At 40.7% G+C, this 72,089-nt stretch overlaps 1 protein-coding gene across 1 annotated transcript; it reads right to left on the minus strand.

Annotated features, from left to right (window-relative positions):
• Positions 1 to 264: 264 nt before the first annotated feature.
• Positions 265 to 15,983, minus strand: XKRX (XK related X-linked). The gene is made up of 3 exons (XM_058291352.2): positions 14,451 to 15,983; positions 9,862 to 10,130; positions 265 to 2,000 (listed from the first exon to the last, which is right to left on the minus strand). The coding sequence occupies exons 1-3, from the start codon at positions 14,783 to 14,785 to the stop codon at positions 1,255 to 1,257; spliced, it is 1,350 nt and encodes a 449-aa protein (XP_058147335.1). The 5' UTR covers positions 14,786 to 15,983; the 3' UTR covers positions 265 to 1,254.
• Positions 15,984 to 72,089: the final 56,106 nt, after the last annotated feature.

Genomic DNA, 72,089 nt, shown 5'->3' on the forward strand with positions numbered 1-72,089 from the left:
AAGGCCATCCAAGGCCAACAGAGGCTCTAGGTGGGATTTTGACTTAGAGGCATGCAGTCATAATCCCAGAGATGGTAGCTTGCCCCATTGGCTCCTCAGCCAAGCACATACACCAAAGTTATGCTTCTTATAGAGAATAATATCCTGTGAGAAAACCCAGTACTGATGAGGATTTAATGTGGTCTGATTTCCCTCCTCCCCATTCACTCTACCATGGAGTGTCAGCCACCCATTCCACCCATTCAATCCCAAACAACATGAAGGTCATGTTCCAGTCATTATTACTTTATCTCCCCTGTAAAAATAAAGAACAGCAAAAGAACAAGTCAATAAAATACTCAAGTCAGTAGGAGGCACAAGGCAGTCTTCATTTCTTCCACATATTAGAAACATTTTCAATGACAGTTCAGCTTCTCTGAGGTCCATGCTAAGCAGTAAAACATCAAGAGCAAAAAAAAGCTGGGTTGGAGGGAATCCCTTTCAATGAGGCAATAAAGTGAGCTATTTCACTCCACCATTTCCCTGAGAAACTGGAAGCCACCCTGCAGGTCCCTGAGAAAAGAGTCATTCCAGTTTGTGCCCCAAGCACTCTCACCCCAGAGCGTGTCTATGAAAGGTCACTGAAAGAAGAGGGCCTTACTGAATGGCCACTAGTAAAATGCTAATGGAGAGCTGACTCCTTAGGGGTGCAGCTCTTTTAACAATAAGGGCCATCATCTTAGTCAGAGCTTCTCGTTGTAATTAAAAAGGTCCAAGCCACTCTCACAGTTGCAGGTTCCACATTAGTTTCCACATTAGTCAGACTGGTCCCTGGGAGGTTCCCACAGCTGGTAAACTGTCGCATCCCCTAATCAGTCAGAATATATTCTGATGGAATTCTGAGACTACAGATGAGCTTGGAAAAGCTCAATGAAGCCTTGACCAAATGAGCAGAGCTGGCAGATTACAGAAAGACTAAGGTGCTTGGAGGTAAGTTATCCCATAGGACAGTCAGACAGCAGACCTGAATGGGGAATGGGACAGTGGATGGTATCTTTGACTCTTCAAACTATAGAGTGGATACTCCTGCTGTTCAAATATTTCAGTCTCAAAGAAATAAAACCTATCTTGGGCTGTTCTTTCTTCTGATGGGCTTACCAGAAAACTCAAGGAAATACCCTCATAGATACCCACACAAGAGCTTCATATTTTCCTTTGATTTCACAGTTGCTCTTGCAAACCCAAACCCATACCATAACACTCTAAAGTGTAGAATCAGACAATGTTTTGCCTTGCTTCAACCTCAAAGGATGGCTCCAAGTTCTCAGTTCTGCCCTGACGGTGCCTGTGGCAGCAGACACAGTGGAGGTAGTCCACTACATTGTGGGTGAAGAGTGAACGCAATGGATGCAAGTACTGGAAGAAAAGGAGCATGAAGCCAATGGAAATCAGGTAAGCAATAATGAGTTGCAAGGCAATCAAGGAATGACAGTAATTTAGTAACACTTTCACTCCAAAGAACTTAAAAACCAAGACCATGATCACATTCTCTACCAACCTCACACTATAGTGCAGGCCCATATGTCCCCAGTTCTGGCCCTTGTCAATAAGTTCTCTGTCTGCCAACTTCAACTGCATGGCTGACCAGCAAGAGAAGTTAATGCCAGCATAGAGGACAGTGACTGAAATCAGCACCACTAGTGTGCCTACTCGGCTGAAATTCTTCTCAATGTTATTGGGCATCTGAGCACCACTTCTCCAGAACTTGACCCAAGGCTCAAAGAGGATGATCAGGAAGTTTAGCAATAAGAAAGGAACAGCCTTCAGTTTCAAGGTGGCCGAGAAGAGCACCAGAATCACAAGGCGGGAAGTGATCTCCAATGTCCTCCAGGTGGTGATGCAGAGGACTTCTAATGGCCCAAGGCGAATCTTGTATTCATCATACTTGATCTGGATAGCCAACATATTGCAGAGGGTAGCCCCATAGGTGACTGATATCAGGGAAAAGACCATTAGCACAGCTGTAAGGGGAAAAAAAAGAACAAAGATGAAAGTTGAGATGTCAGGGTCCCATTTAAGAGCAAACTTAAGTATGATCTCAGCTATGTAAACAAATAGCATGCACAGAAAAAAAATGGAAAGAAATAAACCAAAATGTCTTTTTGTGATAGGTTTCTTTTTGGTTTTTTTGTTTGTTTGTTTTCTTCTTTATTTTCTTTTAAATGTTCCATTCAAAAAATATGAGGTCCTCATATACCCCCCATCCCACCCACCCCCTTCCACATCAACAACCTCTTCCATCATTGCGGCACGTCCACTGCAACTGGCGAATACATTCTGGAGCACTGCTGTACCACATGGACAGTGGTCCACATTGTAGTCCACACTCTCCCCCAGTCCACCCAGTGGGCCACGGCAGGACACACAATATCCAGCATCCGTCCCTGCAGCACCACCCAGGACAACTCCAAATCCTGAAAATGCCCCCACACCATATCTCTTATTCTGTCTCTTGTGATAGGGTTTTGCACCAGTTTTTTTTTCTACTTTTCTCTATTTTCTAAATTTCCCATGATGAACAAACACTGTAATATTTTAATAATCTTGTAAAATACAAAATGAACTTTTTGAGAAGGGTAGATCTCAGAACCAACTTTGAGAGGTCACTAACATGAAAAGAGCATACATAAAGTGATAGAGCAGAATCCGCACAATGAAACAGGCCTCTGAGCAAACATTAAAGAAGGTGGAAAAAAAATCCCATCTGAGAAGATCCATTCTTAGGAGATGCAAAGAAAATGATCCTGCTAATAGAACTCCCTACTTAGATGTATATCTTCTTCAAGAAATTAATCTTGTGTGTGTGCGCGCTTCTAGAATGCTTAACCCCAGTGACAAGTTTCAAGATGTGTACTGGAAATTCCATGAGAGCAGAAGGGACCATGTCTATTTTGTTCACTGTTACATGCCCAGAGCGTAACACACTACCTGGAACATAGTGGGTGCTAAATAAATGTTAGTGAAATGATGAAGAGTTCTGAGTTTAGAGAGGCAGCATAAAATACCTAGGATTAGAAGTCCTTGGTTAAACTGTATGGGATATTGTGAAAGTCACTGTGTCAGTCACTATGTGTCAGTTACTGAATTCACTGAGATACTCTAGAGTTGCTTGTATTTATTATCAGCAATGTTAATTCACCACCCCATGCTTTGGTATACTTTAGGAATCCCTAGACTTCCAGCAGAGTGGTTAAAAATTTTTCCTTGCCCATGATATCCATACCACCACTATAAGTTAGAGTAGGGTCCCCAAAGTGTCAGAATGCTCTCTGACTTGCTACACTAAGTCTCAACTATAGAAAACAGTGGTGGCCCTTTCCTTTACTTCATGTCAAAGGATATTGACCAATAAAAAAAAAAAAAAAACAGTGCCTTCAAAGAAAGGGTTGCCTAAGGGGTACTTCTCCAAAAGAAAAGCCAGAGCTTTCTGTTCCCATAACAAGACTGGATCCAAGGAAACTAGAGTAAGGGAGAGTCAATACAATTTGCAAGAAAAGTGTAGACCTCCCCATGGAAACCCAAAAGGAACTACAGATTTTTTCTGAGATCATTTCCAGCTATAAGTAGAGTGCTGGACTCTCAAAGACAGAATGGGAGACTCTCCTAAAGTGGCTACTATTAGATTTATAAACCACTCAGTTTCACCCTCAATAGCTGCTGTGTTGTGTGGAGTTGGGAATTTCAGAGCATACATCTAGCCAAATGTGTCAATGCATTCTCTTAAATTAGAACTCATTTATTGATAGCAGTATAATCAAAGGAAGAAATCCTGATGCTTCCAATAAATGTAAAAGCACCTTCCATCTGTCTCCTTACATATAAACTTGCACAAGAGACCATAACACTGTTAGTGAATTTGTACATCTATACTTATCCAGATGGCCTCCAAGAGAAAAAAAACTTAGAAAAGAGGCAGTAAGGAAAGGTAGAGGATGGATGAAAGTGAGAAAAATAAAACTAAAAAGTTGTTTTCAAAACTGTAAAAGAGATAGTATTGCCAAAGTCTTAAATAGGATAATTCACTGAAGAATTGAAAACAAGACCTTGGAGAAAGCTTCCCTTACATCTTTTGTATAATGAAAGAGTTAGAAACACTTCTGGTTCCACCTTCCTAGGTTCCAACTCAACTCAATCTTTGCCACCTACTATTTGTGAGACCTTGGGGAATTTAACCTCTCAGTGCCTCTGTTTCCTCATTTGTAAAATGAGGGCAATAACAGAAATTATCTCTTAAGGTTCTTGGGATTAAATGAGATAATTACATGTAATGACATTGCTCTAAACCCTTTACATGTAATTATCTCATTTAATCCTAAAACCATTTTTCTTTGAAGCTGAACAAATGTAAGTTAATAGCACAAAATGCCCTTCCCCCCAGCATGGGACATGACTCCCAGGGATGAGCCTCTCTGGCACTGAGGGATTACTACCAATGCAACTGGAAGAAGACCTTGACCAAAAGGGGGAATGGATAAAGACAAATGAGTTTATATGGCTAAGAGACTTCAAAGTGAGTTGAGATGTCATCCCAGAGGTTACGCTTATACATGTCTCAGCAGGATCCCATTGACTGCCACAGTAAATATTACCTCAAATAGTGGGGCTACTGAGGGCTCTGGAGACATCCAGACACTATAGGCAGGCATGACAGCTCAGAAGTTTGGTGCCCAACCAGTGGACCCTACTTTGGAATTTTTATTTCCCAGTGTGACAGAGTTGGATTAAGTTGTGGTTTTCCTACACATGGCTCTTTTGTCCCTTTTGTTTGAACCTATAGTTAGGACTAGAGTTGATAGGTGTATGACCAAGGGATTTAAATCTTTGGGCTATCTATGTGCCAGTCAGGCCCTGAATCTCAACAGAGTTGCAACACCTACTCTCCAGTTCTTTGGACTCACCCAGGACAACTAACAAAGAAATGATGATGTACAACAACCATGCCAAGGAACAGAGAGTCTACAACTGCAAGCAAGATAGTCCCATCCATCTGCCCCATGGGATCTAAGCCCCCCTCTCAATTAGAGGCAGAGTGGGGATCACCATCCCAGAATCCTCAGGATTGGGGAGTGAATGATGGACTAAAGTAGAATTACTGGTATTCTACTATAGCCTTATTGTTATTCTAGCAATGGAAAAACTTTTATCATTGATGTGGAGGCAGTGGCCTCTGGAGGTTCTGAGGGGAAGGAAAGGGGAAATAGGTATAATATGGGTGCATTTCCAGGACATTGGAATTGTCCTGAATGACCTTGCAATGACAGTTCCAGTTAGTGCCAATGCTCCAATATGTGTTCATCAGTTGTAACATATGTACCACACTAATGAAGGATGGTAATGTGGGAAAGTGTGAGAGGAGTAGAGAGTGGGGCATATGGGAGTCCCCTATATTTTTTATGTAACATTTATGTAATCTAAATATCTTTAAAATACATAAATAAAATAAAATAAAAACAAATAAAAATGAAAGCAACAAAAATAGTATAAAATGTTACTATCAGACAAAAAACTAACCACATTATACTAAGTGAAGGAGACCAGGCACAGAGTATCACATATTGTATGATTCCATTTTATAAAATGTGAATGTAAATCAACTTATAAAGATGAAAGGAGATTACTGGTTATGTAGGTCTGAGGAAGGAATGCTAAGGGGTGTAGAGTCTTTCTTTTTGGAGTAATGAAATTGTTCTAAAATTTTTGAGATGATGCATATACAACATTGTGATTATACTAAAAACCATTTATTAAACACTTTGGATAGAATAGCTAGAAACAGCAGCTATGTACAGTGGGGGAAGCATAGAGACATTGAGAGGTGAGGAATGTTCTTATTTGTCCATTTTTTATTTATTATTATTATTAAAATAATGAAAATGCTCTAATAATGACTGAAGTGATGAATGCACAACTGTGATTACAGCAATACCATTAATTGTACATGTTGGATGACTTGTAATGCCTTATTGATGTGTATCAACAAAATTGATTTCTTTAAAAAAAAACTGATAGATTTTTTCATAATCTGTAACAAATGTTCCACAACAATGTAAGGTGTTGGGGGAGGTGTGATATAAGGAAATTCTGCACATTATGCATGATTCTTTTGTAAGTTCACAAGTCCTTTAAAAATATATATATATATATATATATAATTAAGTGCAAAAATATATAATAAAAAAAGAAATGCAAAGGACCTAAAATAGCCAAAACAAGTCTGAAAAAAAATAAAGTTGGAGAGCTAACAATATCTGATTTCAAGAACTATTTCAAAGCTATAATATCAAGACAGTGTGGTACTGGCATAAAGCTAGCAAACACATCAATGGAACAAGAGAGAGTCCAGAAATAAACCCACACATATATGGACAATTGATTTTTGACAAAGGCACAAAGACCAAGCAATGGAGAAAGAATAGCCTTTTTAAGAAATGGAGGGATAACCAAGGGGCATGAGGAAATTTTGGGAGTAATGGATAAATCATTATCTTGATTGTGGTTATGATTTTATGGGTACATACAAATGTCAAAAGTTATCAAAGTGAAAATTTTAAATATGTGCAGTTTATTGTATGCCAATTGTACCTCAATAAAGCTGTTTTTATTTTTTTTTTAAACTGATAGAGTTCATAAAAATAAACTTTACAAAAATGTGCAACACCTATAGCAAGAAAATGATACAACTTTACTGAAGTACATTAAAATTATTTTTAAAAATAGAGATTTATCATCTTCCAATACGAAATTAACACTGTAAAGATGTAAACCCCTTCCAAAATAATATAAATAACTTAATGCAATCCCAATCAAAATCTCAACGAAATGCTGTTATTGTTTGCTTTGTTTTCATTTTTTGGTGGGGATGGATTGACAAGTTGATCTTAGAAATTAATCTGTTTGGAAGATAAGTATAAATTGCTATCAGATATGAGTTGAGAAAGGTCTTTGTAAGAAAGAGACACAATCTAAAAGCAATGAAAGCTTTGACCACATAAAAATGTAGTGTTTCAGAATGTCAGCAGATGGAACAAAGCATAGTGTGTATTTTGTGTCTAGTGTGTTACACGTGTGTTATGTGTGGGTTACATTTATGACATGTATACACACAGAGCAAAAGTTTATGCTATGTGAGTATTTGTGTGTGTGTATAAATATGCATAGACAGAAAACATTATGCAAATGTATATATACACATTCATCCACAGCAGAGAAAGGATTATATATCCAGAATAAGTAAATACCTACTATAAACTAAAAAGAAAAAGACAACCCACTAAAAAAGTGAGTAGAATATATAAATAAGCAATTCACAGAACACGAACAATAAGCAAACGTGAAAAGATGTTCAACTTCACTCATAATTAAAAAGCAAATTAAAGCAACCAGTTATTTTATAATTATACAACTAAATAATATTTAGTTTAAGATATGGGGAAAGAGTCGCATTCATACACTGTTGGTAGGAGTAAAAGTTTTTGAGTGTAACCTTTTGGGAACGTAATTTGACAGTATCTATCAAATATCTAAAAATGCATATCCTTTTACACAGCAATTCTACTGCAAAGAATTTATCCTACAAAATTTCATTCAAGTACACAGACATTTACAAATATATTCACTTTAACATAGTTTGTAATTAGAAAGAAATCTTTTCGTGTGAAAAGTTAGAAACAAACTTAATTCTTTCAATGGAGGATTAGGGAAATAATAGAATAATCCAATTCATATAAGGGAAATATATATATTTATATAATATATACATTATATAAATATATATATATATATATATAACATTGAAGAAAAATATATTGGCATACTTTTGAAAAAGACAGCACTAAACCACTGCTAAATACAGTCCATTTTTTGGTAAAAATATATACACACACATATGTTCTATGTATGTTTATATTTACATAGTTTAAAAAGTCCAGAAGGATAATCACTGAATGGTTAACCAAAAGAGATTACTTTTGGGGAGTAAGATTACATTTCTTATTTTATATATATTCCATATGGTTTTGAATTTTTACCATAACCAAGTGTGAATTTTATAATTAAAAAAATAAGGGCAAAAATAGTAATACACGATCATGGTAAAAATTTGAAACCATAGAGAAGAATATAAAATAAAAAGTAAAAGTCTGCTTGACTTCTCATTCCCACTCTCCAGAGGTAAACAGTTTCTTGCAGATCTTTCCAGAACATTTCTGTGCATATACAATTACCTGTAGGTAAATCAATTTGTACATGTATTACTTCTGTAATATGTACCCTCAAAATTCTCGAGAGGAAAAACACCATCATTTCCAGAGATTTTTCTCCTCAAACTACTGTCAATTCTAGGTATGTGAAAAGCTTCAGACCAGTAGAACTTCATGAACAATTCTTAATAGGGAAAAAGAGAAAAAAGGGTGAATTTCCTCCTTACATTTATTTGAGATGCGGGCTTTGCAAAGCAGCATTAGTAACTAACATGGAAATGGTCCAAACCTGTACCCACACTGGTACCAGCTCCAGCCCAAGCAGATACAGCTAATCTCATAATGTTAAAACTCTAACAGCACCATATTTTGACTTTTAAAACACTGACTCACATTTCATCCTGCACTAGAGGTCCTATATATCTCAAGATCCCTCTTTAACAAGCCAGTGACTATGTTGGTAAGTCCCTCAAATGACCACAAAGAAGGTCAGAAATAGGACCAGGCCTGACTCTCATCAGTGTTCACTTCACACCCCTTTTCTTTCTCCCTGATGGAGTTGGGTGTAGTAATTAAGTCAGTGGTTCCCCAATGTGGTTGATTGGAATCAACTGGGGTGCTTTTAAAAAATAGATTCCTGGCTTCTCCACACCCTGGGATTGATTCAGATCTGGGGAGGGAATGTAGTTTTAAAAAGAAGATTAATACAGGATTCTGATGATTAGTAATATTTGGGAATCTCTTATTTAAAGACATCCATCCCTAAACAACAAAAAAATCTAAGTATAATTTAAACACTCTGGGCAAGGGAAAAATAGCCCCTGACTATTGGCAATACTACCTTCTTCTGGGTGCAGAAAGGGTTTATCTATAGCATTTAAGTCTAAATAGCTTACCTCAGTTTAAGAAATCTGGCAGGTCCAAGATGTCTGACTCCCCAAGTTCTTTGACCACAGAACTTTCTGTGATGATAGAAATGTTCTATATCTATGCTGTCCAATACAATAGTCACTAGTAGTCACTAGCTACTGGCTAGTATGATTTAGGAAATGATTTTTAAATTTTATTTAATTTTAATTTATTTTTTAAAGATTTATTTTATTTATTTCTCTCCCCTTCCCTCCCCCCCTCCCCACTGTCTACTCTCTGTGTCCATTCGCTGTGTGTTCTTCTGTGCCCGCTTGCATTCTTGTCCTGCGGCACCAGAAAACAGTGTTGCTTTTCTGTTGCGTCATCTTGCTGTGTCAGCTCTGTGTGTGTGGCGCCACTCCTGGGGTGGGCTGCACTTTTTTCACACGGGGCAGCTCTCCTTGCGGGGCGCACTCCTTGTGCGTGGGACACCCCTATGCAGGGGATACCCTTGCGTGGCATGGCACTCCTTGCATGCAGCAGCACTGCAAGTGGGACAGCTCACCACACGTGGGTCAGGAGGCCCTGGGTATCGAACCCTTCGACCCTCCATATGGTAGGCGGATGCTCTATCAGTTGAGCCACAACTGCTTCCCTAATTTTAATTTAAATAGCTACATGAATTCATTGGCCAATGCATTGGACAGCTTAGGTCTAGACTTCTAAGACATTTGATTTTTTTAGTGGAGCCCTCCCTTCACCTGACCCCACTCACCTCTACCCAGGGAAATCTCCGCAGCAATCAGGGTCACATAGAGCTGATAGGTCAGCTGGGGCACTGAGCCCAGGAAGGCTTGAATCTGTGACATACGTTTGTAGGCATTGCGGTGCATAGCCAGGGTCCGGACGGAGTGGCCCACCTCCCATTCTATCAGCACCTCCTCGCCATTTGTTAGCATCTTCTTTCGGGTGAGGCTGACATAGGGTTCCTCCTGCCCCTCTTTCTTCCACAGTGTGAGGTACTTAATCATGGCCTCCAAACATCTGCAGAAGTAAAGCATCATGGGAACTTAACTAAATCTGTCTTGGAAAGGGAGGTTGTAGTGAGGGGGAAAAATAACTCAAAGAAGTTGTACTGCTTTTTGCTATTCCTTCTCTCCTGTCTTGCTCATTTCTCATGAATCAAAGAGTTGATGTCATACCTTTTAGAAATTACTTGAAGTCTCAATCTTTTATTGGTTTGTCTCTCACATACTTAGAATACCATTTCAGAAGTATTTCCTTAAGGACTCAAGGGATTGTTTTGTCTTCTTAAGAATAGGCTTGTGGTAGAAGAGAGCGTAGAATACAAAGGCATTAAGTAACTGCTGTTTTCTGTGTTGAGAGGAAATGATGAAGGTACCAAAGGCCCTGGTTTTCAGAGTTCCTTTGATGTAGGCTATGGAGGCGGGGGGTGTTCATCTCTTCGAAGATAACCTGAGCTGTATGTGTCCTGAGCTGTGCATGTGGGGCAGTGAGAACTGCAGCCCTGCCCTTGGTAACCATGACAACAACTCCAGTCCTGGAGAAACAGTTTAGCAATGCAAACTCTATAAACTTTAAATATTCAGGGAAAATGCAAAGCAAATGTGCTAAAAGCTTACCTAGAATGTATAAAGTCCATGTTAAAATCTTACCTAGGATGTGGAAGATATATGTTAATTCAGGCTTATTGAGTGCTGAAACAAAGAAACATTTGGACCTTCCTCTGTATAAAAAGAACTCAAAAATCTTGTTCTGGGTTTGGATTTTGAATGAGAAACTCCAATCCCAGCCAAATAAATCTTTTATTCCCATCCCGAAATTATTCCTGAGTCCTGGCCGTTCTATATGCAAATAATTTAACCTCTCTTGACTTCTATAACACCTTATGTTCTTGAGGTAAAGCATTTTTTATTCAAAGCATTCGGTTCCATAAATCACGGTTTTTATGTTCTGCTTTTTCAAGACAGAGCCCACAACTATAACTGTATTAGCCGAAATGTCTATGGAGGTGGTAGGGTTAATCAGGAAAAAAACCTCTCATATCCACAGGAAAGCCCTGTAGTAGCAAGTGTTCTTAAAAGACTTAACTTAAAATTGAATGTACTGTATGCCCAGAAAACATCAGAAATTCTCTCCAAAGGTATTTTTTTTGTGTGTGTGGCACTTGGCCTGTTTGGGAACGAGAGTCTTTTAGATTTGATTCTTTCTTTACAAAGAGGACAACATTCTTTTGAGAAGCTACCATCCTCGAGACAGTAAAAAGACTACATTTTCTGCTGTACCCTTCCCATCTCCCCCATATAAATTAGAATTCTTATTAGTTCTGATGTAGTGAATAGAAGAAGAAAAACTACTAGAGACTCTTGTTTTGGAACACCTGAGTTATGACTTCCCCCACTCACTCTGAAATGAATGGAACTGCAGACCATTTCTATGAGAGGTAAGAATATTTGTGGTGTAAACTAAGACATCCTCCCTGACAAACTAAGGGTAGGGGTTGTAGTTATCTTGCCTAAAGTCCTTATCACATGGTGGGTATTTTATATATATTTGCTGAATGAATGAGTGAAAAGGAAGAAAGAATACAGGGTGAGAAATGAAGAAAGGAGAGAATAATAAAAGTGGCAACATGATTTAAGAGACAGGCTCAGAGAATTATATGCTACCCAGGTTTTGGCTCCCAAAGGAAACTTTAGAACAAGTGCTAACTGCCACTCTCCATAGGATGCCTCTGAGATTGGTGCATTTGTGCCATTCTGAAGCATGGAGTTTGAAACTTTAACTTTCTAGGGACAAGCTCAAAAACCTGGGAAAGAAAAAGATGGAAGGAAAGAACACAGAGGAAAAATCAACATTCTCTTCCTATTTACGGAAAATGCGTAAGTGCATTTTCAACAAAAGGTTTAGATTTCAACCCATGCCCACCAATGCTATTTCTGAATACAATACTGGGGGAGGAGGTAGCATAAATACTTCTGTTTCTGCTTCTATTCTTAAGGTTACTGGCTTGCCTTGCTTATAAGCTTCAGTAGATTGGAGTACACTTTATTTGCAGAAGTATATTTGCACTTCACATAAGGGAGCCAAGCTCTCCAAACAACTTCATGTGCTTGATAGCACTAATCAAGTTCCTACCTACCTAAAAAGCAATTGGCCTTGAAAATAAGCATATCAAGAATATAATTTATGAGTTTTTAATTAATTTTCTCCTACTGTAGGGTTAGCTGACAGAGGTAATAAATGCTTCCCAAACATTTCTAGTGGAAGCTAAACCATGCAAATGAAATACAGCACTTAATACTCCATATAAAGATAATAATAGGATTGCTTGGGGGAAAATACTTTGTTTAGTAGAAATATTTTGACAATGCTCTTTAATCATTAGTTAAAAAGGTTTAACAACAATGCAAGTTATTGATGGTAGGGTGAGTTATGAGAATCCTGTATGATGTTATGTATGTTTTATAAATTCACAACAATTATTATACACTTATTGTTTATGTATGTTTATGTATGAGTGATATACTTCAACAAATTAAAAAAAATACTCCATACGTAGGGCTCAAATCAAAGATGGCTCAGGAGACCGCAGAGCAAATACGGGAAGTCAAAACAGAGCTGAGGTGGTACTTGCTGAATTTTGCATCTTGAGAGTGTATGGCATTTGAAAAGGGAGAGAAGAATGACTTGCTCTTTTAACAGTGCCTTTAAATTTCTTGGTTCCAAGTTCAAAACAAGTTCTTCCCTTTACAACTTAATTTCAAAGATTTAGAACTGGAAAGGACCTTTAGATCACCTAGCCCAAATGCTACATAGAGGTCACGAGTCACACCTGACCCACAGATATGGTTTGGTCCATACGGTATCTCTTTTTGCTTAATTTATCAGTTGCCAAAATTTAAAATCATGACTTTTCATATGAAAGTCTGTCTTGGTGGCTTCTCCTGAAAATTTGGGGGATGTGGCAATACTGGGTCCAAATTACAACATAGAAACAATGGGCTGGAGCTGTAGAGCAGCTGCCTCCTTTAAAGATGTCATCAGACTCCAGATTGCCACACTACTCACCACTCTTCATCATTTCTCTGACCTTGAGACTTAGTTTTCATTTATCGTCACACGTGAAACCATTGTTTTTCTTATATTTGGCCTGCTTCACTCATATTAGCTACCTGTGTGGCTTCTGTAAGCATTTAGTTTGGGACCCATGATCTAGACCATTTATTTTTCAGATGAAAGAACTGAGGCCCATACATCTTAAAGAGATTTCACCAAGGTCACATACCTAGTCAATGACAGATGGAGGACTAGATTCCAGGTGACTTGAATTCCAGGTCACTATTTCTGTTAATATACCCCATTTTCTCTGATGGAACCTAATCAATTCCTACCTGTTTAAAAATATATCGATTTTTAAAAAAGGGAGATTCCATTCTTGATCAGTTTCACAGACTGTTTTTAGTTCTTTAGGGATAAGTTATGTCCCCATTGCAATTGTTACATCAACACTGACACATATTCTTCAGCTGACTGCTGGTTTCTGCTTCTCTTGCAATCAAGACAAACTTAGTCCATTCCTACCTCCTGACCTCATAAGTTTTGCAACATCTCCCTACCTTGAAAGCCCCATACCATCCAGATGAGACTGTTGACACAGATGTCTATTTCCTTAAAGTACATTCTAGTCCCTTCAAGTCAATCTGAATGGATAGACTTGATATTATTACATTGTGCTACTGCTTCCAGGTGGAGAGATAGATCATCTTCCTTTGCCCCTTCTAAGCATGTACTTTTATTGCAGAAAGATACACAGAAATAAATTGAAGAACATTTAATTGACAGAAAAATGAACTACAATGGGTCGGGGCATTAGATTACCATAGATGGCTTAATATAGTTTCCAGATGTCAAATAACTCTGGAACATTAGAAAATAGCAGCAGCACCAGCTCAAGAAGCTCAGGATAAAGAAACTGAATGTGGGATGGGATGGAGGGGTAAGGAACTTTCATCCAATTTAGAGTGTCTAAAAGGCAGAGTCAAAATAACACACTCTGCAGCTATGGCTTGTGTGCAAATCCAGAGAACAAACATTGTCTAATGAGGTTTTTATCAATGGTACCACATGTAGTTTTGGAACACAGATACATGCCAGATGTTCATCATGGTAGCATTTAAAATTTCAGATAAGATTATTTGGATGGTAGGCAGGGAAGCCAATAGTTGGAGAGAATGGGAGAAGCCATTACATTACAGGCATAATACCAGTCTTCTAAAGATTAACTTCACATTTCTCTGAACAAGTCTGGGGATAGAGGAAGAGATACAAAAAGTTGCTCACCTGATAACAGGCCCCAAGAGGATTAGATGCATAAACAATAATAGAGGCTTATCTTTGGCCAGATCTCTGTGGACAAAAATGAGGGTCAACTGGACCATAATGGATGAAAACATAAAGAAGGAAAAAGTGTATGTCATCCAGTAGGTTTCATTATTCTTTCGATAGATTCTAACCATATACAAGGCAGACGCAGCTTCCCCACAATACAGAAAGGTGGAGAAGAGGATGCCAAATGGAAAGGTAAAGCGTGGGTTCGCCCCTCGGATTACATCTTCTTGCAGAGAAGAAATCTGATCCACATTTGCCTCCTCAGGAATTTCATAAACTCTGTCCATTGTCGAGGCTCTGAGTGTTGCGTTTTGGTCTCCAGAGCACACACATAACCCTCTCAAGAGAACTCTTGTAGTGGCTGCAGCCCAAGTATCAGTGAGATGGGCTCTATCAAATCCAGTTCTGAAACGGAGATCACCTAGTTAGAGCACGAGACCTTTCTCTTCTAGTCTCAAATTAGACTTGTTGGAGTTTGGAAGAGAGAGATCTGGAATACCACTTTGAACTTGACTCTTGATTCGCCCAAGATTCCAATCGTCAACATTCGAGCTGTGAAATTTGGACAAGGCAAAAGGAAGCATCCCGGAGCCCAATCTGGAATCCAATTCCAGGTGCGCAGAGAAGAGCCATGGGAGCAGCTGTTTCCGTGGCTGTTCCTCCTTTCGCAGCCCCACAAGCAAGTGGGTAGCCACTCTGTTGAGGCACCTGCTCGCGAGGACTCCTGGCCAGTGCGTATTCTCAAATCAGCGACGAACTGAGTCAGGGCAAAAGAAGAGGGTGCGCAGCCTGAGCGTTCCTTCGGAGAGTCAGTCCAACGCCTAGATACCCTGGCTATTGCTAGGCTGTGATTACTATCTTGCCCGCTTGCCTGCACTCTCTCAGGACCAACGCAGAGTAGAGGGCTCTCAGGGTGGCTCCTAGGATTCCCCAAGCCCGGCCCCCCGTCTCCGCCGCAGGAGGAAGCAAAGCAACAGCCGGGTCCAGAAGAGCAGTCTCCGCAGAAGAGAGACAGCGCTCGTGCGCGCCACAAGAACAAAGAAAGGCTGGAGGGACTTCCTCTCTAAGGAGAAACTTGGTTCGTGAGAGGCACAAGAAGCAGGGCGCCAACCCGGCCGGGCAGATGTCACCAAACTCTTGGGCGCCGTCTGCTGCCAGGGTCCTGCTTAACCCGCGGTTTCAGACACTGAAGGTTGGCAGCACAGGAACTAATGCACCGGGATGGCGGGGGCGGACGAGGTGGGAGGGGACCGCTGGGGCCAAATAAAACCAGCCTGAGAACTCCAGAGAGGACAGCCAAAGGATGCTCCGAATGGAAGGACGCGACAAAAGGGCTTGGGCCACTCCTCAGAAGCACTCCTCACCACGACCTCCGGACCCCAGAGGGAGCCACACCTATCCCCTTCCCCCAAGATCAGCAGGCGCCCATTCCTACCCTGCCCTCCCTAACTAGCTGTTTCACTCCCACACTAGTTCAATCCATGTGGTTAGGCAGGTGTGTTCGCCTTGGCGTCGCTGGGTCCTAGTGCCGTTCCAAATAATATAGTTGTGGTTGGGTGGGGAGAAGGGGGCTGGGAAGCAATTGGATTATTAAATTTCCTTTCCAGCAACATTGTATGCAGAAGAGGGTAGAACAGGAGGAGGTCGGTTGGGTTTCAAGACTCCGGGTCAGGCCACAGACACTGAAGCTCATTAATATATGCCTTGATTTCTCCACTTGCAAAGAAAGGCCACGATAGGTTTAGTGCGAACTTTCAGGTCGTTGGCTGAAGGGTTCGGAAGAGGTGCCAAATTCCAAATAGACTGGCAAAGAGCGAAGAGAGCTGTTAGTAAAAACTGAAAGGTGTGTCTTAAAGAGCTCTAAAAATTGCCTGGATTCTTAGAGCAACCCTCCCCCAGCTCACTGAGCTTTTGGTTTCATGCCTTCATTTGCATAATTCTAAAGCCCAGAGAAAAAGAGAAAACATCTGCCTTCTGGTAATAATATAAATGTAGCAGAGCCTCTGTCAATCTTCTTTTGCCACAGGAAGCCAGTAAAAAGAATATATGTGAGGAGTGGCTGAGTAGCAGCCACCAAAATGAGGGCTGTGTGAGGAGGGATTGTCTCAAGACAACCTTCAGGTTGTTTTTGTGTTGTTGCTTGAAGTTCTTGTGCCTGCCCCCTCCTTTTTTCCCAGAGCTGATTCAGGGACAGATTCAATATTTAAAAGTTGTTGGCTTTTGAAGCACACTCTTTGTTTGTCAGGACCTGTGTTAGCAGTTGGGTTAGAAGGCTGATTCTTCCTCCTTTCAGTTTCGGGAGAGAGATCAGGACTTTCTGAGAACACTTTAAACAAAATGTTGATTAACTGGGGCCTTCCCACTGGGACCAGATTCTCCACTGGGACCAGGTTCTCCACCAGCAGTGTATGGTACAGAACCTCTTAGGGCTCCTTTAGGAACCTGTTCTTAAGATGGATCTCTGGTAGGGTAACCAAATCATTCCAGTTTGCCCAAGGTCTTTCCAGGTATTAAAACAAACAAACAAAAACTGAAAGTCCCTCCTCCCAGGCAAACCTGGGTGTGTGAACCTAAGGAGAATGTAGAATCCCAGTGTTTTTCTTTTATCCTTTCCACTTCCATGTGCCCTCTTCACTCCCCAAATACAGAATTCAACAATGCATTTCTATGATATTCCGAAATGACGCATTCTGTCTGCCATTCAAGTATCTCTCTACTTTGACACTGCACTATTTCCCTCTCCAGTCTTATCGCCCATGCTGCCCTACTACACACCCTTTGCTCCAGTCCAGCAGGCTTCTTCACTCTTTTCTCCATTAATCCAACTCCTAACCTTTCAAGGGTCAGCTCTAGTACTACTCCTCCAGAAAGCCTCTCTCACCTCCCCAACACTCACTGTTCTGTCTTTGTGCTGCTAGCACATGCCCTCTTGTACTAGTCCTCCAACTTTTCCTTTGTTTGTTATGTTTCCCCAAAGGACGTGTAAACTCAGTGAGTAAGGGGCATACCATTGATGGTTAATTGTGGTTCTTGATGACGATGGTGGTGATGATGTTGGCTTCTTCACCCATACTTCCTCCATGAAATCATGCAAGACTCAGGTACACTCATTTCTAAAAACTGTAGCTACTGTAGCAGGAGCATAAAGTCCTTTGGGACTTGCACTGCCTCATCATAAAGGATGCCAACCCACCTGATGCATCTCTTCTCAGAGTTCCTACAGCACTTATTTTGTCCATACCACAGAATTTAGCACCAAATTACAAGTTGTTTCAAGTGTATTGATTTTTATGCCTTTACTAAATGATCATAAGCTCTTTGGGGCAGAGCCCTGCTGTTATGCTTTTTTGGATCCCTCTGGCTAGTATGGCGCTATAATTTTGTTGCCATCTGATCCCCTTCACCTATCGGTTTCTCTATTTTCAGCCTTAGAACTCTCTGGTGCTTTGAGTCACTAAATCCTCTGGTCTCTTATTTCCCTGTTCCTTTGTCCTGCTCAGAGAAGCTACCTGAGAGTTTCCCTCATTTCTCTCCAGTACTATTTCCTCTTTCATGCAATCTTTAGACTCCAGCTCTTTACTCTTCTTAGGACTAGAGATGCTAGAAATCTTGGCAATCGTGACTGCTGAAGCCCTGGGAACCCCTTGCCAGTTAAGAGCACTGATCTCCCAAGGACTGGTTTCATCTGAGGTGATGCCCCTCAGCTGTCCCTTGAATACTAGATAGTGTTCTTCAAGGGTTAATTTCTCCTTCTGGGGAGCACCAGAGTTCTACAAGAAAGGGAGAACTAAGATCTGACTCCACATGCACCCCACCTCCCACCCCCAATCCAACAGGGATAATGAACCGGTCTAAAATCCATCTGGTCTAAAAGTTCTTGGCATCTCTATCACCATTTAGAACCCCTCTGAACCATATGTGGCTCAAGGATAGGTCTGAGCTTTCATAGCTCCCAGGAGCTGATTTGTAAGACATGGCTGGCATCCATGATGGAAGAGGAGAGGAAGGAGAGATATGTGCAGCAAGTCCACTCACAGAACACTGGTTGGTGGGAAGAGATGGGCAAGGCCCAGAGAATCATTATCTAAAGGGAAGGATGGCTTCCTTCTTTGATAGAATTTTCAGCTTGGTCTGTTAAAATCCTTAAGAGATAACTAGTGCAAAATCAGTCACATATCCCCTAGGCCTTATTTAATTTTTCTTTGTCTCCCTGAGGACAAAGACTCTGTTCTGTTCTAAGCCACTCCCTCACCAATATCAGTCATAGGTGGGTTCTGGGCCTGGAGTCAACCACAACAAGTGAGTTCCCTCCAACCCTTACCCCTAGCATTTTTCTTCAAGAAATCTGGTTAAAATGAGCATCTAAATTAGCATCAAAGGGGAAGAAGTGCTGTCACAAAAATGCTGCATGGAAACTGGGGATGATGCTGGTAGCCAGGCAGCTGGCAAGCTCTAGGTATGTTGCCTGGTGGAGGGGCGGATAGGGGTGAGGTGACAGAATGGATAGTATTTCATTTTTAAATAACAGCTTTATTCAGGTATAATTCATATGCCATACAATTCACCCATTTAAAGTGTACAATTCAGTGATTTTTAGTGTATTCACAAAATTGTGCAGCCTTCACCACTATCTAGTTCCAGAATATTTTCATCACCCCCCAAAAGAAAGCAGTCACTCCTCCTCATCTCCCAGTACCCATTTCTAGGAAACCACTTATCTGTTTTCTGTCTCTATGGATTTGCCTATTCTGTATGCTTCATATAAATGGAATCATACAATATGTGATGTTTAGTGTTCAGTTTTTTCATTTAGCATATTTTCAAAGTTTATTTATGTCATAGCACTTATCAGTAATTATTTTAAACTTTTTATTATAGTAACAAATATACAGCACAAAATTTCTCATTTTAACCACATTCAAGTGTACAATTCAGTAGTAACTATTATATTCACAATATTATACTACCACCCTGATATCTATTATCCCTCCTTTTTTTTTTGAGGTACCAGTGGCTGAGGATTGAACCCAGGACCTAGCATGCAGGAAACCAGTGCTTAACCACTGAGCCACATTGGTGACCCTGAGGTTGTTGTTTTTTTTTTTTTTTTTCTCATTTGTTTTCCTTTTGTTTTTTCAGGAGGCACCAGGAACCCAACCCAGGATAGGAGGTGGGTGCTCAGCTGCTTGAACCACGTATGCTTCCCTACCCCTATTTTTTTTATCACCTCAAACAGAAACTACTCATCCATTAAGCTACAACTCCTTCTTCCTGCCCTGAACTTCCCCTGCTTCCCACCTCTGGTAAACTTTATTTATTTATTTTTTAAGATTCATTTCTTTTTCTCCCCTTCCCTGCCCCCCCCCCCCCCACGCCGGTTGTCTGTTCCCTGTGTCTATTTGCTTCATCTTCTTTGTCTGCTTCTGTTGTTGTCAGCGGCACAGGAATCTGTGTTTCTTTTTGTTGTGTCATCTTGTGTGTCAGCTCTCCGTGTGTGTGGTGCCATTCCTGGGCAGGCTGCACTTTCTTTCACACTGGGCGGCTCTCCTTACAGGGCGCACTCCTTGCACGTGGGGCTCCCCTACGCAGGGACACCCCTGCGTGGCAGGGCACTCCTTGCGCGCATCAGCACTGCACATGGGCCAGCTCCACACAGGTCAAGGAGGCCCAGGGTTTGAACCGTGGACCTCCCATGTGGTAGATGGAGTATTTCATAATTGAGATCATTTAAAATTTGTCTTTTTGTGCCTAGTTGATTTCACTCAACATAATGTCTTCAAGATTCATCCGTGTTGTAGTATGCTTCAGAACTTCATACTTTTTATGGCTGAATAATACTCCATTGTATGGATATACCACATTTTGTTTATCTATTCAGTAGTTGATGGGTATTTGGATTGTTTCCACTTTTTAGCTATTTGCATAATGCAGCTAGGAACATTCTTGTAAAAATTTGTTTGAACATAGGTATATCTTGGGATATACCTAAGGCATAGAATTTCTGGGTTATATGGTAACTCTGAACGTAACATTTTGAGGAAATGCCAGACTATTTTCAAAGTGGCTGCACCATTTTGCATTCCCATCAACAGTGAATGAGGGTTCTAATCTCATCACATCCTCAACAACCCTTATTATTTACCTTTTGGGTTACAGCCATCAGAGTGGGTTTTTTCTCTTTTTTTTTCCTAATGGGTATTAATTTTCATTTCCTAGATGGCTAAATTGATTGACTATATGAGTGTGTGTGTGTTTTTGTGTAGGTCATTTGAACACCAGGTGGCTACATTCATTCAAGTATTCAGTAAACATTTATTTCAATAAACATTTATTTGTAAATATTAATAGCAACAAGCAAGAAAAAGATCTCTGCTCTCAAGTAGTTCACACAGTATAGTGGACATCTATTCCCTTTTGGGTGTTGCTCTCCAGCATCTGAATTCCTTTCTTTGGTCGGGGAGGGCTTAGGAATCTTGGTGGGAAGCAAGTCCTCCTCACAGTGAGGACAAAAGCATGTGACTTAAGCACACTCAATACAACCATCCATCCCAGACCTTGAATTGAGAGCCTATAACCCAAATAAGAAGTGGAAAACCTTCACTGATTGTAACAGCCTGTGCCTCTCAGTTCTCTTGATGTGGGGAATATAATTGACCCTTGCCCCAGATGCTGTGCTCCGAATATTTACTGCTTTGCTCTAGACCACACTACTCCCAACCAATGACTGAGCACAGCAGGGACACAAAGTCAGGCCCATTCTGATGGGCAACTTTGGCCCAGGACTCCCCATTGGCCTGACTGAACTTTATTAGAACTGTACTTCAGTCTAAGACTCTTCCTATCCCATATTCTTCTTTCCTTCTCTCATCCATAAGGGTTGGACTCATATTGCTGTCTGTCAGATCTGCCAGCCTCCTCCAGTTCCCTCCCTATTTTTTCTCACAGACATGTCTAATCCTCTCTTGGTATCTCCTTCCCAGAGGACCTGAGCTAGCATACTGATGGTTGTAGCAGTGGTGGCAGAGTAAAGTGGCAGCTATGATATTGGCTTTGTAGCTCTTGCCTGGTTCTCCAGCTCACCTGCTAATTTCCTGAGCTATTTGAAATGCTTTCAATGCATTCATTTTCTGCTTAGTCAATTTCTGTTGCTTATAACTAAGAACCTTCTAGATTATACAGAGCAGGGATAAAAACAATTACAATACAGCATGTTAAGGGTATGAAAGAGGAAGTACAGGGGCACCTACCCAATCTTGGATGTCTTCCCAAATGAAATAACCATAAGCTATCTGGAACTACTGGTTAGCTCTTGTCATTAATTTCATAGGCCACCTCAAATGGAAAGGTTCATGACCACCTTCCCAGTTTGCCACTCCTTAGGCAGTATTTCTCATTGTTAAGTTCACTTGGAGGAGGGGCACTACTTGCAGGCTCCTGAGCCTCACCCTTCAAGCCATGCAGGGGCTCAGAGGATCATACTTTGGAAAAAAACTGTCCTAGAGACAGATTAACTGTTCTAGGAACAGACTGTAGAGCTATCATCCTAGTGTGCATTTCATAAATATTTGCAACAGTTTACCCCTTTGTGGCTGGGGTTAGTATTAAGATAGACTTAAAAGTCATTCTATACACAAAGGTCTGTCCCTGACACAAAAGTTCTTGATTTCCTCAGGGTATACACAAAAATATCACTTCTAGTTTGCTCCCTAGTACAATCCAGTTAAGAATTAAACTATTTGCACACACTTTCTTATTCCTTCTTTTTGGACACATTAAGCCCTTGTTGGACCTTGAGGGACTCAATCATACGACCAAAGGAGGAAGATATTTCAGCACTGCTGAAAGGAGAAAGGGACTTGCCATAGACTGCATAATAACTCAGTTGACAAGCTAAGAGTAGAAAGCAACAGGTGAGATCCTGAATCTTGTGCCATTACCACAGAGGTTCTCAACCTTTTTTGTTCCACAGACACCTTTGCCAGTCACATGAAATGAATAGTACTGCAATTTATTTATTGCATACATTCATAAATGGAGGAAATGCTAGGACCTCCTGAAATCTTTCCATGGATCCCTTGGGGTTCATGAACTCCTGGTTAAGAACCCCTTCATTACAGAATCACTTCCCCAGGACTTCTGCCTCTTCCACTTGGCTTTGCTACTAAAGGGTCTCCAAAGAGTAAAGGACTTCATCTCTGGCTTTAAAAAAGATATAGCAGAACAGATGTGGCTCAAGCAGTTGAGCACCCACCCCTCATATGGGAGGTCCCAGGTTCGGTTACCCATGCCTCCTAAAGAAGACAAACAATGAGCAGACAATGAATAGATGAGAAAAAACAACAAGGAGACAATGAGCAAAAATAAACAAGCAGGGAGCAGATGTGGCTCAAGCAGTTGAGCATCTGCCTCCCACATGGGAGGTCCCAAGTTTGGTTCACGGTGCCTCCTAAAGAAAAAACAAACAGACGACGAGCAGACAATGAACAAAAAAAGAAAAACAAACAAGGAAAAACAACAAGCAGACAACAAGCAAAAAGAAAAACTATGAGCAAAAGCAATGAGCAAATAGATGAGGGAGCCAACTCTGGGAGTGGGGGAGATATAATTATTAATGGGAGAGGTCAGAGCAGCTGAGAGAGTAGGGTAAATTAAGTTGGCAAAGGTCAGACCCTGAAATAAAAATCAGGCAAATACAGGGTAGTGAAATCACATTAAGACATATACTGCATACTTCTATTTGGTGGGAGAGAAACCCAACTAAAGTCCGGCTACATCTTTCTGATAGAAAACAGTGTGGTGCAGTAAAAAAAGAGATACATTATGAGCTGGAGTAAAAAACATTGGTTTAGTCCTGAATCTGCCTCTAAATCTCTGTTGACCTTTGCCCTCTCTGGGATCTTTAAAACTTGTGACACCATATTTAGGCATGGCAGAGACCATCTAGACTCTATGATTTCATATATAGTACTGCAGTTTTATAACCAACAAGCAATTTGAATAGGCTAATAACTAAAGTGTCCTAACCAATTTCTCCTATGTATATATACTCTCAATGTGAAAGATATATGTATAAGCATATCTATAATAGCCAAAGATTGGATATGGCCTAAACAGCCATCAATAAAGAACTGCTTAAATGAAATCATGATACATCTATAATAATTATGGAATACTATGGAGTGCTGTATTCAGCTCACAATAGGTTGGCTCGAAGGGAAGGCAACACAGAAATAAAGGTAGAGACACAAGAGGGGAAACAAACCTGAGACCAGGGGACTCACAGCTTCTGGAACTGAGAGCCTCAACCCTAGTTTTCCCATCGCATTTATTGGGAAACTCCTAAGCAGCTGTTTGCTATTTGAACTGCAACATCATTTACAATAACAGGGAACAACAGCAACATCTAACAATTTCAACATTTAACAGGTGTAACATTTACAACAACAGGTAAGCCAGTTTCCCACAACAATGGAGCCATAACAAAGCTCTTTATGTAGTTATATGAAACAGTCTCCTATATATATATATATATTTTTTAATTTCTCTCCCCTGCCCTGCCCCCCCCAGTTGTCTGCTCTCTGTGTCCATTTGCTGAGCGTTCTTCCATGTCTGCCTGTATTCTTGTCAGCAGCACCCAGAATCTGTGTCTCTTTTTGTTGCGTCATCTTGCTGTGTCAGCTCTCCATGTGTGCAGCGCCATTCCTGGGCAGACTGCACTTTTTTTGCACTGGGCGCCTCTCCTTACGGGGAGCACTGGTTGAGCATGGGGCTCCCCTACGCGGGGGACACCCCTGCGTGGCACGGCACTCCTTGCATGCATTAGCACTGCACATGGGCCAGCTCATCACACCGGTCAGGAGGCCCTGCATTTGAACCTTGGACCTCCCATGTCTCTTTCCATTGGGCCAAATCTGCTTCCCATCCAATATATATTAAGAAATGTAAAGTGCATTTATGGAATGCTAAATTTGTGGTATGCTACAATTTGTGTAAGAATTAAGGGTAGGGGAAGAAGATATATATGTGTATATATATTCATATTCTCTCTATATATATGTATATATGTATAGCTATCTCTGGAAGGATATACAAGAAACTGCTAACAGTGACTGCATCCAGGGAAAGGAAAAGGGTAACTAGGGAGAAATATGTTTCAAAATATAAAAAAAGAACCTTAACACAGACCCATCTTTCTCAACCATCTATAGAACCTAATTGATAAAAGTTAGGAGTGACATTGTTTCTGAAAGCAGAAAGAGTCTAAGGCAATTTCCTGGCTCAGCTGCCTCAGAAGAGTGTAGGTGGCTATCTTGGGTCTTCGCTGTTTTTCTCATTCTCTGCCCTTAATATTTTTTTAAAATACACTTTAAAATTTTTTTAAAAAAGATACTTAGATTACATAAATGTTACCTGAAAAAAATAAAGGGGATTCCCATATGCCCCGATCCCTACCCCTCCTACATTTTCCCACATTAACAACATCCTTCATTAGTGGTGGTACATTTGTTACAAGTGATAAACACATCTTGGATCATCGCCACTAAGTGTGGATTATAGTTTACATTGCAGTTTATATTCTCTCACACACAATTTTTTAAGTTATGACCAGATATATAATGGCTTGTATCTGTCATTGCAATATCACTCAGGACAATTCCTGTATTAGTCAGCCAAAGGGATGCTGATGCAAAATACCAGAAATTGGTTGATTTTTATAAAGGGTATTTATTTGGGGTAGGAGCTTAAAGATACCAGGCCATAAAGTATAAGTTACTTTCCTTACCAAAGTCTATTTTCACATGTTGGAGCACAATGGCTGCTGACGTCTATGAGGGTTCAGGCTTCCTGGGTTCCTCTGGGCTCAGCTCCTCTGTTTTCTCCACAAGGTCAACTATAGACTATGAGGCTCTCTAGGCTTTGCCTCTCTCCACAAGGTCAGCTGTAGACTATCAGGTGAACAGCTCTGTCTCTCTCCCTGGGGTTTCTGCCATGTCTAAGGAGCGGTCTCTATTCCTCTGTGTTCTTCTCTCGGCTCAGGTCCTCTCTTCCCAGGGCTTGCTTCTCTTTCCTCTGTGTGCTTACTTCCTGGGTCTCCAGCTTAAGACTTCAGCATCAAACTCCAACCTCAAAACTCCAACATCAAAAAACCCTCACCTCTGTCCTTTGCCATGTCTTTTATCTGTGAGTCCCCACCCTTAGGTCCTCAACACCCTAATGACGTAGCCCAATCAAAGTCCTAGTCATAACTTAATCATGTCCAGGTACAGACCAGACTACAAACATAATCCAATATCTATTTTTGGAATTCATATCAAACTGCTCCAATTCCCAAATCCCAAAAATGCTCCCAAATTACATCTATTTTTCCCTTTCCCTCCCCTCAGAGCCTCGAGTGGCCACTGCTTCCACATCAATAATAATAGTTTTTCCATTGCTCGAATAACAATAAGTCCACAGTAGAATTACAGTAAGTCTACTCTAGTCCATCGTTCATTCCCCAATCCTGTGTATTCTGGGATAATGATGCCCACTCCGTCTCTAACTGAAAGTGGGCTTAGATCCCATGGAGCAGATGGATGGGACTCTCTTGCTTACAGTTACAGGTACTCTCTGTTCCTTTGGATGGTTGTTGTCCATCAACATCTCCTTGTTAGTTGTTCTGGATGAATCCAATGAGCAGGAGAGTAGGCATTGCAACTCATTGAGATTCAGAGCCCAACTGGAACATAGACAGCTCAAAGATTTAAGTCTCTTGGACAGATAGCTATCAACTCTATACTAACTATAGGTTCAAATATAAGATGCAGAAAAGCCATGTGTAGGGAAAACACAACTGAGTCCAACTCTGTCACACTTAGGATCATAAATTCCAAAGTAGGGAAGTAGGGCCTACTGGCTGGGTGCCAAGCTCCTGAGCTGTCAGCCCTGCCCATAGTGTCTGGATGTCTCTGCAGCCCTCAGCAACTCTGCCACTTGAGGCAACATTTACTGTGACAGTCAATGGGATCCTGCTGAGACGGGCATAAGTGTAACCTCTGGAATGACCTCCTGACTCACTCTGAACTCAACCATATAAACTCATTTGTCTCTACCCTTTCCCACTTTTGGTCAAGATCTTTTTCCTGTGAAAAGGAAACTGAGAGGCTAGGAGAAGCTTTCTCCTCTGATGAAATCTGGAAGAAGTGTGAAGCAGCAGCTAAAGGTTCACAAAGGAGCTAGGCACTGCAGGGACTTTTGCATTCCTTGAAAATATGTCAGTGCCCCTCCAGGTAAATAATGGGGTTATGAACACCAGGCCACATAACCAGACAAGAAACGAAATTTTATTTTCACTTTCAGTCTCCTAGAAGAGCGAAAAGAGTTCATTCCTTTTTTTCTGAAATAAACTAGAATGTAAACTATAATCCAAGTGTTGTAGCAGTGCTTCCAAATGTATTCACCAAATGCAATGAATGTGCCATAATGATGAAAGAGGTTTTTGATGTGGGAGGACTGGGGTTAGGGTGGGGTATGGGGTATAAGGGAACCTCTTATATTTTTTAATGTAACATTTTTTTTGATCTATGTATCTTTTAAAAAACCAGATAATTAAATAAAAATAAAATAATTTAAAAAATACCGTAAAGAGCATTCACTGAAAGCTAGTAGCAATATAAAAAGTATGTGGATTTGGCTCAACTGAGAGTGTCTGCCTACCTGCTCAAACCCAGAGCTTCCTGACCCTTGTGGTGAGCTGGCCCACGTGCAGTGCTGATGCACGCAAGGAGTGCGATGCTATGCAGCGGTGTCCCTGCATAAGGGAGCCCCATGTGCAAGGAGTACACCCCGCAAGGAGAGCTGCCCCACATGAAAAGAGCACAGCCTGCCCAGGAGTGGCACTGCACACACAGAGAGCTGACGCAGCAAAATGACGCAACAAAAAGAGACACAGATTCCTGGTGCAGCTGACAATAATGTAGGTGGACACAGAAGAACACATAGTGAATGGACAGAGAGCAGACAATGGGCAGGGGGAAGGGGAGAGAAATAAATAAAATACAAATCTTTAAAAAAAAGTATGAAGTTTTCAAAGATATATAATTCAGAGCCAAGAATGGCCATAGATTAATACAGTCAAAGGGAATAACAATTATTCCTCTGTTTAGACTTATTTCATGAAGGATAATCATGTGTTAAATTAAGCGAGGGGTTGTGCTTTAAAATACAACTCATTAAGCAAAAGGAATAGGGCTCAGGTTTAGTACACTGAATTAGAAAATGTCACACTTTTTCTTGAAATTTAACCAATTAACTTTAAATGTTATAATAATTGGAATAAACTAAAAGAACCATTTAGTTTAAATAATATTAATACCAACATTTATTGAGTGCTTACTACGTTCCAGGTACTGTTGTAAGCCATGACTTCATTTAATGCTCTGATGCCTATCTGAGATAGGAGCTATGATCATCTCCAGTTTATAGATAAGGAAACTGGAGTACAGAAAAGTTATGTGACTTGTATAAACTAAAATGGCAAAGAGGGAAAAAGCCTGGCAAAGATAATAGAGCTGGGATTTGAACCCAGGCAGTCAGACTGGTGCCTAGGCACTAGTCATTTAAAAGAGAAATCAAATTGTATTGAGAATCCAAATATGGCTTGCGGGAAATATTAGGAATATATTGAACAATTCCAAAGAAACTAGCCCAAAAGAATATCTGGAGTGGGGAATGGATGTGACTCAGGTGGTTGAGCTCCTGCGTCCCACACAGGAGGTCCTGGGTTTGGTTTCTGGTGCCTCCTGAAAAAACAAAAACAAACAACAAGCAAACAAATGAAAAAAACAACTCAGGGAAGCCAATGTGGCTCAGTGGTTGAGTGCCAGCTTCCCATCTATGAGGTACTAGGTTCAATCTCCAGCCACCAGTACCTAAAAAAAAAATCTGGAGTTGTGAAGTTCATACCTGAACTACTTTAACAGTCACGTAACTGGTCTCCTTATTCTAGTTTCTCCATCTTACATGTTCCCACCTTATTAAGATCCTTTGACCAAAAGCTTCCAATGGATCCCTTCTGCCTATCTGGTAGATCTCAAATTTGAATGTACATCAGAGACACCTGGGGAGCTTGTTTAAAATACTCATTTCTTAAGCTCCATCAGAAAAAATTTGATTTAGTAGGTTGGGGTGGGCTTGGAAATCTGTGCTTTAAGCAAGGTCCCAAGGAAGGACCACACTTTGTGAAACATTGGCTTATATGGACAAAGACCAAACTTTTCATTCTAGCATTCAAGGTTGTCCATGACCTGGCCCAAATCCACTTAACTCCTACTATCAATACTTTGTTCTAGAATGGCCATTTTCCTCAAACTTCTCATATAGACGGCATTTCCAATTTCAAACTTTTGTCAACCCCACCCCACCCCCAATTCCACCTGGAATGACCATCTGCCCTCTTTCCCCTTGTCTAAACACTATACGTCCCTCAGGGTCAAGCCCAAGTTTAACCTGCTCTACAAGACTCTCCCCAAATTCTCCAGCCCAGAGACTATCACTCTTTTTCTGGACAATTAAGCCCCTACTGTTTGACCCCAATCCTTCTGGTATTTAACTGGTTTCAAGAGTATATACTTGCTTCCCCAATTAGTCTGATGGTTTTTTTCAGGGCAACTAGAGCTGCAGCATCCAATATGGTCACCACAAGCCAAGTGTGGCTATTTAAATTTAAAATAATTAAAATTAAATAAAATTTAAAATTCAGTTCTTTAATCACATTAGCCACACTTCAAGTGCTTAATAGCCACATGTGGCTAATGGATACTGTACTGGACAGCACAGAAATGGAACATTTCTGCCATCACAGACAATTCTCACAGTGTTGAAAGCATCTGCTATTGCTGTCACAGCTACAGCTATCTTCTTACACACTCTCCCTATAAATAGCATTGCTTATTCTGAAGTTAAAGTAAATATGTATCCTGATCACAAAAAAAGTGATGGGTTTTCTTTTTAAACTCTGATTCTCATTTCCAATAAAAATAACTCAGAAGATAAGTCTCAAATGTAAATATCATTCAGCACTTCTAATGAAGTCTAGAGACCTTTGTCTTTTCTCAATTCTCATACCTCTTGACCTCTCTGCTGCATTTGACATTATGTAGACCAGACTTCTCTTTCCTTCTCAAAATCGTTCCCTCCTTTGCTTCTATGACACTGGAAAAACAAGAGAAACAATCATCATTAATTTATTGAGCTCTTACCTTGTGCCAGGCACCATGCTCAGCACTTCACACACCTCAACAACCTTATTAGGTAGATACTATTATTGTCTCTGCTTTTTTGATGAGGCATCTAAATTTCAAAGAGGTTAATTGATTTGCTCAAGGTTACAGAGCTGGTAGAGCTGGGATTAGAACCCAAACCTCTTTTTTAAGTATTTTTAAGAAACAATTTAAGATATAATTTTCAATTCATCCCTTTAGAGTGTGCAATTCCACATTTTATTTGTATTTACACAGTTGTGTAACCATCACCACAATCTAATTTTAGAACAGTTTGCCCCCCCCCAAAAAAAGATTAATACCCACTAACAGTCAATTCTCCATTCTCCCTGTACTCCTCTTCTTCCCCCTGCCTTAAACAAAAGTAAATCTACTTTCCATAAGGTAAATGAGTAAATCGTCACATAATAACTTGGAAAGTGAGGCACAGCGTCAGGCAACAGTCTGGCTTGCCTCTCTGGCCAGCTCTGGCGCGAAGTAGGTACCGCTTCCGCTAGGGTAAGGGTGGCTGGTACAGGCGCTCCGCCCTCGGCCTGGTACGGCGTCACCGCCCTCGGCCCGCCCTTCGGCCCTCCCACCGCATGTCATCTCATGCCCACCCCCCCCTTGCCGAGCCGACCGCCTGACCTTATAAGGGCATTCAGCCCACCCGGACCAATAGGGAGCCGGGGCCAGCAACAGCCCTCCCCGCGCCGGCCTGCAGCGCCTCAGCTCCCATACCATAGATAGGCAAAAACCCGGTGCTCACCAATCAGCTCTCACCCCGCACTAGCCCCACCCCTGCTCCCAAGGGCTTATATTGTCAAACACTTCCTCAATAAATCGGATCTGCGCCATCAGCCAGTCTCCGTGGTCTGTCTCCTCTAGCCGGGCCGCGTCGTCCTCGCCTCCTGCGACCCCACGAAGCCCCGCAGAGGCTTCAGAAAGATCTCAAAGATTTTTTGAGCAAAAAAAAAAGCATAAATGTTATATACTTATGGTATTTACATTTTAAAAATCATAATATAACATGTTTTCTTGGGTTCATATATGTATGTCATTGTATTTTTTTCTTTTTAAAGAAGCTTTATATTACATAAGTGTTATATCAAAAAATATAGGATGGAGGAAATGGCTGTGGCTCAATCAGTTGGGCTCCTGTCTACCATACCATCCTTGTGAAGGCAGGCTCATCCAGACACCATGGAGTACTACCCAGCCCCAGATGCCATGGGGCACCACCTGGCCCACAAGCACCACAGAGAGCTGACTCAGCAAGGTGACACAACAAAAAAAAGGAAAACAAGCAAAAGCACAGAAGACTGTGCAGTGAGTAGACACAGAGAGCAGACAGCAAGCAAACCGTAAGGAGGGAGGGGAAATAAAATAAAATAAATACAGACACAGAAGAATGCACAGCGAATGGACACAGAGAGCAGACAGCACACATAAAAAGCCACAAGGGAGGGATAAAAAAATATATAGGGTGGTGTGAAGCAGATGTGGCTCAAGTGACAAGACCTCTGCCTACCATATGGGAGCACCCAGTTTCAATCCCTGGGGCTCCCTGGTGAAAAAGAAGAGAAAGCTTGCCTGTGTGGTGAGCCAGTGCCCACATGGTGAGCAAAGGGCCCACACAGCAAGCTGAGAGCCCGTGCTGTGAGCCAAGTGCCCACGTGAGTGCCCGCATGGCAGGACAGTGCCCATGTGGTGAGCCAGTGCCCATGCATTGAGCCAAGCGTCTGCACAAATGCCCGTGTGGCAAGCCGAGTGCCTGCATGAGTGCCTGCATGTTGAGCCAGTGCCTGTGTGGTGAGCCGAGTTCCCACGCAGCTAGCCAAAGGCCCACATAGTGAGCCAATGCCACGTAAGTGAGTCATGTAGAAAGATGATGATGCAGCAAAAGAAAGATGAAAGGGAGAGTCAACATGAAGCACAGCAGTGATAGAAACTGAGGTGGCACAACTGACAGGGAACCTCTTTCCATATCAGAGGTCACCAGGATTGAATCCCAGTGAATCGTAAAGGAGAAAGGCAAGAAGAGAAGACAGAAAGAGAAATAGATACAGAAGATCACACAGCAAATGCACACAGCTAAAACAGCAGGGTGGGGAGGGGGAGGGGAAGAAAAATCTATAAAAAAAGAATTGGTAAATTAGAAATGAAGTTTAAATGCTACTAATACAAATTGTAAGCAAGTAAACACACTCTTAAATGCAATATATATATATATAGGGTGGCGTGCATGTGGCTCAATGGTTGAGGAACTTCTTCCCACATACAAGGCCCCAGGTTCAATCCTCAGTCCCAGTCCCTGAAAAAATTTAAAAATTAATAAATTAAAAATAAAGAGGATTCTCATATACCCCATCCCTCCCCCTCCTATGTTTTCCCCCATTAACAACATCCTTCCTTAGTGTGGTACATTTGTTACAATTGTTGAACACATACTGAACCATTGCTACTAACCATGAACTACAGCTTACATTACAGTTTATACTTTGCCCCACACAATTTTATAGGTATTGACAAAATGTATAATGGCCTGTATCCATCATTGCGATGTCATGCAGGACAATTCCAATGTCCCCAAAATGTCCCCATGTTATACCTATTCTTTCCTCTCCCTCCCCTCAGTACCTCTGGTGGCCACTGCCTTTAAATCAATGATTGAAATTCTTCCATTACTAGAATAATAATGTCCTCTTTAGTCTATAGTTGCATTCCTGCCTTATATTTGTTCATTCCTCAGTCTTGAGGATTTTTGGATGGTGATGTCCACTCTATTTCTGATACAGAGAGGGCATAGATCCCATGGGGCAAATGAATGGAAAGATCTTGTTTGCAGTTGTAGATACTCTCTGTTTTTTGGGAGAGGCATTGTCCATCCTCATCCTTTTATAAGTTGTCCTGGCCAAGTTCGATGAACTGGAGAGTAGTTGTTGCAACTCTGCTGAGATTCAGAGCTCAAACAGCATATGAACAGACCATATGAGTTGAGTTGCTGGGACATATATTTAAGTAGTATAGTGCTAATTATAGGTTCAAATAAAAGGGGCAGAAGAGCCATATGTAGGGAAATTATAAATGAGTCTAACTCTTTTATATTGGGGAGCATAAATTCCAAAGTAAGACCCACTGACAGTGTGCCGACCTCCTAGGATTGTCTGCCCTGCCTATAGTGTCTAGATGTTTCTAGAGCCCTCAGGAGCCCTGCTGTTTGAGACAGTTTACTGTGGCAGTCAATGAGATCCTGCTGAGGACATGCATAAGCTAAACCTCTGGAATGACCTCCTGACTCAATTTGAAATCACATAGCCATAAAAACTCATTTGTATTTAATACTTCCCCCTCTTGTTCCAGGTCTTTTTCTAGATGCATTGCTAGTTGGCACTTGGTAATAATCCTTCGGTGCCAGGGAGGTTCATCCCAGGGAGTCATGTCCAACACTAGGGAGAAGGAGGGGAAGGTAGTGTGTTTATATGCCGAGTTGGCTTACAGCGAGGCCACATTTGAGCAACAAGGAGGCTTTCAGGAGGTAACTTTTTAAAAAAATTTTTAATAGATTTAAATTTTTTTAAAAGATACATAGATCATACAAAATGTTACCTTAAAAATATAAGGATCCCATATACCTCTGCTCCCCACACCACCCCCACCCACATCACCAAGTTCTTTCATCAGTGTGGCACATTCATTGCATTGGATGAATACATTTGGAGCTGCTCCACAGCATGGATTATAGTTTACATTGTAGTTTACACTCTCCCACTCTATTCCATGGATTACAGCAGGATATATTATGTCCTGCATCTGTCCCTGCAATATCATCCAGGACAACTCTAAGTCCTGAAAATGTCCCCATATCACACCTCTTCTTCCCTCTCCCTGCCCTCAGCAACTCCCATGGCCACTGTCTCCACATCAGTGCTACAATTTCTTCCATTGCTAGTCACAATAGTTCTATAGTAGAATACCAGTAAGTCCACTCTAATCCATGTTTTATTCCTCCATCCTGAGGACCCTGGAATGGCAATGCCCATTCTGTCTCTAACTTGAGAGGGAGCTTAGATCCCATTTTTAAGTGATATATAATACTAGTCTAAGTTTCAATTTCATAAGAGCAAAGTTCATAAGTGCAACCATCAATATCAAGGGCCTGGTGTAAGATCTGTCCTCCTTTGCTTGGCACTCCCCATGTACTCGGGGGATTCTTGCTGCTCCATTAGAGAATATAGCAGGACTTCCCAGGATGGGATGTCAATATTCTTTTGGTTATTGTGTGGGTCTCCACCCACCAAGACAATGCCCCATGATCACTTAGACTTATTCATATGCCACAGAGGCATGCCCCAGGTGCACCCCTCCACACACATACCCCCATTACTGACATACCACACCAGTGATCCTCCCCAGCCAAAGTTGTGACCCTTCTGTGATTCAAAACCTCCCCAAAAACAAAGCCAAAGAATAAAAAATAAACAAAAATAATAAAATATTAAATAATACAAATATAAAAATATAAAATTTTTAAATGTGTGTCTTTCATCACTGTAATATCTGTTATCTTTTATGTACAGTGACATTTCTTCCATATGTTCCCCACTGTCTTTTTTTTTTTTTTTTTTTTTTTGCTTTATCTTCAAAGAAGCTTTAGGTTACAGAAAAGTCACATAGAAAATATCAGGGATTCTTCTATCCCTCTCTCACTCTCTCCTACTAATAACATTTACATGTGTATGGTACATTTGTTACTATTGATGTACAAATATTGAAGCATTGCACTAAAAATGGTCAATGGTTTACATTATGGTTTACATTTTACTCCATACACTTTTATAGGTTTTGAAAAAACTTAAAATGGCTTGCCCACCTCTCAATTAGAGGTGGAGTGGGCATCACCATCCCAGAATCTTCAGGAGTGGAGAATAAAATATGGACTAGAGTGGACTTACTGGTATTCTACTATAGACTTATTGTGATTCTAGCAATGGAAGAAATTATATCATTGATGGGGGACAGATGTGACTGTAAGTTCTGGAGGTAGGGAAAGGGAAAAACAGGTGTATGGAGGCATTTTCAGAACTTGGGAATTGTCCTGAATGACATTGCCACAACAAATATAGGCCATTATATATCCTGCCATAACCTAGAGAATTGAATGTGAGAGAGTGTAAACTACAAATGTAAACTATAATCCATGCTTAGTGGCAATGCTCCAAATGTGTTCATTTGCACTGAATGTACTTCAATAATGAAAGAAGTTGTTAATATGGGGAAGGGTGGAAGGTGTGGGGAGTGGGGCATATGGAAATCCCTTATATTTTTTATGTAACATTTTGTGTAATCTAAGTATCTTGAAAAATAAATATACATATTTTTTAAATGGCCTGTATCTGTCATTGCAAGATCATGCAGAACAATTCCAATGCCCGAAAAATGCCCTATGTTCCATCTATTCTTTCTCCCCCTCTCCCTTTGGAACCCATGGTAACCCCAAAGTTTCAATTTTTGAAGAATAAGGTTCATAGTTACATGCAATAATTTTGAGGGCTCGACATATTAGTATGTTTTCTTTTATTAGGCACTGTGTTCTCAAGAGATTCTTGTCCCTTTAATTGAGAACATATCATGACTCCCCAGGATTGGTGTTTAATATTTTCTTGTTTATTGTGTGTGTCTCCACCCACTGAGATAACACACTATAACAAGATGAACACTTTCATATTTGTCAATGTATTTTTTTAAGATTTATTTATTTATTTATTTCTCTCCCCTCCCCCCCACCCCGGTTGTCTCTTCTTTGTGTCTATTTGCTGTGTCTTCTTTGTCCACTTCTGTTGTCGTCAGCGGCACGGGAATCTGTGTTTCTTTTTGTTGCGTCATCTTGTTGTGTCAGCTCTCCATGTGTGTGGTGCCATTCCTGGGCAGGCTACACTTTCCTTAGCGCTGGGTGGCTCTCCTTATGGGGTGCACTCCTTGCACGTGGGGCTCCCCTACGCGGGGGACACCCCTGCATGGCAGGGCATTCCTTGCACGCATCAGCACGGCGCGTGGGCCAGCTCCACACGGGTCAAGGAGGCCCGGGGTTTGAACTGTGGACCTCCCATGTGGTAGACGGACGCCCTCACCACTGAGCCAAGTCCACTGCCCTGTCAATGTATTTTTAAAAGGCCTGGAAGAGTACTCATCAAGTAATAATAGTTACTTCTAAGAAGTGGGAAAAGAAGATTGGAATTAATGTAGCTTCTGGTCAAAAGGAACTTTAGTCTTATCTATAATGTTTTAATGCATTACAAAGTAATATATGTCTGTATTATTTATTTAAAAGCCAATATAAATTGAATTATGTTACATTTTCTATTAGAAAGTGAGACAAATACATTGTAGAAAAATTGAAAAAAACAGAAAATAAATGGAAGAAAAAACATTAATAGTTTTACTACCAAAGATAATCACTCCTACATTTGATAAATTTACTTCTACTTTTTAATATTCAAGGTTTTCAGTTTTTAACTTAGGCTTAGATATATGCCATATGCAAGTTTGTTTGTTTTTATTCACAAGTTAAAAACTGTTCTTTATTTCCTGTTGCCAGGAATATGGGAAAAATTAAAATACATTTATTTGTTTCCTTCAACTTTTTGAACCTTAAAAAATCTACAGAGAAAGAATAATATGATAAACACTTGTAGTTCCTTCACCTGTATTCACCAGTTTTTAATATTTTGCTACATTGCTTTATCTATCTGTGCTTCTTTTACTAGGAAAGTTATAGGTTTACAGAAAAATCATGCAAAAATTATGTAAAATACTAAGTTCTCACATACCACCTTTTATTAACACCTTGCATTAGTGTGGTTGTATTAGTCAGGGTTCTCTAGGGAAACAGATTCAACAAGAGATAGCTGTCAATAGTATGCAATTTTGTAAGACTCTCTCACATGACTGTGTGTATACACAAGTCCAGGTTCTAACCAGGAGCTTTGGTGAAAGTCCAATGAAGGTAATTGACGAGTTCAAAGACAAGTCAGGAAATTCTCATTCAATGATGGAATCATTTCCCCTTTTAAGGCATTCAACTGATTGGATAAAGCGTCATTCATTGTTGATGGCAATCTCCCTGATTGATGTAATTGTAATCAGCTATCTATGATTTACTACTGCAGTGAAGTCAATGGTGACTGAAGTCCATAAATGCCCTTGTATTACAGTTATCCCAGGGCTTGCTTGACCAATTAGGCAAAATTACCTGGTCAAATTGACACAATAGCCTAACCATCACAGCCCACCCCTTGTCAACTTGGCAACCATACACATTACCTTAAACCATACTTAGTCTCTAAGTAAAAACAATAATAGACACGCATATATATATATATATATATATATATATATATATATATATATTTCTGCCTAACAATGTTCAACTCTCTTGCATACAACTGGAAACACATTAATTCCATACAGAATCGTGTGCAAGTTCTTGGGTAATAGTCACTCTCAAACTTGACATCCTCAAATATTATGACATGAAACTGATACAACTTGTTATATGATAAGGGATAAGTTTGGGGAAGAACACAAAGGAATTTGTTTTGTGTACATATACAATCATCATCATAATGAAATATGATGGCCGTGGTTCTTTGTTTGGTGGGGTGACCCAAACTTTCATTCCTAAAGATTCTGGGCCATTGTTAGTCCTACCTGGATTGGGTTGTTGCAATTTCCCATTTAATTTAATCATAGAACATTGCAGTACTAGGAGATGCCCTAGAAGATCTCCTGTATTCCAGGTAAACTCTTCTTTACCTCCATTATGTAGAAGCAGTCCTATTTCCCCTTGATAGTCAGGATCAATCACCCCAGCCAGTATAGTAATTTCCTTATTTGACTGTTGATTCAGAGGTAAGAGGAGCCCAAAATGGCCAGGTGGCAGTTTTAAAGTTCAGTTCAATGGAATCATTGCTGTGTTCCCTGCTGACAGCACTTCTCTTTTTGGGACTAACACATGTAGATCAGCAGAGTTTGAGGTTGCAGGGACAGGAGTGGTGCCACTCCCATTTCCACCCCTTGATTCCTGGACCCATGCATCCTGGTTATGGGAGAAACAACACCATAGAGTGGACACTGATTTAGAGCATACATAGCCTCCTGGAGAACATTGCCCAAGCCCTGCAAGGTATTACCACCTACTTGGTGCCATAATCGAGTCTTCAAAAGGCCGTTCCACTGTTCTATCAATCCAGCTGCTTCAGGGTGATGGGGAACATGGTACAACCAGTGAATTCCATGGGCATGTGCCCATGTCTGTACATCATTTGCTGTGAAATGGGTTCCTTGATTGGAAGCAATGCAGTGTGGAATGCCATGGCAGTAGATAAGACATTCAGTAAGTCCATGGATGATATTTTTGGAAGAAGCACTGCATGTGGGAAATGCAAAACCATCATTATTGGAAAGAGAGTCATCAGTACCCTTGAGTCCAATTAGAGTTGAGAACCAATTGCAAAACTCCCAGAACCACCTCAGACACACCATGTTTAAGACTGTTCCTCAAGAACCATTCCTGGTACCAAACAGAATCAACAAGGGAAACAGAATCAACAAGAGATCTCTGTCAATAGTATGCGATTTTATGAGTCTCTCATGTGACTGTGGGGATGCACAAATCCAGGTTCCAAAGGCAGGCTGCAACCTGGGGCTCTAATGAAAGTCCAATGAAGGTTCTTGAGGAGTTCTGGGAGACGCTGGCTGTCCAAAGATGAGCTGGGAAATTCTCACCCAATGCTGGAATCACTTCCCCTTTTAAGGCATTCACCTGATTGGATAAAGCATTACTCATTGCTGATGGCAATCTCCCTGATTGATGTAATTGTAATCAACCATCTATGATTTTCCACTGCAGTAAAGTCAATGGTGAATAAAGTCCATAAATGCCCTTGTATTACAGTTATCCCAGTGCTTGCTTGAGCAAACAACTGGCACAATTACCTGGCCGAGTTGACACAGTAGCCTAACCATCACAGTGGTACATTTGTTATACTTCATGAAAGAACACTTTTATGATTGTACTATTATATTAACTATAGTCCATGATATACATTAGGGTTTGCTGTTTGTGTTGTACAGTCCTAAGTATCAATTCCAACATCAAAGAATGGAAAAAACCCATATAAGAGTCTCCCCTTTTTTTTTTCCTCCTTTCCCCCAGCACTTCTAAAACTCTCTCTTGCTCTATCTCATGTACTCCTCTGGTTGATACTTAAGATAACACTTACCCCACTACCAAAAAAAGTGGAACTTAAAGGCAATGACTAAGTAATTGAGAAAAAAAGTAACCACAATATGTCAGGGAGAGCAGGGACAGTATATTGCCTTTTGCTTTCCAGAATTTTGTTTTCTCCCAAATGACCTATATGCATTTTACATTAACACCTGTGTTGTTCAGAATCAAGAATTTCTATTCAAGCACTTTCCCAATAGTAAATTTTAAGTACACCAGGAACTACTTATAGCTTTTCTGTTCTCTGGGCTGGGATTTGTGTCCCTACCTCAGCAGCTTTTGCCAAAGCTAGTCAAATACTGTCATGGAGTGCTGGGAGAAGTTTTCTTTAGGTTGGAACAATCACCTGCTTACCAGCATTTCACATTACCTGTTTACTGATGCTCCTTAAGCAGGCCAAACTAATAGTATTCATGGCTAGTAGGCAGGGGTTGAGAATATGGGGAAAAAATTTATAGCAACTATTCCTCCTGCCTTAGTATAAAAGAAATTAACTCTGTTGATCCTCCAAGCCCACCAAGCTCCCACAGTGTGTTCTGAACTAGACAAGACATAGCTACTGATATACAGAGCTAAGTTAATGATCGTGCAGAGCCTTCAGATTTTGAAATCAAAGATTTTGAGTTAAAGAAGAATAAGGAAAACTTGCTTCTAGTCCTACGTTTGCAACTAACTGGCCATGTGTGGCTCTGTGTGTGTGTGTGTGTGTTTATGGACAAATATTTAGTGAAGATTTTCCTTTTACTACCTATGCATGTGTCAATAATGTTATAGAATACTGTTTTGTGTTTTTATATTTTATATAAATGTAATTATACAGAAATGTTCTTCAACTGTCTCCCTCAACAGCATGGTTTTGATACATTTTGCTCTAGTTCCATATTGCTATATATAGCTATAATTCATTCATTTCAACTGTAATGTGGGATCCGTTATATAGATATACCATAATTTATGCATCCATTCTGTTCTATTTCTATTGATGGTCATTTAGGATGTTTTCCATTTTTTACCATTGCAAACAAAATGCTTCAATGGATATCTATATATGCATGTGTATCCTTGTGCACTCGTGAGACTTTCTTTTGATTAAACACCTAGAAGAGAAATTGCTGGGTCATAGGGAATGCATATATTCAGCTCTAGTAGGCACTGCTGAATAGCATTCTAAAGTGGTTATACCAATTTACACTACCACAAATAGTGCATGAAAGTTCCAATTGATCCACATATTCATCAATACATGGTATTGTCAGTCTTTTTTTTTTTTCATTTTAGCCACTATGACAGGTGCATACAGGAATCTCATTGTGGTTTTAGTTTGAATTCCCCTTACTACTAATGAGATAGAGCACTAGAGCATATTTCACAGGTTTGCCATTTGACGTCCTTTCTTTTTTTTTTTTTCTTTTTTTGGTCTGACTAATACACCAAGTATATACAGATTTGGGGATCAAAGTGCTGCCACTAAAGCTGTATCCTTGAAGTCCAGCCTAAAATCTCCTGACAGCAACCCAAGGCTAAGTTTTCCTTTCCACAACAGCCCCAGCTCAAGATGCTTCCTAGTATCTCTCACTAGGTTAGGTTTCTGATTGACTCTCAGTGCCCAAAAATGGCAGTGCTGGTTTTTCTGATTCCAGCTAGAGGAACACAGATGCCAGTGTTAAAAACACAGAGTGGTAAATGCCCTTTTACCCAGACTTAAATCAAACAGAAGTTCCTACAACAGTCTGTAATAGGAGGTATAGCAACATGGATTAAAGTACTGCTTTTCAGACTTTACTGTACATGTGAGTCACATGGGCATCTTGTTAAAATACAGATTATGATCAATAGATCTGAAGTAAGGCCTGAGATTCTGCATTTCTAAGAATATCAGGGCTACTGTTGATCTGAGGACTAATCACACTTTGAATTTAGAATATGATCTATGGAGTTATATAGACCTGGGTTTAAATTCTAATTCTGCTGTTTCTTGGCTGTGAAATCTCTGGAAATCTATTTAATCTCTTTAAGCCTTACTTCCTTATCTGTAAAAAACCATTACCTACTTCACGGAGTTGTGAAGGTTACATGAAATAATGCAGATAAAACATGCTTAGCACAGTGCATGGAACAGAGTAAGTGATTAATAAACGCTAGCTTCTATTAATGCTCCATGAACTTGCACTCCAACGTATCTATGATACTCTGCAGATTGTGGTTCAGAATGATTATATGGAAGTACTGCAAGAGCTAGATTAATAATAAAAAATATTTAGTTATATTTTATGTTGTTCTTATTTTGTTCTAATTCTTTGAAAATTGAGACCTCATCTGTATCAGTCTGGGTCCCACCAGAAAACAGATGGTACACTCAAATTAACATAATTAGTAGAAATTTTAACAAAAGGACTGTCTATAAAGGTATGAGCAGCACATAAGAAAATTGAGAGGGATAGTACAGTAACTACTCCTAGGCCCAAAAGAATGAGGGAAGGGAACAGACACCAGGGCAAGGAGTATATGGTGGAGAGAAGGTCCTCTTGAGAGGAGATGCAATCTTTAGTTAAGGCACAGCAGACAGAGGCAATGATGCAAGGAGGAAGTCAGGAACAAAAACTCTGACCTCAGTTTCTTCCCTCCCTTTGATAGCCTGCCAGGGATTCCCACTGCTCAAACCCTACCAGAAGCCAAGAAAGGAAGGGAACTCATTGATGTATTCTATATAGGTCATCTTCCTGGCACACAGAGCAGGGGATAAAAATATGGAGAGTTGATTTGGAAAGCAGAAGATATCTGGTATGCCACCTATGACACATATACTGAATCAAAATACTATCTAAATAGGAACACTGTATTCCTCTGACCAAGCCAAAAGAAAACAGACTCCTGTTTTGGACAAAGATAAAATGAACTTATCACTAAATGAGGATCAATAACCTTCAGGGTACCTTTTTTTGGATATCCTATAATCATCAAAAACTCAACACAGCTAAAACTTAATTCATCTTTCTCTACCACCATAACTCAGCTTTCCTATTTCTTTTAATGGTAGCCTTTGGATATGTCAATCCCTTAGCCTGAAATATCCTCCATTTCCTCTCTTCTTATTTAAATCTTATCCATCCTTTAAGGTCCAGCACAAATACTTCCCACTCCTCCAAGAGGTCTTCCTCCCAACTACTTTAGTCACATCAGTTCCCCTTGTCTCTGAACTGCTCCCCCTTGCCAGTAATTTAGTCACTATTGCCAGGTGTCTTAGTTTACCAAAGGCTGCCAATGCAAAATACCAGAAATGGGTTGGCTTTTATAATGGGAATGTGTTAGGGTAAGAGCCTACAGTTCTAAGGCTGTGGAAATGTCTAAATCAAGGTATCATCAGAGATGCTATCTCACCAAGGGTTAGCTGTTGGCAATCCTGGAAATCCTGGACTCTTACCATATGGCAAGGCAAAATGGTGGCTGGTCTCTGCCTTCTCCTCTAAGCTTACTTTCTCCTAGAGCTCAGCTGTGGACAATAAAGTATATGGCTTATCTCTCCCTTCTCCTAGGGTTTCATTGCTTCAGTTTCAGCTGTTCCACTGATTCCAGCTTCTGGCCTCTCTCAGACTCTCGGGGTTTCTATTCCTGCCGGTGCAGGCAATCCTGGAGTCCTCTGTCACATGACAAGGGTAAAATGGCAGTTTTCTTCCTCTTTATGTCTATGCATGTTTCTTCTGTTTATACAGGACTCCAGCAAAAGAGCCAAGACCCACCCTGGGTAATGTTTCATTGAAGTACTCCAATCAAAGGCCCCCAACTGAATTCAATCCAATCAAAGAGTCCCACACCCACAGGAATGGATTAACTCCAAGAATATGATCTTTTCTGGGATTCACAAAAAGCTTTAAGCTGTCACACCAGGTATTTCTATTTAACTGGTTCGTGTATACACATCATCTCCTGGGCTAGATACTCTACTTCTTGAGGGAGAAATTATGACTTAATTTTATTTTTAATTACATACACACACACAATTTGCCATTTCACCTATTTTAAGTGTAAAATTCAGGGCATTAATTGCATTTACAATGCTGTGCTACCATCACCACCACCCATTACCATAATTTTTTCATCACCCAAATAAGAAACTGCACCCATTAAACAATAACTCCTCATTTTCCATTTCTCAAAGCCCTTGGTAAATTTTATTCTACTTTCTGTCTCTAGGAATTTGTTCTAGACATTTCATATAAATGGAATCAGAATAGTTGTTCTTTTGTGTCTGGCTTATTTCACTTACCATTTTTCAAGGTTCATCCATGTTGTAGCATATATCAGAATGTCATTCTTTTTCATGGATAAATAACATTCCATTGTAAGTATATACCACATTTTGTTTATCCATTCATCTGCTGATGGACACTTGAGTTGTTTCTATCTTTGGCTAAGGCTGCTGTGAACATTGTGCACAAGTATCTGTTTGAATCCTTATTTTCAATTCTTTTGGGTTAGCTTTCTTTTGTGTCCTTGTTAAGACCAAGCATCTTGAGACCTTTTACATGAAAACATGATATATACCTAAAGAATGAAGATTAGAGAAAGAATATCAGGGGATCAAATTTCTAACCTCATTTTTCCAGAAAACCTTCTCCAAAAAAGCCTAACTCTCTGTGGTAGTTTGAAGCTGCATGTACCCCAGTAAAACATGTTCTTAAACTTAATCCATTTCTGTGAGTATGGACTGATTGTAAGTAGAAAGTTTTGACGAGGCTCCTTCAGTTAAGATGTCTCACCTCATTCAGGCTGGGTCTTAATTTTATTGCTGGAGTCCTTTATAAGAGAATGAAATTCAAACAAAGAGGGAGAAAGCCACAAGAAGTAACAATCTGAAACAGAACCCAGAAGAGAAGAAAGAGACTAGGAGTGGTAGCCATGTGCCTTGCCATGTGACAAGCTAAGGACCAAAGGGTTGCCAGCAGCCAGCCCAAGAAAGCCATAGTCCTGGGGAAGAAAGCATTACTTTGATAATACCTTGACTTGGACATATTCCTGGCTTGAAAACTTTAAGCTAGTAAATTCCCATTGTTTAGGCCCAACCATGGTATTTGCTGAAGCAGCCCAGGAAATTAAAACACTCTCTGAGAACCTACCTAGCCTTATGTGAAATATGCAAGCATAAAGGACAGACAGCTTTGCCTCCCATATATCCACTTGGCATTTTTAAAACACTCTTCTAAATAACGCTTGGGTTAAATAGGAAATCAAAACAAATTAGAACTATTTAGAAATGATCATCAAGGAAATCAACACCCATCAGAGTCCATGATATGCAGCTAAAATGTACTTGTAAGCAAGTTGTAGCATTAAATTCAGTTATTGCAAATATATTTCAACTGATAATAAATTAACTATTTTGGCTGACAAGAAATGAACTAAAGAGTAAACCCAATACAACTAGAAAAAGACCTTGAATAAAAGGGGGAAATGGTAAAGACAAATGAGTTTATATGGCTAAGAGACTTCAACATGAGTCAGGAGGTCATCAGAGGTGTCATGTTTATGCACATCTCAGCAGGGTCTCAGAGACAAAGTAGATACAACCCCAGGTAGTGGTGCTCCTGAGGGCTACAGAGACACTCAGGTTCTACGGTCATGACAGATGGCTTTGGAGTTCAGTGCCTTGCCAGTGAACCCTACTTTGGAATTTGTGCTCCTGAGTGTGATGGAGTGGGACTCAGATGTGACCTCTCTATGCATGCCACTTCTGTCACTTTTACTGAACCTGTGGTTGGCGCTGGGGTCAGTGTATGCTCAGGAGCCTTGAATATTTGGACTGTCTATGTGCCAACTGGGACCTAAGCCTTACCAGAGTTGCAAAACCTACTCTTTGGTTTGTTGGACTTGCCCAGGACAGTGACCAGGAAGGTGAGGATGGTCAACCACCACAGACGAGAGTCTATAGCTGCAAGCAGGAGAATTGCATCCATCAGCCATGTGGGATCTAAGCCCCTTCTCAATTTAGAGGTGGATTGGACATCACCATCCCAGTGTCTTCAGGATAAAGGAATAAAATATGGATTAGAATGGATTTACTGGTATTCTACTATAGAACTATTGTGATTCTAGCAATGGAAGAAATTATGTCATTAATGTGGAGACAGTGGCCATGGGAGTTACTGAAGGCAGGGAGAGGGAAAAAGAGGTGTGATATTAGGGCTTTTTTTTTTTTAATTTTTTTTATTGACTTTGTAATAATATTACATTAAAAATATATATGTGAGGTCCCATTCAACCCCATCCCCCCACCCCCCCTCTCCCCCCCCCCAACAGCACTTGTTCCCATCATCATGACACATCCATTGGATTTGGTAAGTACATCTCTGGGCACCTCTGCACCTCATATACATTGGTTCACATCATAGCCCATACTCTCCTCCATTCCATCCAGTGGGCCCTGTGAGGATTTACAATGTCCGGTGATTGCCTCTGAAGTACCATCCAGGGCAGCTCCATGTCCCAAAGACGCCTCCACCTCTCATCTCTTCCTGCCTTTCCCCATATCCTTCGTCCACTATGTCCACTTTTCCCATTCCAATGCCACCTCTTCTATGTGGACATTGGATTGGTTGTGTCCATTGCACCTCTATGTCAAGAGGAGGGTCAGATTCCACCTGGATGCTGGATGCAATCCTCCCATTTTCAGTTGTAATCACTCTAGGCTCCATGGTGTGGTGGTTGTCCTTCTTCAACTCCATCTTAGCTGAGTGTGGTAAGTCCAATAAATCAGATTGTAGGTGCTGGAGTCTGTTGAGGCTCAGGATCTGGCTATCACATTGTCAGTCCAGAGATTCAAATCCCCTAAATATATCTTAAACCCCAACATTAACTGCACCTCCAGCACATTGGCATGAAAGTCTTATGAAGGGAGATCCCATCTGAGTCCAGATTCATCACACATAAACACCATTTCCAAAGAGGGGCCATCTGCCCTGGTAGTTAACCCCATCGGCCATGACCATAACTCCCGTGGGTCTCTTTAGCCCTCAAAGGAACCAATATCTGGGGGTTGTATCTGCTTTATCTGTCTCTCTGACTCTGCTCAGTTGTGCATGAGGGCAAACCTTCTGCCAGCCTCCAGACTCTTTTTTAGAAACTCATAGCCATATAAACTCATTTCTCCTTTCCATTTCCCCCTTACTTTAGGTCAAACAGCATTTTAAAGTCATGGTATTTTATGTAGACATGGATATTCTGCTGATCCGCATTGAACCTTCCGTATAAGGTCATTTTCCAGTTGCATCATCAGTTGGTAGTTGATAGTGGTCCCTCGTTGCCAGGGAGGCTCATCCCCGGGTGTCATGTCCCACGCTGGGGGGAAGGCATTGCATTTACATGCTGAGTTTGGCTTCGAGACTGGCCACGTTTGAGTAACATGAAGGCTGACAGGAGGAAATTCCCAGGCACAAAGTTGTTCTAGGCCTTGTTCTTATTTTGGGTTTATCAGCTCACAAGCATAGTCATTAGCATCAGGGGCTCACTGTTGAACCCTCACTCCCTCCCGGTCCCCGCCACTGTACCTGGGAGACTGTCGCTGCTCCCCTAGGGACCACGACAGAGCACCACTGGCCAGGAACCCAGGACCCCCCCTACTGTGGTTTTTAATTGTTGCCACTATATCCAAACATTACCATGCACCCTGGACATATGTTCTGTACAGCTCCCTGTCAGCCATATATCACCTGTCATTGGTACCCCATACCAGTATCCCTCCATTGCCATTGTTGAAACACTCTGTGATCCAGAACTCCCCGAAATTTGAAGCCCAATATAATTTCATGGTCCCTTACTAGGGAATGGCATATAGCGATGAGCTTAAAGGATAGATAAAGAACTTGGATAAAGTTAGATAAAGAACTTAGATAAAGAATGTTGACTTGAAAAAATTCCACATCCTATCTTTCCCCCCCCCCCCCCCAATTATTCAGCTTTTCTTCACAGGAGTCCTAGACCACAGCGATGTATATATATAATATACAGCACTCCCACACATCCACCAGAAAACCTTTTCCCTTCCACAGTGATACTCTTACGCCCTATTCATATCATATTTACTTAAAGTGATGTACAGAGTCTGAGACATTAGCTTTCTAACAAGGTGACATCTGTGCTTACATTGTGGTGCATACTTTAGGATACACAGTTCTTTACATTTTTAGTTATCCTATGTTTTACATTATGGTTTACATTATCAGTCTGTCATCTCCTATATGTTATAGTGTAATATTACATGTTTTATATCCATCCTTGTGTACTCTCAAGAAACTCCTCTCTTACCCCCCATTTACTTTGGTTCCACACATTTAACGTCCATTTTCCCTTCCACCTTGGTGTCCTCAGTGATAGCCAACCTCCGTTTCCTAAGGAGCCACTTCCAGAGATAGATGGAATAGTGTTCAGGGCCTAACTTGCTCAACTGCCCCAATGCCCTGGGAGCCACCCTTTCTCTCGAGGGATACAGTTCCCTCTATTGGATGGCATTAGTCCTCCCCAGGATGTGGGTCCACCCCCACTCTCACTACTTGGGTTTCTACCCCATGGTGTCACCCACTCTGGCAGAATGAGCATTTAGACATTCCCCAGGAGCCCGTCCTGCTTCAGACCCTCCCCTCCGAGCATTCTAAACAGGTAACCCTCTTTATTATATTTTGATATGATTTTCTCGGCATTTTACTCTCCACCAACACCTGACCCTCTCCTGGTTCGTATGTTACCCCTCCCTCCCCCCACTTTTGGGCAACGTTACCCATCCGTCCCTCCCCAGCCACCCTCAAACCCGCAAAGCCCCAAGCAAAGGCAACCCCTTGCCCCCCTTTTATCTCTTCTTTGTGTTCATACTTACCACCATCTCGTCTTAAATTCGACCCCTGCAGACATCGGCTCATATCCTTCCTCCACCCTCCGATTTCCTATAAGCCTATCGTTCAGTCTCTTGCTATCTAGGGCAGCTTGTTTATTTCATATCATTGAGGTCATGTAGTATTTGTCCTTCAATGTCTGGGTTGCTTCACTCAACATAAGGTTCTCAAGATTCATCCATGTTATCACATGTGTTTGTAGTGTGTTTGTTCTTACAGCCGAGTAGTATTCCATTGTGTGTATATACCACATTTTATTGATCCACTCATCTGTTGATGGGCATTTGGGTTGATTCCAACTTTTGGCAATAGTGAACAATGCTGCTATGAACATTGGTGTACATATATCGGTTTGTGTTCTTGTTTTCAGTTCTGCTGGGTATATACCCAGCAGTGGTATTGCTGGGTCATATGGCAAATCTATGGCTAGTTTTTTGAGAAACCGCCATACTGTCCTCCAGAATGGTTGGATCCTTCTGCATTCCCACCAGCAGTGGATGAGTGTTCCCCTTCCTTCACATCCTCTCCAGCACTTGTATTCTTCTGTTTTTTTCATAGCTGCCAATCTTATGGGTGTAAGATGGTATCTCATTGTAGTTTTGATTTGCATTTCCCTGATAGCTAGAGATTTGGAACATTTTTTCATGTGTTTTCTTGCCATTTGTATTTCTTCTTCGGAGAAGTGTCTGTTTAAGTCTTTTTCCCATTTTTTAAATGGGTTGTTTATCTTTTTATTTTCAAGATATAGGAGTTCTTTATATATGCAAGTTATAAGTTTCTTATCAGATATATGGTTGCCAAATATTTTCTCCCACTGTGTGGGCTCCCTTTTTACTTTCTTGACAAACTCCTTTGAGGTGCAGAAGGCTTTAATTTTGAGGAAGTCCCATTTATCTATTAGTTCTTTTGCTGCTCGTGCTTTTGGTGAGATATTCATAAATCCATTTCCTATTACAAGGTCCTGTAGATGTTTCCCTACACTGCTTTCTAAGGTTTTTATGGTCTTGGCTCTTATATTTAGGTCTTTGATCCATCTTGAGTTGATCTTTGTATAGGGTGTGAGATGGTAATCCTCTTTTATTCTTCTACATATGGCTATCCAGTTCTCCAGACACCATTTGTTGAATAGGCCACTCTCTCCCAGTTGAGAGGGTTTGGTGGCTTTATCGAATATTATGTGGTTGTATATGTGAGGTTCTATATCAGAGCTTTCAATTCGATTCCATTGGTCTATGTGTCTCTCCTTATGCCAATACCATGCTGTTTTCACCACCGTGGCTTTATAGTATGTTTTGAAGTCAGGTAGTGTGATTCCTCCAATTTCGTTTTTCTTTTTCAGTATGTCTTTGGCTATTCGGGGTCTCTTTCCTTTCCAAATAAATTTCATAGTTAGTTTTTCTAGTTCCTTAAAGAAGGCTGCATTGATTTTTATTGGGATTGCATTGAATGTGTAGATCAGTTTTGGTAGGATAGACATCTTAATAATGTTCAGTCTTCCTATCCATGAACAAGGAATAGTCTTCCATTTATTTAGGTCTTCTTTGATTTCCTTGAACAATCTTGTATAATTCTCGGTGTATAAGTTCTTTACCTCTTTAGTTAAATTTATTCCTAAGTATTTGATTTTTTTATTTACTATTGTGAATGGTATTTGTTTCTTGATTTCCTCCTGATCTTGCTCATTATTGGTGTACAGAAATGCTACTGATTTTTGCGCATTGATCTTATAACCTGCGACTTTACTAAACTCATTTATGAGTTCTAGAATCTTCGTTGTAGATCTCTCAGGGTTTTCTATGTGATATTAGGGCATTTTTGGGGCTTGGAGTTGTCCTCAATGACATTGCAGGGACAGATGCAGGACACTATGTATCCAGCCATAACCCACTGAATGGACTGGGAAAGATTGTAAACTACAATAGAAGCTATAATCCATGCTGTGTAGCAATGCTCCAAAATGTACTCAACAAATGCAATGAATGTACCATACTACTGAAAGACGTTGTCAATGTGGGAGGAGTGGGGGCTGTGGGAAGTGGGGTATATGGGAATCCCTTGTATGTTTTAATGTAACATTTTGTGTGATCCATGTATCTTTTAAAAAAAGATAACAAAAAATAAAAAAATTAAAAAAGAGTAAATCCAAGAATCCAGATAAAGAACAACAAAATCCAGATAAAGAACAACTCACAGAGAGTACAAGGAAAGAATTATAAATACATATATATTTAATTAACAGATCATTTCTTGCTAGTCCTCCCTCTTATAACAAATAAAATCTTGGACGTATTACAACAAATAAGCATAGAATGGCCTTGAAAGTTGGAGAGGAGAAGGTGGACTGCATAGGGACCTAAGGATGTGAGGATCCAGTGCTGAGTTGCCTGGTTTTTATTTTTTCCTCTAACATATTCCAGATGAGGTCCTGGAGGAGCCTCCAACTTGAAACTGTTAAGAGACCCAGATGAAAAAGCCCCAAGGAAAGATTCTTCCCTCTAGCCAAGTGATAGGGAAAATGTAGCCTAGCAGAACAGAAAACCTATTTGATAATACCCACCTTACTCCAACCAAACATCAAACAAAAAACTGCCCTTTCCCCATGGTTTTAGTGGGGCGAAACAGAGATAGCCATGTCTGGTAACATGTAGCAGCAGTTAGGCAGGGTGAGTTGGCCTTCTGGTTCCCCCAGAAGAATGGTGTCAGTGGGACCAAACAGGGAGCTGAACTTCCACTCCCATCCAGACACAAGGAGGCAGAACAAGGCTGTGCAAAATGGTGCTGGTTAGTACTCTGCTTTCCGCACTGGGGTAGTGTCAGTGGGGTCATCCCCAATCAGTAACACTGAGGTAGTGCAATTCAGCCCTTCATTCCCTACTTGCCCCTCACCCTCCCTGGTGTTGGGGGGCCAGCAGGGTACAGAACTTCTGCCTTATCCCAATAGCACCAAGTGGAATGTGGTGGGTAAAGTGGTGCTAGGCAGCATTCTGCTTCTCTCCCAACTCCTGTAGTTAGCAGGGTCCAGCCTGACCCAACAGCAACAAGGCAATGGAAGTCAGTGCTCTACTTTTATTAAGGAATTATCAGCAGGGCTGAGTGGGAAGCTAAACTTCCATTCTCACCCATAGGCAACAAGGTGGGGGTAAAGTGATACTCCTTTTGCCAGGGTCAGCAGTGTTCAGTGGGGAGATGCACATCCACCCCAACCCAGACCTGCATACTATTCATAAACAGGGTACCTGCCTCCAAAAAAAAAAAGAAGAAAGAATATGCAGGGTTTCACAAGATAATGTCCAAAATATCCAGGATATAGTAAAAAACCTCTTGTCATACCAAAAACCAAGAAAATCTCAAATTGAATGATAAAAGAAAATAATCAACAAACTCCAACACCAAGATGACAAAAATGTTGTAATCTCTGGCAAGGATTTTAAAATAGTCATTATAAAAATGCTTCAATAACCAACTACTAATATGCCTGAAAATTTTTAAAAATTTAAACTACCAGACAAGATATAAAACATATTAAAAAGAACCAAACACAGCCACCCCCCACATGAGGGGAAGCGGGCTGAACTGAAAAACACAGTGCTGTTGGGACTGGCTTCTTTCTTTCCATCCAGATCAGATTGCAGCTCTAGCCTAAGCCCCAACCCCACCTCCAGCAGGGAGGAAGCTGGCGGGACCTGCACCAGCCTCTCCAGGTAACTGCAGGTACATTCAGCTGGCACACAAGGAATAGTCAGAAGTCTACCAGGACAAATGGGGTCATTTTGGACCCGCACGACATAGATTGCTGCCCATACCTGCAGCTCTATGCCCTCCCCAGGCAGGGGAAGAAGGAGCATGATGCTTTATCAGTCTCTCTGGGCAACTACAGTCTAGGCCTGCACAACGTGGATTATTACACAAGGCTGTGGATCTGTCCCTACCCCTGGCAAAGGAGAAAGGGGGGAGAAGCTTCATTAGTCCCTGGGGAAATGAGGGCTGCTTCAGCCTCCACAGGTTATAACACCAACTACATCCTTAGCTTCTACTACACAACCAGCAGGGGAGAAAGGGCCAGAACGACCTAAATTAAAGAGAGAAACTGCACTCAGAATAAATATATCTTATAAACCAGATGCCAAGAGACCAACAAAAAATTCCAGTCCTTACCAAGAAACAGGAAAATATGATCCAGTTAAAGGAAAAAGATAAGCTCCCAGACAGCATAAAGGATTTGAGACAACTAATTAAGGACAAATGTCCTTAACAAATTCAATGAGATGGCTAAAGACACTAAGGATATTAAGAAGATATTGGCAGTCAAAGATCCTGCTGAGACATGCATAATTATAACCTCTGGAGTGACCTCCTGACTCACTTTGAAGTCTCTTAGCCATAAAAATTCATTTATCTTTACCTTTTCCCCATTTTGTTCAAGGTCTTTTTCCAGTTGCATTGCTAATTGGTGCTGGGTAGTAATCCCTTGGTGCCAAGGAGGCTCATCCCCAGGAGCCATCTCCCACGGAGGCGAAGGTAATGTATCTATATGCCAAGTTCAGGTTAGAGAGAAGTCACATCTGAGCAACAAGAGGCTCCTAGGAGGCAACTCTTAAGACACCCTACAATAATAGGCTAAGTTTCCATTTCAAGAGTAAAGCTTCATAAGCACAGTCATCAATATCAAGGGCCTGTGAATAGGCCATCCTATTTCATTAGCCCCTGTACTCAGGGGATTCTTGCTGATCTATAACAGAATGTGACAGAGTTCCCCAGAATGGGAATTTGATATTCCTTCAGTTATTGTGTGAAACTCCACCCACCATGAAAATGCTCCATGACATTTGAACACATTCATATGCCCTATATGTATGCCCAGGTGAGTTTCCTCCCATGTATCCCCCATCACTGACACCCTGCACCAATGATCCTCCCCTGCCACTGCTGTAATCCCCCTGTGATCCAAAACTTCTTAAAAAATGAAGCCAATAAAATAGCCAATATGATGAATAGAAAAATGAATAATAATGATAGTTTTAAAAATAAGAAATAAAATGCAAAAAAATTTTTTTAAATAAAAATTGGGGATAATAGAAATAATGAAAAGATATTTAATTTTTTTTGACATTTTCCCTTTCATCACTATAAGATTTGATGTCCTATATGTACAGTGATATTGTCTTCCATCTATTTCCCCAGTGTCTTACTTTTTTTTTTCTTTTTGTCCTCAAAGAAGTTTTAGGTTACAGAAAAGTCATGTACCAAATACAGGGGACTCCCATACACCCAACATCCTTCCCCTTTTCCCCCTTTCCTTATTAATAACATTTTTACATGTGGATGGTTCGTTTGTTACAAGTGATGTACAAATATTGAAACATAGTTACCAACCATGGTAAATGGTTTACATTATGGTTTACATTTTGGACAATACACTTTTATAAACTTTGATGCAATTCAACATGGCCTGTATCCATCATAGGAAGATCATGTAGAGCCCTTCCATCTCCCCCAAAATGCCCCTTGTTCCATCTACGCTATTCCTCCCTTCCCCTCCCCTCAGGATCTACACAACCACTAGGCTTCACTCCTTGAAGGAAAAAAGTCATAGTTACTTGCAACAACACTGAGGTTTTTTTTTTTTAAGATTTATTTATTTATTTATTTCTCTCCCCTTCCCCTCCCCCCCACCCCGGTTGTCTGTTCTCTGTGTCTATTAGCTGCGTCTTCTTTGTCTGCTTCTGTTGTTGTCAGCGGCACGGGAATCTGTGTTTCTTTTTGTTGCGTCATCTTGTTGTGTCAGCTCTCCATGTGTGTGGCACCATTCCTGGGCAGGCTGCACATTCTTTCGCACTGGGTGGCTCTCCTTACGGGGCGCACTCCTTGCGCATGGGGCTCCCCTACACGGGGAACACCCCTGCGTGGCACAGCACTCCTTGTGCGCATCAGCACTGCTCATGGGCCAACTCCACATGGGTCAAGGAGACCCAGGGTTTTAAATGTGGACCTCCCATGTGGTAGATGGATGCCCTAACCACTGGGCCAAGTCCGCCACCAACACTGAGATTTTGACACACTGGTCTGTTATCCCCCATTAGGCACTGCCCATGCTCTCAAGAGACTCCTGCACCTCTATTTGAGAACATAGTGGGTGTCCCCAGGATTGGAGTCCACCACCTTGCCACACATTATGTGTATCACCACCCACTCATATAACACACTATGGCAAGATGAACACTCACACACTCCCTAGAAGTCTGCCCCAGGTGTGGCCCATCCTGAATGCCCCTGCATCCAACACCTCACACCAGCAACCCTCAACTTCCATATTGCAAAAATGCTTTCCAAACACTGTAGTTTCCATCCATGTGCCCACCAATCCCCAGTGTTCACCCGCTCCTCTCCCAACTCTCCCCCCAGTTTCATGAACAGTCCAACTCATCCTCCCCAACTCACTCCCCTGAAAAACCAGCACCACCTAACCTAAAAGTATAATTTCACCACTGTCATGCCCCTTCACTGTATAACTACATACTTCCCCCTTATCATGATTTTGCCCATTTGTGCATTGGCTAACAACCTTCTTCTCCCTATTTCCTGAAACCTCTTCCAGACTCTAGCTCTGTGACCCTGCTTAATTTGCTTAATTCCTATCAGTGAGGTCATGTAATATTTGTCTTTCAGGGCCTGGCTTACTTCATTCAACATAAGGTCCTCAAGATTCATCCATGATATTTCATGTGTTAACACTATATTCCTTCTTATAGCTGCGTAATATTCCACTGTATGTATATACTACAAGTTGTTTATTCATCTGTTGAAAGGCATTTGGGTTGATTCCAAGTTTTGGCAATAGTGAAAAATGTTGCTATGAACATTGGTGTGCATATATCTGTTCGTGTCCTTGCTTTCAATTCTTCTGGGAAGATACCCAGCAGTGGAATTGCTGGCTCATATGGCAGTTCTACAGTTAGTTTTCTGAGGAGACCATCAAACTGTCCTCCACAATAGCTGCACCATTCTACATTCCCACAAGCAGTGGATAAGGGCTCTCATTCCTCCACATCCTCTCCAACCCTTGCAGTCCTCTGTTTTTTTTAATAGCCTCCAGTCTTATGGGAGTAAGATGGTATCTCATTGTAGTTTTGATTTGCATTTCCCTAATAGTGATGCTGAGCATCTTTTCATGTGCTTTTTAGCCATTTGTATTTCTTCTTCAGAGAAGTGTCCATTTAAATCACTTGCCCATTTTTTAAATGGGTTGTTTTTTATATTTTTGAGTAGGATTTCTTTATATATGCTGGATATTAGACCTCTATCAGGTACATGGTTACCAAATATTTTCTTCCATTGACAAGACTGCCTTTTCACTTTCTTGACAAACTCCTTTGAGGTGCAAAAGTTTTTAGTTTTGAGGAGGTCCCATTCATCTATTTTTTTCTTTCATCGCTCATGCCTGGGTGTAAAGTTAATGAAACCATTTCCTACTACAAGATGCTGCAGATGCTTCCATACATTATCTTCCAAGGTCTTCATGGTCTTGGCTCTTATATTTAGATATTTGATCCATCTTGAGTTAATTTTTGTATAAGGTGTGAGATGGTGTTCTGATCTCTTATGCATGTCTCAGCAGGATCTCTTTGACTGCCAAAGCAGATACTACCCCAAATGGCAGGGTTCCTGAGGGATCTGGAAACATCCAGATAGTATAGGCAGGTTAGATAGCTCAGGAGTTTGGTGCCTTGCCAGTGAGCCCTCCTTTGGAGTTTTTGCTTCCCAGAATGAGAGAGTTGAACTCTTGTGGTTTCCCTATACCTGGCTCTTCTATCCTTCTATTTGAAACTATAATTAGTACTAGAGTTGGTAGGTGTACGTCCAAGAGACTTAAATCTTTGGGCTGTCCATATGCCAGCTGGGCCCTGAATCTCATCAGAGTTGCAACACCTACTCTCCAGTTCATTGGTCTCAGCCAGGACAACTAACACAGAGGTGATGATGGATAACTACTACACCAAGGAATCAAGAGAGTCTGCAACTAAAAGAGAGTCCCATCCATCAGCCCTATGGGATCATAGCCCCCTGTCAATTAGAGGTGGAGTGGACATCACCATCCCAGAATCCTCAGGATTGGGTAATGAACTATGGACTAAAATCAGTTTACTGGTGTTCTACTATAGACTTACCATGACTGTAGCCATGGAAGTAATCATATCATTGATGTGGAGGCAGTGGCCACTGGAGGTTTTGGGGACAGAGAGAGGAAAAAACAGGAGTAATACAGGTGCAGTTTTGGGACTTGGTAATTATCCTGAATGACACAGTAATAACAGAAACAGGCCATTATAAATCTTGTCATAACCTACAGAATTGTGTGGGAGTGTGAACTACAATGTAAACTTAATCCATGCTTGGTGGCAATGCTCCAAAATATGTTCAACAATTGCAATGAATGTACCTCACCAATGAGGGGTGTTGTTAAAGTGAGAAAGTGTGGAAGGAGTGGGGAGCGGAGCATATGGGAATCCCCTATATTTTTTATATGACATTTGTATAATCGAAGAAAACTTAAAAAAATTAAAATATATATAATAAAGACATTGCATGAGCACAAAGAAGAATTTGAAAACATACATAGTAAAACAGCAGATCTTACGGGATTGAAAGGTGCATTAAATGAAATTAAAAATACACTGGAATCATGTAACAGCAGATGTGAGGAGGCAGAAGAAAGGATTGGTGAGCTTGAAGAAATGGCCACTGAAAGTAAACTTACAAAAAAACAGAAGAAGAAAATAATGGAAAAAATTGAACAAGGTCTCAGGGAATGAAATGGCAGCAAGAGACATGCAAACAAACATGTCAAGGCTGTCCCAGAAGGAGAAGAGAAGGAAAAAGGAACAGAAGGAATATTTGAAGAAATAATGGTAGAAAATTTCCCAACTCTGTTGAAGGACATAAGTATCCATGTCCAAGAAGCACAATGTACTCCCATCCAAATAAGTCTGAATAGACTAACTCTGAGACACATACTAAACAGAATGTCAAATGCCAAAGACAAAGAGAGAATTCTGAGAACAGCAAGAGAAAAGCAATGCATAACATATAAGGGATACCCAATAAGGTTAAGCGCCGATTTCTCATCAGAAACCATGGAGGCAAGAAGACAGTGGTACGATATATTTAAGATACTGCAAGAGAAAATTTTCCAGCCAAGAACCTCAAATCTAGCTAGACTGACTATCAAAAATGAAGGTGAGCTTAGAATATTCACAGATAAACAGAAACTGAGAGAGTTTGTAACCAAGAGACCAGCTTTCCAGGAAATACTAAAGGATGTGCTACAGTCTGAAAAGTAAAGACAGGAAAAGAGGCTTGGAAGAATATCTAGAAATGAAGATTATATCAGTAAAAGTAAATAAAAATGTCAAAAGAATGATGAAAATAAAATATGACAGATAAAACCCAAAGGTAAAACTGGGTGAAATAAGAACTGCCTTTATATTAATAATATTGAATGGTATTGGATTAAACTCCCCAATCAAAGACACAGACTGGAGGCATGAATAGGAAAATATGAGTCTCCTATATGTTGTCTGCAAGAGACTCACCTTAGACCCAAGTATACCAATAGACTGAAAGTGAAAGGCTGGAAAAAGATATTCCATCCATACAGTAACAAAACAAAAAAAGTCAGAGTAGCTATACTTACATCAAATGAAATAGAATTTAAAATACACTAGTAATGTGCAATCTGAGGAGGAAGTCCAGGACACTAGCAACCCAAATAATTAAATATTTAGGAATAAACCTAATGACTTGTATTCAGAAAACTATAATGCATTGTTAAAAGAAAGGGAAAAAAAAGACAAATAATTGGAAGAGCATTCCATGCTCATGGATTGGAAGACTAAATATCATTAAGATGTCAATTCTACCCAAATTGATATAGAGATTTAATGCAATCCCTATAAAAATTCCACCAGCATTTTTAAAATAAATGTAAAACATGATTATCAAATTTATTTAAAAGTGTAAGGGTCCCAAATACCCAGAAACATCTTGGAAAGGAAAGGCGAAGTTGGAGGACTCTCACTTTCAGACTTTGGAACATATTGCCTGTCTACATTGGTAAAAGCAGTACGGTACCAGCATAAAGTCAGACACACTGACCAATGGAACTGAACTGAGAGCTCAGAAATAGATCCTTACATCTATGGTCAAGTGATTTTTGACAAGCTTGTCAAACCACCCAGCTCAGGCAGCACAGCTCATTCAACAAATGGTGCTGTGAGAACTGGATAGCCATAGGCAAAAGAAGGAGGACCTTATACAAAATCTCACACCAGAGGGTGGGGCAAGATGGTGGCTGAGTGAGCTTACCTGACGGTCTCTCCTGCAAAGAAGCAGTTGGGCAGCGTTGGAGGTTCTCCGGGACCAGGCTGTTTTGGGATTTTTGCAGGGCAGGAAGTGTCTGGACATCGATTTGGTGGGAAGGTAACGGAGAGGATTAGTCTATAAAATATAATTGAAACTCTATTGCATGGAGGTGAGAGCTGTGCGCAGGATGCTCCCTCCTTGGGGGGATGGAGCTGTGGAACTAGCACTGTGGTCGCACTTTTTGGAGGCTTTGCAGTACTGGGGAATTCGCGAGCCCTGGGTGGGCTGTTAGGGGGTTGACAGGACGGGACGCCTTTGCAGACCGATTTGGGGAGACAAACGCGGTTTTGTTGTGAAGCGGGGAATTTTTGATTGCGGACACAAGTAATAGCGATTCTGCCTGGAGCCCTGCCCCCACAAGCCCGGCTGCTGATCTGCAGCGGAATTAGATTGCTGGCAATAAAGGGAAGTAATCAGGAGGCTGTTACAGGGTGCAGCGAGTGGGGGACACGTCTGGAAGCCGATTGGGGAATATTTTGTGAAGCTTGGGAATTCCGATTTTGGACTCTGTTGTCGGCGTTTCCAGCTGGAGCCCCACCCCCGGGCCTGGCTTCTGATCTGCATCATTAAATTGGCTGCAGTGTAGAGGCGCCCTCAGGTGGCCGTTCTGGGGGGCTTACAGAGTGGGAGCTGTCCTGAAGCTGAATTGATGATACATCCACAGAATAGACTAGTGAGTGAGTGAATTGCAGGGTTCAGACATAAGATAGAGTTTGCAGATCTGACTTCCCCCATATGGCTGGCACCCAGCTGCGGGGATCCCTGAAGGCTGTGTTACACTGCGGTGCTCCCAGGCTCCCTGTTGACCAGATTTGAGGTTTCCAGGTCTGAGTCCCTTAAACCCTGTTGGCCCACACCCCAGAGACTCATACCTCTTAAGTCTTCAATATCTCAGGCTTTCCATCCCTGAATCCATCACACCCTGAGGTCCATCTGAGGTCCTTGAATGCCCTAGCCCTCAACATTTGCATTTTTTCTTTTTTGTTTCATTTTGTTTTGTTTTTATTTTCATTTTATCTTATTTTTTACTTTTTTTAATGTCCTGATTGCTAACATTGCATTATCCCCTAGTCTTTTCTCCCAGCGTATCCCCCAAAGTCTTTTTTTTTCAGTTATTTAGGGTTTTTTTTTGTTGTTGTTGTTGGTGTTGCTGTTGTGGTTGGTGAATATCATTTTTTTCTTTCCCCTACCTGTTCCCCGCCCTTTACCCACCCCCTATTTCTTTCTTTCTTTCTTCTCATTTTTTCCTGTTTTTTCTCTCTCCCTTGTCCCTCATTTTCTTCTTATTTTATTTTATCTTAATTATACAATAGGTGCTGCAGGGAACACCTCACATTTGCTGGGTTTTCTCATCCTCCACTGCCTCATTTCTATGTGAATTGATTTTGGCTACCTACACTATCCCCTTTCCCCTACATCTTGATATCCCCCATCATCTACTGCCTCTCCTATATTCCACCTCCCTTTCTTTGATACACAAAGTGTCTAACTCTTAATTTCTAATACCTTTGTTTTGTTTTCTGTCTGTTATCCACTCTTGAAACTACTACCTTTCTTTTCTCTTTCCCTCTCTCACGAAAATACTAGCTTTTTAATTCATACTATATTCCTCCCATATTCAGTCGACTACCTCATTATAGGTACTGCTATATCTCTACACAACTTACATGAATCTAACATCCATCCTCCCAGATCTCATATTGTTGCTCTGTTAACATTTATCACCAATACTACTTTACACTTTTTCCTTGCTTTCACACTTGCCTTTCCCCAGCCCTAATACTTTCCTTTAAAGTGAACTCAACCAGCAATAAGAAATTACAATAAGAAGAACAAAGTGACAAAGAGAAGATATAACACTTACACAAAAACAACAGGTAATTAATCCCCAAGACTAGACAAAGAAGCTAAGGAACTGATTAAACCCATCAAGATAAAATGATGACCAGACAGCAACAAAAATCTACAAACCAAACCACTAATCAAGAAAACATGGCTGAATCCAATCAACAAACTAAAAATCAGGAAGGGGAGCAGAACTTCGCACAAGAAATGAAAGATCTCAGAACATTTATCACCGACAAATATAATGAAGTAAAGGAAGAGGTTAACAACATGAAACAACACCTGGAGGGGAAATTGCAGACATACGCAAAAAGATAACAGATATGATGGGAATGAACACCACAGTTCAAGAAATCAAAAATACACTTGCAGCAAATATCAGCAGACTAGAAGAGGCAGAGCAGAGGATTAATGATGTGGAAGACAGTACATCGGAAATCAAACAGATAGTAGAATTGGTCGATAAAAAGATAGAAAAAATCCAGCTAGGACTTAGGGACCTGAATGATAATGCAAAATGCTCAAACATACTTATTATAGGCATTCCAGAAGGAGAATAGAAGGGAAAGGGGTCAGAAGGAGTGTTGAAGGAAATGATGGCTGAAAACTTCCCAAATCTACTGAAAGAGACAGATGTACATATCCAAGAAGCACAGCGCACTCCAATTGTCATAAACCCCAACAGGCCCAACCCAAGACATATACTTGTCAAATTATCCAATGCTCAAGACAAAGATAAAATCTTAAAAGCAGCAAGAGAAAAGAAAACCATCACATACAAGGGAAGCTCCATAAGATTAAGTGCTGATTTCTCATCTGAAACTATGGAGGCAAGAAGGCAGTGGTATGATATAGTCAAGGTACTAAAGGAAAAAAATTTCCAACCAAGAATACTCTATCCAGCTAAACTAGCATTCAAAAATGATAGAGACTTCAAAATATTCACAGATAAACAGAAATTGAAAGAGTATGCCAACAAGAAACCTCCCCTTCAAGAAATTCTAAAGGGAGTTCTGCAGGAAGAAAGGAAAAAACAGGACAGGCAGAGTTGGAGGAGAGGGTAAGAGCAATAAAAAGACAAAAAGAGAAGGGGAAAAGAAAGCAAACAAAATATGACAAACACAACTCCAATCAAAATATGGCTAACACAAATAATTCCTTGAATGTAATAACACTGAATGTCAACAGATTAAACTCACCTATCAAAAGATTCAGACTGGGACAATGGATAAGGAAATATGACCCATCTATATGCTGTCTACAAGAGACACATCTTAGACCCAGAGACACATGGAGGTTGAAAGTGAATGGCTGGAAAACAATCATACAAGCAAACAATAACCAAAAAAAGGAAGGAGTAGCTATATTAATATCAGACAAAATAGACTTTAAATGCAAAACAATTGTGAGAGACAAAGAAGGATACCACATTTTAGTAAAAGGGACAATCTGTCGGGAAGATTGAACAATCATAAATATTTATGCTCCTAACAAGGGCACCTCTAAATACGTGAGGCAAACGCTGGAAAAACTAAGTGAAACAATAGATGCATCTACAATTGTAGTGGGGTATTTTAATACACCACTATCAACTCTGGACAGAACATCTCAAAACAGAATCACTAAAGAAACAAAACATTTGAACAATATATTAGAGGAGCTGGATCTAATAGACATATATAGATCATTACATCCAAACACAGCAGGATATACATTTTTCTCAAGCGCACATGGATCATTCTCCAAGATAGACCATATGCTAGGCCACAAAGAAAGGCTGAATGAATTCAGAAAGATCGAAATCATACCAAATAATATCTCTGACCACAGTGGAGTGAAGCTGGAAATTTGCAAGGGTCAGAGGCCCAGATTTCACACCATGATTTGGAAATTAAACAGCACACTCTTAGAAAAACAGTGGGTCAAAGAGGAAATCTCAAAAGAAATCATCGACTACCTTGAATCAAATGATAATGATAACACAACATACCAAAATTTATGGGATGCAGCCAAAGCAGTACTGAGAGGGAAATTTATAGCCATAAATTCATATATCAGAAAAGAAGAAAGAACAAAAATTGAAGAACTAACTGTACATTTGGAGGAATTAGAAAAAAAACAACAAAGTAACCCAACAGGAAGAAGAAGGAAGGAAATAACAAAGATAGGAGCAGAACTAAATGAAATAGAAAATAAGAAAGCACTTGGAAAGATAAACAAGACCAAGAGCTGGTTTTTTGAGAAGAGCAAAAAAATTGACAAACCTTTAGCAAGACTAACGAAGAAAAAAAGAGAGAAGATGCAAATACACAAAATAAGAAATGAGAAAGTGTGGCCGCCGCTGTGGTACCGCGGGCGGGTCGCTGCCGAGCGGGCGGGTCGCTGCCGCGTGGGCGGGTCGCTGTCAGGAGTCGGGCCGAGCCCACGGCCGGACTGGGGCGGCAGCGGGCGGCTCAAGGCTTGGTGGGGACACGCGGTTTGGTGGAAGAAAACCACGGAGACGAGGTCTATGCGCAGGTCAGATTTATTACGGAAGTACATGGGGTTTTATAGCCCCGTGGAGGCGGGGAGGTTGTGGGAGGGGCAAGTCCGTGGGGCAGCTGAGGATTGGCTGCAGAGGCAAGGGCGGACCTGCGGTTTAGGCCGTAAGCAGTTGATGGCGGAGGAGGTTGTTTCAGAGGTTGTGCCGGGGCGGGTGCGGGATGAGGGCGGTTGGAATGAGGCGGGGAGAACAGCAACGGCTGGGAGGGGGAAGATGACAGTGGCTGGGAGGAGGGGCGGAGGGAGGCAGCAGCATAAGCTGCTGCCGAGAAGGGCCATAATACAGAGAGGTTACGAAGAACAGGCGGGTAAAGTTTAAGGAAGTGAAAAGCAGGGTGGGAGCAGGGGACAAGAAAGGAGATATCACCACTGACCCCACAGAAATAAAGACTATCATAAGAGGATACTTTTAAAAACAATATTCCAACAAAAACAACAATTCAGAGGAAATGGACAAATTCCTAGAAACACATAAGCAGCCCATATTGATGAAAGAAGAAAATGATGATCTCAACAAACCAATCACAAGTAAAGAGATAGAATCCATCATTAAAAACCTCCCAACTAAGAAGAGCCCAGGGCCAGACGGATTCACAGGTGAATTCTACAAAATATTCCAGAAAGAACTAACACCAATCCTGCAGAAACTATTCCAAAAATTCGAAAGAGAAGGAACATTTCCTAACTCCTTCTATGATGCCAACATTACCCTAGTACCAAAGCCAAACAAAGACACCACAAGAAAGGAAAATTACAGACCAATTTCTCTAATGAACCTACTTAACAAAATACTTGCTAATCGTATTCAACAACACATTAAATGAATTATAAACCACGACCAAGTGGATTCATTCCAGGCATACAAGGATGGTTCAACATAAGAAAATTAATCAATGTAATACACCATATAAACAGATTGAAGGAAAAAAATCACATGATTATATCTATAGATGCAGAAAAAGCATTTGACAAAATACAGCACCCTTTCTTGATAAAAACACTCCAAAAGATCAGAATACAAGGAAATTTTTTGAACATGAGAAAAAGTATATATGAAAAACCTACAGCCAACAATGTTTACAATGGAGAAATCCTAAAATCCTTCCCTCTAAAGTCAGGAAAAAGACAAGGATGCCTATTGTCTCCCCTTCTATTTAACATTGTCTTAGAAGTACTTGCTCGAGCACTGAGGCAAGAACCAGATATAAAAGGCATTCAAATTGGAAAGGAAGAAGTCAAAATTTCATTATTTGCAGATGACACAATCCTATACATAGAAAACCCTGAGAGATCTACAACAAAGCTTCTAGAACTCATAAATAAGTTTAGTAAAGTCGCAGGTTATAAGATCAATGCACAAAAATAAGTAGCATTTTTGTACACCAATAATGAGGAAGATCAGGAGGAAATCAAGAAACAAATACCATTTACAATAGTAAATTAAAAAATCAAATATTTAGGAATAAATTTAACTAAAGATGTAAAAACCTTATACACTGAGAACTATACAAGACTGTTCAAGGAAATCAAAGAAGACCTAAATAAATGGAAGACTATTCCTTGTTCATGGATAGGAAGACTAAATATTATTAAGATGTCTATCCTACCAAAACTGATCTACACATTCAATGCAATCCCAATAAAAATCAACACAGCCTTCTTTAAGGAACTAGAAAAACTAACTATGAAATTTATTTGGAAAGGAAAGAGGCCCCAAATAGCCAAAGACATATTGAAAAATAAAAATGAAATTGGAGGCATCACACTTCCTGACTTCAAAACATACTACAAAGCTACAGTACTGAAAACAGCATGGTATTGGCATAAGGAGAGACACACAGACCAATGGAATCGAACTGAAAGTTCTGATATAGAACGTCATATATATAGCCATATAATATTCAATAAAGCCACCAAACCCTCTCAACTTGGAGAGAATGGCCTATTCAACAAATAGTGCCTGGAGAACTGGATATCCATATGTAGAAGAATGAAAGAGGATTACCATATCACACTTTATACAAAGATCAACTCAAGATGGATCAAAGACCTAAATATAAGATCCAAGACCATAAAGACCTTGGAAAGCAGTGTAGGGAAACATCTACAGGACGTTGTAATAGGAAATGGCTTCATGAATATCACACCCAAAGCACGAGCAGCAAAAGAACAAATAGATAAATGGGACTTCCTCAAAATTAAAGCCTTCTGCACCTCAAAGGAGTTTGTCAAGAAAGTAAGAAAGGAACCCACAGAATGGGAGAAAATATTTGGCAACCATATATCTGATAAGAGACTTATAACTTGCATATATAAAGAACTCATATATCTTGAAAATAAAAAGATAACCCATTTAAAAAATGGGAAAAAGATTTAAACAGACACTTCTTCATAGAAGAAATACAAATGGCTAAAAAGCACATGAAAAAATGCTCCAAATCATTAGCTATCAGGGAAATGCAAATCAAAACTACAATGAGATACCATCTTACTCCCATAAGATTGGCAGCTATGAAAAAAACAGAAGAATACAAATGCTGGAGAGGATTTGAAGAAAGGGGAACACTCATCCATTGCTGGTGGGAATGCAGAAGGATCCAACCATTCTGAAGGACAGTTTGGCGGTTTCTCAAAAAACTAGCCATAGATTTGCCATATGACCCAGCAATACCACTGCTGGGTATATACCCAGCAGAACTGAAAACAAGGACACAAACCGATATATGTACACCAATGTTCATAGCAGCATTGTTCACTATTGCCAAAAGTTGGAATCAACCCAAATGCCCACCAACAGATGAGTGGATCAATAAAATGTGGTATATACATACAATGGAATACTACTCGGCTGTAAGAACAAATACACTACAAACACACGCGATAACATGGATGAATCTTGAGAACCTTATGTTGAGTGAAGCAACCCAGGCATTGAAGGACAAATACTACATGACTCAATGATATGAAATAAGCAAGCTGCCTCAGAGAGCTAGAGACTGGAAAATAGGCTTACAGGAAATCAGGGGATAGAGGAAGGATGTGAGCTGACGTCTGCATGGGTGGAATCTATGATGAGCTGGTGGCAAGTATGAGCACAAAGAAGACATAAAATGGGAGCAAGGGGTTGCCTTTGGGTGGGGCTTTGTGGGTTTGAGGGGGGCTGGGGATGGGCGGATGGGTAATATTGCCCAAAAAATTGGGGGGAGGGAGGGGCAACATATGAACATAGGAGAGTGTCAGGTGTTGTTTGAGAGTAAAATGCTGAGAAAATCGTATCAAAATATAATTAGGAGGGTTACCTGTTTAGGATGCTCAGAGGGGATGGTCTGATGAGGGACAGACTCCTGGGGAATGTCTGAATGCTCATTTTGCCAGAGTGGGTTGTACCATTGGTTAGAGACCCAAGTAGTGAGAGTGGGGGTGGACCCACATCCTGGGGAGGACTAATGCCATCAAATAGAGGGAACTGTATCTCTCCAGAGAAAGGGTGGCTCCCAGGGCATTAGGGCAGTTGAGCAAGTCAGGCCCTGAACACTGTTGCAAGTATCTCTGGACGTGGCTCCTCGGGAAATGGAGGTTGGCTGTCACTATGGGCCCCAAGGGGAGGGGAAAATGGATGTTGAATGGATGGAAACAAGGTAAATGTGGGGGTAAAAGAGGAGTTCCGTGAGAGTACACAAGGATGGATATAAAACATGTAATATTACACCATAAACATAGAGGGGATGACAGACTAATAATGTAAACCATAATGTAAAACATAAGATAACTAAAAATTTAGAAACTGTATATCCTAAAGTATGGACCACAATGTAAGCACAGATGTCACCTTGTTTGAAAGCTATTGTCTCAGAGTCTGTACATCAGTTTAAGTAAATATGATATTAATAAGTTATAAGAATATCGCTGTAGAAGGGAAAAGGTTTTATGGTGGATGTGTGGGAGTACTGTATATTGTAAATATGAATTACTGTGATCTAGGGCTCTTGTGAAGAGAAGCTCAATAATTAGGAAAAGAGAAAAGAAAAAGATAGGCTGTAGAATTTTTCCAAATCAATACATATTCTATATCTAACCTTTAAACCCATCGCTATATTCCATTTTACTAGTAAGGGATCCTGACATTATATTGGGCTTCACTTTTCAGGAAGTTTTGGATCACAGAATGGTTCAACAATGGCAGCGGAGGAATACTGGTATAGGATGTTATTGACAGGTGATATATGGCTGACAGGGAGTTATACAGGGCATATGTCCAGGGTACATGGTAATGTTTGGATATACTCATAGTGGCAACAATTAAAAACAACAGCTTGGGGGGATACTGGGTTCCTGGCCAGGGGTGCTCTGTCGTGGTCCCTAGGGGAGCAGCGGCTGTCCCCCAGGTGCAACGGTAAGGACCAGGAAGAAATGAGGGTCCAACAGTGAGCCTCTGATACTAATGACTATGCTTGTGAGCCTATATGCCTGAAATAAGAACAAGGCCTAGAGCAGCACTGTGCCTAGGAGTTTCCTCCTGACAGCCTTCATATTACTCAAATGTGGCCAGTCTCAAAGCCAAACTCAGCATGTAAATGCAATGCCTTCCCTCCAGCGTGGGACATGACACCCGGGGATGAGCCTCCCTGGCACCGAGGGATCACTATCAACTACCAACTTATGATGCAGCTAGAAAATGACCTTGAATTAAAGGTTCAACGCGGACCAGCAGAATATCCCTGTCTACATATAATAACAGGAGTTAAAAATGCTGTTTGACCTAAATTAAGGGGGAAATGGAAAGGACAAATGAGTTTATATGGCTATGAGTCTCTAAAAAAGAGTCTGGAGGATATCAGAAGGATTGCCCTTATGCACACCTGAGCAGAGTCTCAGAGACAGATAAAGTAGATACAACCCCAGGTATTGGTTCTTTTGAGGGCTAAAGAGACCCACAGTTTCTATGGTCATGGCAGATGGGGCTCACTGCCATGTCAGTTGGCCCTTCTTTGGAGCTGTTGTTTCTGCATGATGGAGCTGGACACAGATGGGATCTCTTTTCACAAGGCTTTCATGCTACTTTACTGGAATTGTAGTTGGTGCTGGGGTTTAAGATATATCTAGGGGATTTGAATCTCTGGACTGACAATATGATAGCCAGGCCCTGAGCCTCAACAGACTTCAACTCCTACACTCTGATTTATTGGACTTACCCCACTCAGCTAACATGGAGTTGAAGAATGTCAACCACCACACCATGGAGCCTAGAGTGCCTACAACTGAAAGCAGGAGGATTGCATCCAGTATCCATGTGGAATCTAAGCCTCCTCTTGACATAGATGTGCAATGGACACAACCAATCCAAGGTCCACAGAGAAAATGTGGCATTGGTGTGGGAAAAGTGGCCATGGTGGCTGATGGGTGCGGGGAATGGGAGGAAGAGATGAGATGTGGAGGTGTTTTCGGGACTTGGAGTTGTCCTGGGTGGTGCTTCAGGGACAATTACCAGACATTGTAGATCCTCCCAGGGCACACTGGATGGAACGTGGGAGAGTCTGGGTTATGATGTGGACCATTGACCATGAGGTGCAGCGATGCCCACAGATATACTTACCAAATGCAATGGATATGTCATGATGATGGGAGAGAGTGTTGCTGGTAGGGGGAGTGGTGGGGTGGGGGTGGTGGGGTTGAATGGGACCTCATATTTTTTTAATGTAATATTTTTACAAAATGAATAAAAAAAATTTTTTAAAAATCTCACATCTTATATAAAAATTAACTCAAAATGGATCATAAAAGGAAGAACCACAAAAATTCTAGAAGAAAATGTAGGAAAACATCTTCAAGACCTGGTAGTAGGTGATGGGTTCTTAAAGGAGATAAGAAGAGAACTGAGATGGACTACTGATGCCTACTGTATGAAGAAGTTTTAATTAACTTTACTGTAAAAGTCTGAAAATGTACAAAGTTGATGGTAACACATTATAGTAACAACTGGTTTATAAATGGGAATGTAGCCGAAAAGGGTAGTCCAGGGATGTATATGTCGATTGAAAGAAAGCTAGAGAATAATTTAGGGACTGAATAACACAGTAAACCCAGAGGTGGATGAGAATTGTGGATGATGGTACAGATGCAAGAGTGTCCTTTGTGAGCTAGAGCAGATGTACGTCACTGTTGCACAGTGGTGAGAATGTGAAAAAGCATGGGAGAAATGCAGCTGGAGTGGCCTGTGGTCTGCAGTTAACACCAATACCACAATATTCATTCATCTATGCCAAATATGTACTGTGTTAATAATGGGAGAGTATAGAACTAGTGTGCCAATGTATGCTATGGTCCATGGTTAGTGGTAATTCTCCGATGATATTATCTCATAATCTGTAACAACTGTTTCACCAGTGTGATATGTTGATAGAGGGGTGTTGTATGGAAATTATGCACATGTGCATGATTGTTTTATAAATTCACAAACTTTGTAATAAAAATATATTTAAAAAATAATAATAGGGTGGACGGGGAAGAAAATACACCAAATGTACTATATGAACTATAGTTAATAGTAAGATTTTTATAATATTCTTTCATAATTTGTAACAAATGTCTCACAACAATGCAAGGTGTTGGTGGTGAGTTTATGTGGAGGACCCCTATGTGATGTTATGCATGTTTGCTTTGTAAGTTCACAACTTTTACTATACACCCACTGTTTATATATGTTCATGTATAAATTATATAAAATAATAATAATAGGTTGGGTTGAGGGAAAATAGACCAAATGTAAGATACTTTGGTTAGCAGTAATATTTTGAGGATGCTCTTTCATCATTGGTTAAAAATATTTCACAACAATGCAAGGTATTGGTGGTAGGGTGAGAGCCCTGTATGATGTTACATATGTTTGTTTCGTAAGTTCTCAACTATTAGTATACACTTAAAGTTCATGTATTTTTATGTATGAGTGATATACTTCAATAAATTTTTTTAAAAGAGCCAAATTGAAATTTTAATTCTTAAAAAAGTTTCAAATACACAGAAAGTCAAGAAAAGTGAAAAATAGGAATGGAAAACAGGGAACAAACAAAAAAAATAGTATACTTAAGCTTTAACATGTAAATAATTACATTAAATTTAAATGGTCTAAATACACAAGTTAAAAGACAGATTGGCAGAGTTGTTGAAAACATGACACAAACATATTGTCTACTAGAAACTCACTTCAAATATAATGGCATAGTAGGCTGAAAGTAAAAGATGGCAAAAGATATAAATGTGAACTGAATTAAAAGAAAGCAAGAGTAGCTATATTAATATCAGATTAAGTAGATTTAAGAACAAAGAAAATTACCAGAGACAGAGGACATTAAATAATGATAAAAGGATCAATTGCCAAAAAAAATCACAGCAATCCTAAATGTATATGTACCTATAGTGGGTTGACCAGTGTACTCCAGAAATTCAAGTCTACCCAGAATCTCAGAAGGTGACATTATTTGGAAACAGTGTTTTTGCAGCTATATTTAAGGATCGTGAGATGAAACATTCCTGGATTTAAGGCAATGTATTAGTCAGCCAAAGGGGTGCTGATGCAAAATATCAGAAATTGGTTGGTTTTTATAAAGGGTATTTATTTGGGGTAGGAGCTTCCAGATACTAGGCCATAAAGCATAAGTTACTTCGCTCACCAAAGTCTATTTTCATGTGTTGGAGCAAGATGGCTGTCAATGTCTGCAAGAGTTCAGGCTTCCTGGCTTCCTATGGGCTCAGTTCCTGTTTCCTCCACAAGGTCAGCTGTGAACTATGAGGCTCTCTAGGCTTTGCCTCTCTCCATAAGGTCAGCTGTAGACTATCAGGTGAATGGCTCTGTCTCTCCCTGGGGCTCCAGCTTCAGCATCAAAGTCCAACATCAAAACTCCAACTTTAAAAGCCCTTAACTCTGTCCTTTGCCATACCTTTTATCTGTGAATCCCCACCCACCAAAGGTGGAGACTCAATGCCCTATTGGCACAAGTGGTTTACATAATTACTTAATCAGGTAAACCTATGAATCCAATATAATCTAATATCCCCAGAGGAAAAGCTCAGTTTACAAACATAATTCAATATTTCTTTTTGGAATTCATCAATAATATCAAACTGCTACAGGTAGACTCTAAATCCACTGACAGCTGTCCTTATGAGAAGAGGAGAGATCATACAGACACACACAGGTAAGAAAGCCATGTGAATATGGAGGCAGAAATTGGAGTGAAGCCAAAGAAGAGCAAGTCTGGCTGAGAGCTACCATAAGCTAGGAAGTGGCAAGGAAGGATTCTTTTCTAGAGCCTTCAGAGGAAGCATGGTCCTGCCAAAACTTTGATTTTGGACATCTAGCCTACAGAACTCTGAAGGGAAAAAATTCTGCTGTTTTAGTCACCAAGTTTGTAGTAATTTGTTTATTGCAACCCAAGGAAACTAACAGCACCAAACAATGGAGCTGCAAAAACTGATAGAGGAAGCAGATATGGCTCAAGTGATAAGGCCTCTGCCTACCATATGGGAGTACACAGTTTTGATACCTGGGGCCCCCTGGTGAAAAACAAAAGAAAGCATACCTGTGCAGTTAGCCAGTGCCCATGTGGCAAGCAGAGTGGCCACATGGCGAGCCTAGTGTCTGTGTGGCAAGTCAACTGCCTGTGTGGTGAGCCAAGTGCCTGCATGAGTGCCTTCATGGCAAGCCGAATGCCTGCATGGTGAGCCAAGGGCCGACGCAAGGGCCCACGTGGTGAGCTGAGTACCCGTGTGGTGAGCCAGTACACAAGTTATGCAGCAAGATAATGATCCAACAAAAGAGAGAGTAAGGGGAGAGTCAAGGTGAAGAGTAGTAGAGACCAGGAACTGAGGTGACACAATTTCCAGGGAAACTCTCTCCACATCGGAAGTTCCCAGAATCGAATCCTGGTGAATCTTAGAGGAGAATGACAAGAAGAGAAAACAAAAAGAGTAATAGATACAGAAGATCACACAGCAAGTGGACACAGACAGCAAAACAGCAGGGCGGGGGGGGGGGGGAGAGAGGAAGAAAAAACTAATAGAATTGATAGATAAATCCACAATTATATTTGAAAACTTCAACATTACTCTCTCAACAAGTGATAGAGCTACTAGAGAGAAAATCATCAAGGATAATGAACTGAACAGCACCATCAAACAAAAGAGTGAATTAATATTTACAGTACACTTCATCCAACATTAGGATAGACATGCTTTTCAAATACCATGGAATATTCATCAATACAGACTACCTCCTGGGCCATAAAATAAAAGGGAACAAATTTAAAAGAATTGAAAGCATACAGAGTGTGTTCTCTGAACACAATGAAATCAAGTTATATGTATGTGTGTGTGTGTGTGTATA

Source organism: Dasypus novemcinctus, chromosome X (genome assembly GCF_030445035.2).
Source record: "Dasypus novemcinctus isolate mDasNov1 chromosome X, mDasNov1.1.hap2, whole genome shotgun sequence".
NCBI classification, from domain to species: domain Eukaryota; kingdom Metazoa; phylum Chordata; class Mammalia; order Cingulata; family Dasypodidae; genus Dasypus; species Dasypus novemcinctus.

Coding starts and splice junctions, on each gene's coding strand:
- XKRX (XM_058291352.2), bottom strand. CDS start 14,785: ATGGACAGAGTTTATGAAATTCCTGAGGAGGCAAATGTGGATCAGATT. Junction 10,131..14,450: donor CTCTTGGGGCCTGTTATCAG/GTGAGCAACTTT, acceptor TTACTTCTGCAG/ATGTTTGGAGGCCATGATTA. Junction 2,001..9,861: donor GGAGATTTCCCTGGGTAGAG/GTGAGTGGGGTC, acceptor TTCCCCTTACAG/CTGTGCTAATGGTCTTTTCC.